This window comes from Anastrepha ludens, chromosome 4 (genome assembly GCF_028408465.1).
Source record: "Anastrepha ludens isolate Willacy chromosome 4, idAnaLude1.1, whole genome shotgun sequence".
NCBI classification, from domain to species: Eukaryota; Metazoa; Arthropoda; class Insecta; order Diptera; family Tephritidae; genus Anastrepha; species Anastrepha ludens.
This window is the reverse complement of record NC_071500.1, coordinates 68794307-68866395: the sequence shown is the minus strand read 5'-3', so window position 1 is coordinate 68866395 and position 72089 is coordinate 68794307. Positions and strand designations below refer to the sequence as shown.

General features: G+C 36.0%; 3 protein-coding genes across 6 annotated transcripts; 2 read left to right on the top strand and 1 right to left on the bottom strand.

Moving 5' to 3' along the window:
- The first annotated feature begins 17884 nt into the window (after positions 1-17884).
- LOC128861863 (uncharacterized) lies at positions 17885-21726 on the top strand. Its single transcript, XM_054100239.1, has 4 exons — positions 17885-17956; positions 19872-19964; positions 21321-21679; positions 21723-21726. The coding sequence occupies exons 1-4, from the start codon at positions 17885-17887 to the stop codon at positions 21724-21726; spliced, it is 528 nt and encodes a 175-aa protein (XP_053956214.1).
- LOC128859714 (methylcytosine dioxygenase TET) lies at positions 21326-38444 on the top strand. Of its 4 annotated transcripts, none has more exons than XM_054096747.1 (7): positions 21326-21848; positions 31632-34290; positions 34357-34561; positions 34622-34785; positions 34844-35357; positions 35453-37857; positions 37932-38138. In XM_054096747.1, the coding sequence occupies exons 1-7, from the start codon at positions 21822-21824 to the stop codon at positions 38045-38047; spliced, it is 6090 nt and encodes a 2029-aa protein (XP_053952722.1). In that variant the 5' UTR covers positions 21326-21821; the 3' UTR covers positions 38048-38138. The 4 variants fall into 4 exon arrangements, with proteins under 4 accessions (XP_053952722.1, XP_053952721.1, XP_053952719.1 ...); XM_054096744.1 differs by having other exon boundaries at positions 21740-21848; positions 35453-35928; positions 36004-38444; XM_054096745.1 differs by having other exon boundaries at positions 21740-21848; positions 35453-36402; positions 36493-38444.
- A 12550-nt stretch (positions 38445-50994) lies between these two features.
- On the bottom strand, positions 50995-61244 carry LOC128861862 (N-acetylgalactosaminyltransferase 6-like). The gene is made up of 4 exons (XM_054100238.1): positions 61207-61244; positions 60856-61143; positions 51763-52531; positions 50995-51680 (listed from the first exon to the last, which is right to left on the bottom strand). Exons 1-4 carry the CDS (start codon positions 61242-61244, stop codon positions 51024-51026), a joined length of 1752 nt encoding a protein of 583 aa, XP_053956213.1. The 3' UTR covers positions 50995-51023.
- Positions 61245-72089: the final 10845 nt, after the last annotated feature.

Here is a 72089-nt window from a genome sequence, read left to right as displayed (position 1 = left end):
TCTTCGTTTTCTATCTTCCTTTTCGTTTTCTGAGGAAAAGAAGATAATCCAAAACTAAAAATATTTATTGATTAAATGATTTAATTTCCCTGATGAGAGTGCAAACAATTTAAATACCAATAATCATTAAATAGTTTACTGATAATGCAAATCAAATTATATTTTCACTGCAATTTTTTCAGAAATCAGTAAAAAAATATTTTTACTGTAATTCTTTCCAGTAATCAGTAAAAAACATATTTTTACAGCAATATTTTTCAGTAATCAATAAAAAAGTATTTTTACTGCAAATTTTTTAGTGACCAGTAAAAGGTAATGCAAACTAAATTGCCATATCAGAAAAAATATATTTACTGCATTTTTACAGCTACTGTAAATTGCCCATCAACATTTGAAAAGCACTCAACATCGCTGAGATTTCATTTAAATTAAAATTAACCATGCAATTATCCACTATACGGAAATTCAGGCCGAAGAAAATACATTAGCTATTAAAAATTATATCAACTTTAAAACGATTAACGAATGCAATTTTTATGAATTCGTAGGAAATAAAACCTACTTAAAAACTAATGGTATCAATATAATAGTTTAATATAATTTTTAATTAATTGTAATTCATAGCGGAATAAGAAGGAAAATCCTAGCAAGAAGTTAAATATTTAAATACTTTTATATATGTATATACCTCCGTCCGCAATAATAAATTAGGAGACGATGAAGATGGTTCAGTGGTGAACTTAGGGAAGTCGATCAGTTTCAATACACGGAACGCGTGTGCGAAGCTAAAAATCATTGTACGTTTACATATCGTGAACGAATTAAAAATGTTCGCCCCGTAACAGAATTGAATTATTTTTCAAAATTCGGTGATCTTATATTTATTCTTCCCCTTTTGTATATCCTTTCGTACGAGCTTAACTTCTTCGTACGAGTATAGAAATTGAAGAGGATCAGACTCTGGTCGGAAAAGGTTGAGAAAAAGTTAAGCAGTGAAGGTCCCTTACTTTATACAATTAAAATGTTAGTGCTTGCAAAATATGGAATATGAGCTACATAATTATTTGGGTTATCAATGCAATAAAATCAAGCTGTAATTCATGAGAGCAATCATGAAATGAGAATTTTTTCAACTTGATTCTTTCGAAAATAGTGATTCGCAGCATTTGAAATATTTCAGTAAAGACTCCATTCTAGACACATCTACATTTCCTCCCATTACAGCCTACTACATGTCTGTACATATGTCAACTCCCTTTTTTTATTTTTGTTTTTACCAACTTACTATGCTGCATGATACTGATGGTCCAACTCGATTTACTTACGCACCACCAATACTAACGAAATTTTGCTCAATGCTGATGTTGAAATTGCTGTTGTTGTAGTCGCCGCTGGAGGACGTGCAGGCAATTAAAAAGTTTTACGATAAGTACACTTGAAAGGATTTACAAAAAGTTGTGTAATTTATGTAACACAAAGATGCAACAACAAAGTTTTCATACTAATGTCCGAGCAACAACAAACTACCCAACAAAAAATTTGTTTTGATATTTTAAAGAAATCCTTGCGCCACGTTTAAAGATGTTTTTCAACCGATTTTCTAAGTAAAGTATGCAAACAAAACATAAAATTAACGCATGAATCTAATAAATGCATGTAGATGGGAAAACGGAGGGAAGCAATAATCGCCGAAAAACTTTACGTAACTAAGTACTAATTTAAGTTTATACCAGCCGTACGAACTAAAAATGGTCACTTGCTGTGTTGACGTTTTTTAAGTAGCAATAAAATATAAAAGTTAGTATAAAAGAAGAAATCGTAGGGATACGCATTTAAAGTGGATAGGGCAAGTACAATAAAAAAACACACTTTTTCACACTTACTAATTCAATTGTTGATTCTCATCGTTCATGCGAAAACCTCTACAGGTCATTTACTTGAACGTTAATTTTGTTGCGGTCTTTGTGATTTCATTAATTTCTTATTTAACTGATGAACTAGCGTTCTTATTCGCCTTCAGGGAACTACTAATTATAACTTTAAGTAAACTAATTAAACTGTGACTCTTTTCTTTGGCCTTACCAATTTCACTGCGTTGTACTTCTTTTATGTACGTCTTACAAATAAATCAGAGCCTACTGAGTTTGAAAACTTTATTTTATTTATTTTTTTATACATTTTTCTCTTTATGAAACCTTACGAATTTCTTAAGCCAGATCGAGAAACTTTCGACTTTGTTCAGAAAAATCTGATTTCTAAAAAAATCGAATGTTTTGGTTTGGTGGGTAAATACATACATATGTATATCGAAATACATGCATGCGTGCATATAAGTGATAGGATTCTGGTAAAGTGTGAAAAGACGAAAAGTGGTCTTGCTGACTTGACTTATCTGGTGTTCATGACCAAATTGTGGGGGTTTTAAATCAACATTTATCCCTGAAAGGGCATCAAAACTTCGGTGTTTAATTTAAATTCCTAAAAACAATGCCTCATTGTTAAAGCTAAGTTAAGTTTAACTATACTTTATCTCAGTCATGGTCGAGTTGGAACCGGATTTTCCCTTTAGAGTCGGCTTTAAAATTAGAGCAACGAAAAGCTGCAACAAAGCCTTTTTGGTGCTCAAAAGTTTGGTCTTAAATTTAAGGAACATATAATTCGGCCGGCGTAGCCGAATGGGTTGGTGCGTGACTACTATGCGGGAGTGTGTAGGTTCGAATAATAGAACAAGTTTTTTCTAATAGCGGCCATTCCTCGGTAGGCAATAGCAAACCTCCGAGTGTATTTCTGCCATGAAAAAATTCCTCATAAAAACCATTTACCGTTCGGAGACGGTTTAAAACTGAAGGTCTCCTCATTTGTGGAACAACATCAAGTGGCTTGCCACAAATAGAAGGAAGAGCTCGGCTAAATACCTGACACAACTGTACGCGCCCATTATTTATTTATTTTTATGATTCGCTTTAATAATATGAATGAGATTTTAGCATCTCTTATGACTACATTGCTCACCAACTACATTGGTCAGGAGTCTAAAAATTTATAAAAGCAAAGGAAATCCGTTTGAATAAGACAACAGTGATTTTTATTCTCGGTATAGATCCGATAAAGCCACTATTTAAGCTTTAAATATGTAAAATACGAGGAAGCAACAAACGCTTCTTGCATCGTGAAAAAAGAATTAAATCGCAAAGCTTAGAGATCAAAAATAGCACACCATTTTATTATATATTATATGAAACAAATAAGAATAGCATTTATATCAGGGCCTTTGATTGAATTTTGCCGATTGAATTATAACTAGCCTGCACTGTTCATCCCAGAATACCGCACTTTGTTCGATTCCCAAGCAAAAAAGCACTGAGCAAGGTAAAACAAAATTTGCCGTGATCTGAGCCATTGATTACACCGACATGCGAATTTTCTTCAAAAATGTGAGCCACACTTTAACAAGTGATTTTCTGAAAGAGAAGGGGTACTGTTCTATACATGTTTCAAATGCCGCCATAATTTTAGTCGTCTTCGATTGGCCATGCATCAGCGAGTGGCGAATAGATACGGCAACTGGCTTAAATAAACATATGTTGGCAATACGGGGAAAAAGCTGCCAAAAATTACGTTTATTTGGAAGCACTAAATAAGTATTAGTAAGACATATATGAAAACTTCTATTGCTTCAACTTTCCGAATTCTCTTAATGTTGCCCGTCGCATTCACACGTATTGCTTGCAATTATTTCACCTTCTAGGCTGCAGCCAACAACAACATAGATAAGAACAAGAATAAAAAGCAACTCTGTGTCCTCTCCTTTCTGCAACTCTCGCGCTTCCACATGTTGCGAGTTGAAGCAACAAAGGTTGCGCTGTAAAAACGCGGTCTAATCAAAGGTACCTAATATCAGAAAGAAAGTTGGCAGCATTGAAAATAGTGAGTTATGATATTGTTTTTTGAGATATGAGTACATGCGCTATGGACGAATTTGCTTGATAACTTCGTTGTTGTTTTCGCATACAAATTTTTCGTCAAGCGAACATAGCCTAAGCATAGCGAGCAGAGAAGTGGCGAATCGAAAAACTCGAAGCTCTTAACACTAAATTTTTCTTTAATGCGGCAAATTGCGGATGGAATTTATAATAACTAAACCACACATGAGTGTAATCATATAAAAGTACTAAATTAATTATTTTTGTACGAGGTTGCATTACAGTGAATGGGCTCCACCAATTACTTATTCAAATGCAAATATTTAAATAAATAAAATTTGTTTATGCCGCAAACAATTTTGACATATGGGCAATACAATAAGCTTCTGCCAGTTAATTGAATTTTCTACTTAAATTAAAAAGTCAGAAACTTACAACCGAAATAAAATTTTAAACTATCATTGCGAGTGTCTCTTCGTCGTCATTTATATCAAAGGATAGATTTTTTATTACATTTGCCATATATATATTTACATTTGTCGTATGTTGAACACTATTCCATTAAATCTGCATAAATATCTAGCTAAACACGCAGAACTGTATGTTGTTTTAAATTAAATAAAAATAAATAAAATTTCATTTCACACCAGTGATTCCAATACAAATGCAATGAATATAATTATTTAATATTTACTTACTTTTATTTGTAGTTTAGTTTACCCTCAATTTCTTCTTCAATTGTTCGATATTCATAAACAAATACCTTTGCGCAAACGTTTCTGCGCCTCAGAGTATGCTATGTTATTTCAGCTACATTAAAATGTATTATATTTGTATTTATTTAGCTGAATTGCATTTGAAAGGCTGCAAGGCATGTAAACAATTCCGGTAAATTAAGATAGCGTTCAGAAAAACGGCTCAGCCTACACAGCCTACTAAGCACACGCTCTTATTTGTATATATTTACCTCACTGCCTACTTGTACGTGTATGTTGCTAGCACCCACCTCACCAACCAATACTGTTGTAAATATCACTACCCTGTTTATCAAAGCTTTCTCTTCATATATTTTTGCTTTTTTCGAAATAAAAATCTACTACTGGGCCAATGCTTGGCTTGATGTTTTGGTGTGTCCGAGTAAATATGTGTGCATACTGTTATATGTACATATATATGTATATATTTATATGTAAACCAATTTGATATCTTGTATTCATGGAAGAGTGAGAAATGGGAAACTTTCAGCATTCAGTAAATTTAAATGCCTTTTAATGAAGTTTTGTTTTTGTACATTTTTCGACATTTTCCCACTTTGCTTATTTGGTGTTACATATACTTTTCACTATAAACCATCCACGTGCGCACACATAATTTTACAACTCATTTTATTTGAACAACTAATGGTGTGTAGTTTGGCCAAAACTCATAATTTTATTACTTTGCTTTCATCCCTCCTTTTTTTTATTTTTTGTAAAATTATTATTAGTAAAATGAGTTGCATTTGCCTTTCTTTGAAACAAAGTTTTCCATTCATAATTCAATCAGTTTTTACACTTGCCGTTTTTATGTGCATCTTACTTTGCAATTTCCCTAATCATCCTCAAGCACCTCATAAAAATGTTGCACGTACTTTTATTTCTATTGCCAGCAATCAATTTTCTAAGGTTTAGTACTCATTAGGACACATACTTACATACATGTACTTGTATATATATGTATGAACATTAACGTGGTTCAATTTAAAATGGTGGTTCGAATAAATGAACTTTTACAAATTATTAATAGTTTCACTTCGCATTCATTCACATAACCGCAACACCAATTTCTGTAAGGAGGGTAAAAGGAAGTATACTAGTACTCTCGAGTACCACTACCATTATACGAGTTTATGACAATTTACTTACATTCGGTGCAAGATGGCCTCACACACAATTTTAAAATTTGTTTACCGAATTTTTCACTCCTTTTCCCCTAGTTTAAAACCAAAAGTTATTACTGAAAACGACTGCCAAGATTTGTGGTATTGTGAATTTTTATTAAAAAGGACGAAAGAATTATTGTCAATGGAAAATAGAATCCACAAATAAGGAAGTGCGAACAGAACCTCATATACTCTCGCATACCATATTTTGGTAAAATTCTCATCCATAAACAATGGTAGTTATATCATAGCTTGTAATAACATCAGATAGAAGGAACAAAAATGTTTGATGGGGTGGTTTCTATTCAATCTCAATAAAATGCGAGTACCAAATTTGGGTCAGCTTTTTTAGTAGTTATCAAAATTCACGTAACGTGGCACCGCCCATATTTCAAAATTCTTCTTTTATTGAACTTTTTTTGTTTGTTTGTTTAGCTTTCTTATTAGGAATGGAGGTGATTATTGACTGAGTTCGCCCATTTTCAATTCCAACTTACCTTGGCAAAGAGCAATAAGTGAAGAGTAATAAATAAAAGTGTGTCGGGTCTCATTGATATGTCTATTAACTTTTGCTCGAGTTATCGTATACATAGGTGGACGGACATTAAATCGACTCCTCTAGTCATTCTACGTATTTTGGTATTTATATATCAATACTGTTACATACGAGCACAACCTATATGTAAGAAAATTAGAATATCCTTCAGAAGAAGTATGTGCTGGCTTAAAAAAAATAACTAAGAGTTTTTAGTATTAAAAAAAAAGAAATAAATAATTGGCGCGCACATTTCTGTTCAATGTTTGGCATCAACCATTATGTCATTAGCTGCTAGGTCTCATATTTAGTGAATTTTTGTAACACGATTTTTCAATAATTTTCAAAAAATAAGGCAATAATATAGCCAAATAAATTGTTACCCTTTAAACCTATCGAAACTTTTGGAAGCAGTGAGAGGATAACTCCACGATAATATATCAAACCCTGTGTCTTTTAACAATTTGTACTTGTTTCTATTATATTTACCAACACTGTACTTGCACAAGTGGTACACCCGTCATTTCATATTAGACATTTGCTTTCGCTTTTGCACCGGGAAAAACAGTCAAAAGTACAGAAGATTGGCCAAGAGGAGACCAGCTCTAGACATTAAAACATTTTAAATTTCTGCTTAAGCTGCTCGACTTTAAGCCAATTGACTCCAGTGCAAGCTGTTTTTCAACTTTGGACTCCTGCATATGTGTGCGTATATATTTATGTACCTATGTAACAATCCCACGTCCTTCCAATTGCAATTCCCATTTTCAACACTTTTTTATAGCTTTTTTATAGCTTTCTATGCACTTTCCTTGCGGTGCGCCTTTCTGTGCCCATTGTGGTAGCTACTTCTTTAACTTTAACTCCAACTTCAACATCGTTCGCTCGCTATCCTCCGCCATACCAACTCGTGCGCCCGTCCAATTGGCTGTTCCACCGCACAGCTGCACGCCTTTATTATCTTTACATTAACTTTTTTTACTATTTTTTATGAGTTCTTGTTGCATTTTTATTTCTTATTTTCCTGCCTATTGTTGTGTGTATTTTACTTTGCATAAATCAAATAAATTTTTATGTCTATTTCTATACGGCCGCCGCATACAGTTTCTCGATAGGATAATTGAATACCTTACAAGGCAGCCGAGAGGTGGTCAGCCTAACCGACTAGCTTTATTGCTTTCCATACCTGCTGCTGCTGCTGCTGCTGTTGCTTCGTCTTCCAACTTCACTATTGCGCTCATGTTGCGCTTGTTGTTGCTCATTTTTATGGGAATCTGCAAATTTAATGGATTTATTTTCGTGATTTATATGTTTCCCTGTATGCAACACAGTGTGTTACCTTGTATGTATGCATGTACGCATGTGTGTTTATGATGTGTATACAAGACCATGTATGCTTTCAGTGGATACTTTTCTTATTAAAGACTATTTTTTGTTAGAGTCTGTGTGTGTTTGCTTTGAATTGGCACTTGTGCACATTTTTAATAGCATTTATTTCACTTTCATTACTGTGTTTTATTGCCTTATAGGACTGAGTGTCGTGCGATATATGTATATTTATACCTACCCATACATATGTATATATACATACATACATATACACCTATGTAATTCGCATGTAGAGGGCTAATAAAGCTAAGGCTGTGTTTTAACTTAAACTTTTTATTGCAAATTACAAACAACGATCTGTTGGATGCCCAGCCGAGTGTTTCTTGAGCGTAATCAGAAAGCCGTGAAACCTTGTTTCGGACATAAAGCAAAGCAGAGCTTCGATTGTATTTCTGTCATAAACACATTTCTCATAAAATACTTTACCAATATCTGATTTGTAGGGAAAAACACACCTCATATATAAAACGATCGCAAATTATGTTTGAACATGGGAAAAATATAAACAAACGAAACAACATCGAAACAACTTGTCTTCGGTGTACTCTTTATCTAGTAGTTATTGCAAAATTCGACCTGCAATATATGGATTATTCATTTAGGTTTTCATCGATGACTTCAACTTTTTCGCAATACCATATACTTAAGTCATATTTTTCAAATTGCAAAAACAAAAAACTTTTATAGTATCTGAAATTATGATGCCTTAGTGCGACAATATCTCCGTGACTGTTTAAGTCGTCAAAATATCGCAGTTATTGTGAGCAAATTCCTATTTTTTGACCGGATCTATGTAACCACTTCGCTCTCATGGAAGTTAGTGATATTTTTAAATATTTCCAAATTGTGGAGACTCCATTATTTGCGCCCCACGACAACACGGCTTTAGATGGCAAATTTCAAGTAATTAAATTTAAGGGCACATTTTTAAATTTAAAGATCACATTGATTACTCGAAATATCTAGATATGCTTTTTAAAGTTCAGCGTAAATATTTACCTATGCATGTGTAAGTTTTCTCGGGTAGCAGAAAATCATATATAATATAAGCTACTCAAAAATCACCCTCGTCTTTTCTACCTCATCCCAATAGAATAATTCATTTGATTTTTAATCCTTTTCAATTATTCTGTTTTTTTCATATGTTGCCAAGCTTCTAGAATAGATTTGCATTAATTGTATAAAATCAAAAAGGCAAATTTCGTTATAAATATTTGATAGTTTATGCGGACTAAAATGCTATGATACGTCTGGAAAGCAGCTCTGTGTATGCGTACGAAATTCTCCGCAAATAAATGTCCAAAGGTGTGATATCATACGATCTTGGCAGTCAACTCACTGCTCCGATGCGAGAGATAAATTACTCAGCCAAACGACTACGCAGTAAATCCTTTGTTCCACGAGCTGTTTGGCAAGTAGCACCGTCTTGTTGGAATAAAATATTGTGAAGATCGCTGGTTTCAATTTCCGGCTTCAATTCCGATAAAAAGTCGTTTATCATGGCGCGATAGCGTTCGCCATTCACTGTCACTGCTTTGAAGAAATATTAGCCGGTTGTTTTCAATGATGTGTAACCGAATCGGTTGATGCGTGACTACCATTCGGAATTCAGAGAGAACGTAGGTTCGAATCTCGGTGAAACACTAAAATGAAGAAAAAGTTTTTTCTAATAGCGGTCGCCCCCTCGGCAATGGCAAACCTCCGAGTGTATTTCTGCCATGAAAAAGCTCCTCATAAAAAATATCTGCCGTTCGGAGTCGGCTTGAAACTGTATATATATATATGTACACCCCTTCTGGGTGTTTGGCCGAACTCCTATTCCTATTTGTGGTGTGCGTCTGTATGTTGTTCCACATATGGAGGAACCTGCAGTTTCAATGGCTGTTCTTGAATGGTGTCGGGATGCTCTTCAGCTCAAATACGGAAATGTTGCTTGTTGACGTAGCCAATAAGCCAAAAATGAGCCTCATAGCTGATCGCCATAAGTTAGCCTGAGCGCACGATGAGTACTTTTTACAGAGCGTAGGTTTTCGTAACAACATACAGTTCTATGATTTTAAAAGTCTTTCCATGTTGAAATTTGAAAGAATACTGGAAAAAAATGTATATAGTTTTGAAAAAGTACCTCCAATCTAGTTACACTTTGCATACATACCGTCACCGTCAAAATAAAGTGTACACCAGATATTGTTAAGTTTTGACTATTTGTTTACTTAGTTTATAATTCAATTATTTGTTAATAAAAATATGGTTCGTATAAAACCCATATAAAATAAGGTTTCGAACTTAACACAAAATTTATAAAAATTCTGCAAATGTTCAGCAAAATTTCAAAATTTTTACTAGGAGCTTATAGAAAAATTTCAGGTACGTAGTTTTGTAGATTAATGAATTTTAGTTACTAAAATACGAAATTCAAGTAGTTCAAAAATTGCGTTGATTTTTGACAATTTTTTCTGCTGACGGTATAGGATGGTTTTTCCATATAAGAAAATTGTGTCGAATAGAGAAAATGCGCAAGACCGCTTCCTAAACAAATTGTCCAAAATCAGTGTAATATTGAATGTACTTAAAACTTGCACTTTATTATATCAAAATTGAATGATCTATAAAACTAGATAACCGAAAATTTTCTAAAAATTCTAAGTAAAAAGTCTGAAATTCTGATGAAAATTTGCCGAATTTTTACAAGTTTTATACAAAGTTCGAAACTTTAGTTTATATGGCTTTTGTTGTAGTTGAACTATACCGAAAAAAAATATATTAATAGAAATTTGAAAATAAATAACTAAATAGTCAAATCATAACAATATGTGGTGTACACTTTATTTTGACGCTGATTGTATATCCTTGTAGGTATATTAAGGTCCATAGAAGCCTTCTTTTACAAATTTCAGACGAGTCGATACGAATTATCTCGTTAAATTTTTTTTATTCGTTTGATGTTTTTATATTTGCTTTCTGAGTCGAGGTAACTTAAGGAATTCCTATCTAGTCTTGAATTTCAATAATATGCACTTCGAGTAAACGAAAATTCCACACGCATCTGGCCATATTTGCTTAACTGCTATACACATACACATCCACCCATAAATACTTACCTCCGCTCATTGTTGGCTCAACAAGGGTAAGGATTACGCCTCTGTCCTTCTAATTTGTAACTTTATGAAGCGAACACTGTATAGATGCTGCAGTGAATATGGCATTTGTGCTCAACCAATTTTATATTTATTTAAGGATTTACAAGCATTGACAATAAATTGCGTTGCTGCAAGCAAATTTATTTGCATCTAATTAAAAAATTGTGGTACGAGACTATAAATTTTAAAGATCGTATGAATTCAAGTCAAAATTAATTCGGTAAATTTTAATTAAGTCTTTTCCACAAATACGTAATAATTTGTGCACTAGAAGTGAACAGAAATAGTAGTAGGCTCATTGAATTTATTAGATACAATACAATAGAAAAGTAAATTAATAAAATATATTAAAATATATTTTCCGTTATCGCAATTAACAAAATTTATTGTTAGTTTGGTTACAAAACCGTTCTTAAATGTAAAGATATATATTTATATATGTGCATACAGCCGTTAAAAAATTATTAAGAACGATACCCAGTTCTCTCCGTTTAAGACTTTTTGCAATAAAATCACTTAAATGTTTTGCATATTTGATTTTTTTTTATAAATTTAAAATGTTTTTAAACTGTATGAGTCTTTTCATCTAAGATAATACATATTTTTACTTCAGGGACAAAAGTTAATACAATGCAAAATTCCTTTGAGAAAAATATTTAAGAACGAAGCAAAATAATAGTCAAATACATTAATACAAATACAATACAAAGTCAAATACATTTATATATATTACATTAATATTTTGGTGAAATTCTTTTGCTTTATCACTGCTGCACAGCGCAACGTTCAACAGAAATGGATACACATGCTGCCTTGGCCTTTTCAAAAAATTGATCAAAATTTATGATATTTGCATACTGAATCTGCACTTTTTGCGTCATTCCAAAGATGTTCTATTGGATTTAAGTCGGCACTCGAAGATTCCCAATCCCAGAGTATTCAAATTGCCTTCGAAAAAATTGTTTGCCACAGGAGAAGTGTGCTTCGTATCATGGTCTAGTTCAAATTTCCAAATCACCGGTGATTTCTCTTCAGCATAAGGTATCTGCCGTGAAGCTCTGCTTCTGCCAATCGAAACGAACTGTTCTTTTCGTTATTGGCTTTTCTAGGCGGACAAAAATTTCTCGATGAATGTCCGCAGCACTCTTCCTGGGATTCTGTTTTGACAATCTATCGATCATCCTATCAATGTGGCTAGTAGTCGTTCGCGCTTTCTTTTTTCTCAAAACGTTTTCTGCTGTTTTATGCTCAGAAAACTATGTCAGAGCAATAAAAACCATAACTTTTGAAACGTTTCCTTGTGTTGAAATAACTCTGTACGATAATCCTGTCATTTGCAACTCTTTGATTACATTATTGAATCGTTTCAACCAAAGTAAAATGCTACAAACATACTTCAGACACTTTTTTTACTTATTTACCAGTTATAATATACAGAAAACAATTTACAAAATTTTGGACGAATACCGAAACGTTCTTACGTATATTTCTTACAAAAATATAAGTGCTTCTACTAAAATCATAGCAAATATATTCAAAAAGTACCGTTGCAGCACCATCCGATAAAACATACGCATTTGTATATGGTTGGTAACGCATCGTTCTTAAGTATTTTTCAAATGCGGTATGTTTGTAGATGTTTTCGCCGACCACAAGTAATTAAGCTTTACTTCAACTGTAATTGGCATCACTGCAGGACATTTGTATATGTAATATACATACATACATATAGTGCATAAATATATTACAATACATGTTGCTTCCCTACTTTATGGCAGCCACAATTATGTACTAGTATATGCAGCACCTGCCAACGATGTTGCAATGTGGCAGCTGAGATATGTTTTTGTCTACTTACTTACTCACCCAACATCTGCCTAAATAGCTATAATGGCAATATACTCGCATATATTGGGTTGTCTAAAAAGTATGGTTACTAATTGAGGCAAATTTAATCAACATTTTAGCGAATTATATAGAAAGCAACAACTCAAAATATCCTACTTGAATTGTTTTAATCGGTTTAGGCTGAAAGCGCAAAGCTTGGTGTGACATGATTACTCCCTGAATGGAAATGGTGAGCCGCGCCCATCAGGGTTTTCTGTACTACTCGTAAACTCGAATTTGACGGACGTCGCCCGCAGTATATTTTAATATTTGCTTGATTCATCTAAATTACATCATTACTTAAAGTTGTTATTTAAAATAATTATAATAAAATAACTAAGTTTATATTTTACGATAATTCCTCACATACATATAATAGAATTGCGCTAAATTTGACTGTCTGCACGCGTACTTTTCTTAAGATTCAATCGCAGGGCAGGGACTACTAACGTTGTAGAGTAAAATAAAGACATTATTGTGTAAGTGCTGTTGTAAAGTACTAGGAAAGTTTCACCCAAACGCCAAACTAATGGATACACAAATAAAACCAAAGCGCATCCATACTGAGTCCATCTTACGATTTATTGGTTGCAATATCATAGTGATATGCGTTTTTGTTGTTATTTCGCTTATTTGTTTACATTTCTTATTGAAATTTTGACATTCGAATCACCAAATTGTCAACACAAAATACAGGCAAAACAAACATACTATAAATATTGTTTTTGCACACCACTACCAAGTTGTATGGATCCACCTTGAATAAAATTCAACTTTCAATTGCTCAATACACAAATAAAACAAAACAAATTTAAGTGACTGTAAGTAAATTTAGAATATAACCGATTTTGGGTGTTCTTTTGTAGGTCGGAGTTTTGCAGGTACCGAAGACGCAAGAGAAGAATACACCAAAACATTCAGTTAACCTGCTTCTTTTTCTCCCATTCTGTTGATCAAATATAGCCGCTTCAATTGAACTGAGTTTTTCAATCTGTAATCAAATTATAACAGTAGAGATCAGAATAAGGAAGAAATGCTCATAATGCATAAATAGTTCACTTCCAATTTCGAGAAGTGCACGACATTACCCATAGCAGTCGGCTCTACGTTACCGGAATGACTCGGGTTTTTCCCGACCAAAGGCTGCCGCCCCAGTAAACTAACTCCAGTCTAGTGCACCGTATCTCACTCTCCTTTGCATCAATACCCCTTTGGTACTATCAGGTAACCAGACAAGTTTGTGCGGTATCTAACCCTCCGTTGGACACCTTTTTTCGTCCTGTTCGAGGATCCTTTTTAAAAGGGTATATCCATAAAGCAATAAAAAATTAAATTTTAGGAAGCTACCTGGAAGCTCAAGTCGTTAGCTATAATAGAAATATGTTAAATTCACGTCCAAAGTCGAAAAAGTCTGGCAAGAAAAGATCCGGGTGCCCAACGGGGAGTTAAATCTGCCGTTGCTTTTCGTGTTTTGGCGAAAAGTTTTTACTTTTCGTTTCTTTTAGAACGTGTTAAATCGTTATTATATAAGGTTCGGTCGTACTGAATCTAGCACTTTCTCTCTTGTTTATAATAAAAAACAAACAATAGTAAAAATTTGCACATAGCTTCATTGAATTATTTACCAATTTTAATCTATTATAAAAAAAATTTGTTTTCAACGTACCAAATGTCATATGGTAGGTATATGTATTTTTCAAGAGATATCCGAATTATGAGTCGTATATCGACAATTTTTTCCCGATCTTGTTAGAGTACCCAATATGTTTGTTTGTACATATTTAGGTATGCATATCTATGTACGTCAGTATGTACGCTTTTGCGCCTTCTGCTGTCGTTTTCATCTTGAAATATTAAGCACCATAAAATACCGTCATAAATTTGCATTTACGCCAAATGTGCTGGCAAAGAGGAGGTGGTTGTGGTGGTGGTTTCGTGCGCCGCACACATACTCATACACACATTCTGTTGCAGCTACACATTTTCTTATTCTGCTGCGATTGGTGCCTTCTACATTTGCCTTGATAAATAAATATACCTACGTAAAATGAGGTATACATAAATACATATGTATGTCAAATTTGTATATAAGTGTAGTTATATAAGTATATTCTATGTTATACATATATATATATAAACAATTTGGTATAATTTTTCCATCGGAGTCATGAATTGTATTAAGTTTTAAGGCTTCCGCCCAAAATATAATAATATGAAAAAATATTAAGGCTTTCGAGAGCTGAACCAATTTGAAAATACCTCCAATACCGATAAATAATATTAGTTTAAAAAAAATTTGAAAAAATGTCCTTAGCTGATAGAAAAGTTTATTTTGAAAAGCCTGCATAATTTTTTTTGAAAATTTTATCAACTAAATCAATTCAATGTGATTTGATTTGCTTTTACTTCTTTTTGGATGATAAGCTTAAGGAAAACTCAACAAAATCTCAGAAATAAGTCAATTTCTAAGGAATCATTGGAGCGGAATTTTCTAATCATCGAAAATTAAGTTATTGACATGACAAAATTTTTCACAAACATTAGCAAACTTCAGTTTCGTTGATTTTATAGAAAAATTGAATTGTGTTTTTAGTGATGGCGTTAAAATTATTGAAATTTATAATGAAAATTGTCGATCTTTAAAACACATATACAACATATAGCAAAATTCTTGATATTTTTGGTGAAAATAATTGTCCAAATGAGTCAAAAGTTGGTGCACAAATTTCAGGAAACTGGTTCTGAGATAAAGAATATTCTGTGTTGAGAATATATTGAAACACTCTTTATATACATACTATATATGTTAATAGTATTTTTTTTTTCAGCAAACAATTTTTGGTTCATCGATATCTATTTGGCCTCCTTCAAAGCAGTCCTTCATCTAATATAGATGCAAATATTACTCACACTCGTCCCAGGGTTGTTCCAGTCCTTGAAACACTTCTGATATGATCTTATTGGTATGGCCTTGAGCCCTTCCAGTGATGCGGTTCTCGTGGCAAATCTCCGCTCTTTCATGAGACTTTTCAGTGGGTGTCAAATGCATACGGGAAATTCGGTGGCTAAAATATGGCATACCGTTTCTGTAAACAATCGCGATCAAGTCATCGATCGAAATAGTTGATTTGGCATCAAATTATAAACAAAATAAAGAAATTAATATAAAAATAAATATTTTATTACAAAAGCTTACAAAAAAGTGTGATCTATAAAATTTTACTCATTGTTGACTGTTATCATCAGTAAAAACCCGTATTATTAAATTTTAAGTATGAACTGAAAATATGTACATTTTGCAAAGCTTTCCTTCATCTAAATTTTAAAATTTCTGTTACAAATTTTGGCTTTATTCCTTACATTTCTCAATGTTGCCATAAATAGTTGTTGTTAAATTTTAAACATTTCTTGCCGATTGGCACACTTTTTCACGTATCGGCAAAAAATCGAAGAACCTACAGTTTGAAGCCGATTCCGAAGTACAGACATTTTTTAATGGCAGAAATACACTCGGAGGTTTGTCATTGCCTAGAACGAGTGACGTCATTATAATTGATCATATGTTTTTTAACAAGCCGCATAGGCATTAAACAGTTGGGAACTTATATCATAAATATGTTTATAGGAAACTTCAGTAAACACGATTTTGTGTAAGCTCAAAATTCACAGCCCGATTTCAATGGATTTTATTTGGTTTAAAAATTTAGTATTGTATAAACCGATTCGCTTAAGTGCATATATGTATATGTGCGTAATCTTCTGGTTTGTAAATTAAACGTCATATAACTAATTTATATCCTTTTCCAACTGCTTATCCCATGAATTGTTTGTCGCAGCTGCTAACGTAGTTAGTTCAACTTGCCTGCTTCCCTTCCGTCCTTTTAGCTTTTTATATGCTTTTATTGGCGTGGAACCTTTTTATAACACAGTTGGAGCGTTTACAGCAACGCAGTAAATTGTCCTACTATATTTATTTTCTACCAACAATGCAACCTAAAGGTATATTTCTGAAAGCTAAACAAATGAACTAGAATTGTATTGAGGAGTTAAGAAATACTTATTAATTCATTTAAGCGCGGTTTTGCTATAAATAAAAAGAAATTAAATTTTCAAAAATTTTCAAAAACCACACAAAAAAATTAATACGCTCTTTAGAGAATGTCTGCAATCGTTTCACACAATGCTCAAGGTTTTTAATACCTTTCCCCGATATTACTAATTATTGGCAAGACATAGCGCAATTTCAAGAAATAATTTAAGTAATTGCTAATTATTCTTGCCTCATTCTTAAAGTTTCTAATACCGTGCACTAAACTGTAATTTCTTTCACCAACTCACGTGGCCGGCAGTTTTCATAACTCAACCAAGCCATTTTCAATAAAAATTTTTACTGCAAATTTCTTCAGGCATTTATAGCGGATGAGCGTTGCCCAATTGGTATAATTTCTGTTTTATCCAAATATTTAAAAAATTATGGACGTGTGGTTTTATTTCTATAATCAGGACTACGTTCTTGTCAGACAGATTAACAGGAGCGAAGAACAGGACGGCGCTCAGCATATCTATAATTTTAACAGAAGCTTTATTTTCAGCTACTTCACTCCAAACCAATATTATATACTTATATATAATTGGCGCTTACACCCTTTTTGGGTGTTTGGCCGAGCTCCTTCTCCTATTTGTGCCGTCCGTCTTGATGTCGATCCACAAATATTCCTAACAGTAAAAACAACTCCTCAACTGGCGGTCGCTATGGCCGATTTGGTGGGAATTTCACAGGTTAGAATCTCCGTGCGTGAAACAAAAAATGAGATAGAAAGATTTTTCTAATAGCGGTCACCCTTCAGTAGACAATGGCAAACCTCCCAGTATATTTTTGCCATGAAAAAGCTCTTCATAAAAACCATATATGTAGGTATATATAAAATCTACTCAAAAGGACTCAAAGCTGCAAATTATTATGTGTGTTATCCCAAACTACGAACTTCTTAACATCCTACTGATAGAAAGAAGTTCACTGGGTTTCCCAATTTAATTAGTTTAAAATCTAAAAATTTTATGGAGCAAGAATTGTGGGATAATAAACCAAATGATGGCTTCTATTGGCGATGTAGAACTAGAGACCACCACTACATTTGCTAGTCTTTCTCCAAAGTGGCAGGTGATGTTTATGATAAACCTCAATATGACAGAAATACACTAAGAAATTTTAATAATAAATCAAAATAAGTTTTACATAACAGTATGCTATTTGGATTCAAAGCATGGAATGTGAATAGGTCGTGCGGAGTACCGGTTAGTATCGTGCGGAGTACCTTTACATGTGGAACATATATTGAGTATGTCAGCGTCGATTCTGGATAAGTAGGGCTTTCCCTTGTTACAATATCCAGAACGTTATTGAGCTGATGCTGTTCGTCTGCGATGACGGCATTCGGCGGTAGGAGACTCCCGATGTACATATGTCGTTTAGTGTCTATCTGTAAACTGTCTGATCCAAGAGTTGTAGTTGTGTTCGATTCTGAATTTCTTCAGTATAGTCGAAAAGATGTATCCTCTCTTGCCTGCGAAGTGGCTCAGTATCCAGCAAATGTCCAGCAGGAATTGCTTGTTGAGCATTTTACTATGCCTCTTAACCGGAAACATAGTAACCTCCTTATAATTATATTTCCTGCTTTCGAGAAAAGTCTCTCGCAAGAGACACAATACTTCATTCTTTCCATTACATTACACTACCTTACATATTTTACGCCCTGTAAATTTATTGGTGTAAATTTTTCGAACTTTTTTAAGCAGAAGGTATTGGAGGCATTGCTAAATCTAAAATGAAAAATGAACGGGAAACAGAAATTTAAATGACCTACTTCAATATAATGGAATGAATTTATGATAAATGATAGTTATAGGGTTGCCATTTAGCAAATGCTGCCAAAAGTATCGATACCAAGTATTACCATGCTCGAAAGAAGCATTGAGCGAAAAAGTTGCCCTCTACATTCGTTAAGATTGTCTAACATCAGGTGTTGTATCAAAAAACCTTTAGTTATCTAGAAGAACTTATAATTCAAAAGATTTATGAGATTGAGGAGCAATCGATTTTTTGTGTAAACGATTTTTCTTATTGCCAATTATATCTAAAGTAGCAGGGATAATTAGATGTGGCTTTAATTTAGACTGAGAGAAGATTTGTTGTCGTCCGATACTACATAATTTTAAAGATATGAACACTTTAATTCGTCCAAAAAATATACAAAAAGTTTAACCGAAAACCGTGGCAAGTTGCGAATCACAAATCTATGCGCATTTTATGTGTTTCTTTATTTATTGTTACTCTCTCAATATGAGTATATGTTGAGAGCCTCGTGCACTAATATTTGTTGACAATTTTTTTATCGTTATTCATTAAAAAAAAAAGTTTCAAGCCAGAAATCATTCAATCAGATTATTTGCATAATTTCTTGTTGAATAACTATGTTCAATGTTTTATTTTTTTATTTTATAATTAGAAATTTTTGTCGTCTATGTAATATGCAAATATTATAGTTGAAATGCACTATCTGTCGCCTAAGTCGACTTGTGCGACCTGGAATATGGGATTAATTAATTTCAATTGGTGTGACGGTGCGTTAAATTCCAATATTAGCAATTAAAATTGCATTTGAAATGCTAAAACTGCTGTCTCGTTAGTAAAAAAAAAATGAATAAAAAATGATTTTATCAGCAACAAAATTTGTTATAATGAGTTCGTTTGTATTAGAGAACGAAAAGTGAACAAACTAAAATAGTTTACGCCATCTAATCCACGCCCTAACAAATGTACGTAATTATGTATGTATTTAAGTAGATATATGTGCAGTTTATTTGCAAGTAAATGTGCATGTACGCGTATAATCATAAATTATATATAAAGTACTTGTATGTGTGTGTTTACAACCCACTCGTATGTACGATTTGCTACTTTTGCATATTAATGTTTGCCTTTTCGTATGTGCATACATATATACGAGTGCATCTGTACCGTTCAATTACATTTTAATTGCGATATTTAATTCATAAAATATGAAAATTACATGTAGAAAACAGACGATCGCTACCCACCAGAGGGTACACCGCAAGCCAATGCCGCAAAGGTCAATCATTTGCACCCACAACAATATGTGGACACACCCGTATAAATGCATATATATATAAGAATATATATATGTGAACACAAAAAGTATAATAAGTTTGTAAGCTCAAACACCAATGGCAAAGGCAACAACCACAACTGCAGCCAACAACAATATACCTAAACGGTTAAGCTGGAATTTATGGCATGAAATTTGTAAGCGCATGCAATTTATCGGCCAACAACACAAGCGAATACACACTTCGACAGCAACATACATTGTACCCACATACATACATACGCATGTATTTATGCATATGATTGTGATGGTAAATGATAGTAAATAAATGTTTTGGTTTAGCTTTTATTACTTTGGCAATTATTTATATTTGACATTTAGTTAATTTGAGATTTTAATAGCAAATAAATTCGAAGTAAATTGCCAAATTGTTGGTGTCACGCCCACAATTTACTGATGCAATTACTGATGTACGCTTGCCACCAATGTAAGAAATTCAAATGCATGGAAATACACACGCTTATATAAAACCGCACATACATACATACAATCTTTCAAATAACTCCACCACTTTTTACTTCTGATGCACGAGTACGATCCACATACGCTCTACTGTTATTCTCTATTTTTAAACCAAATACACCAAATTTCCCTCACAATTGTCGTATAAAAACAACAAATATCATTATATTTTGATCACTGTTTTAAAAACTGTTTGACGAAAATATTTGCACTGTTTTTACTTGTCAGATAACTATAGCATTTACAAAGTTTTTGGAAAAAAAATTCCTTAATTTTTTTGTTTTGGTTTTTTAATAATGCATGCTTCACCATTTTGAATGCACTCAAAAATTCTTTCTTTCATGTATGAATATCAGGATTTATTAAATCTATATCAATTTTCTACCACTTTTCAACCTTAAATCACCCATGCTGTTGAGTTGCCTAGACTTCCCCCAAATGTTTTCAATTGGATTGAGATCCGCAAAGCATGCAAGCCAATCTGAAACTTGGCCATACAACTTGTGGTCCATGAAGATCGCACGAATTTGCTTAGTTTTATGAATGCTAGTATGATACACTGAACATTTTCGTGGACACGAATTATGAATCAAGCACACCTTCAGCTGCATACGCTCCCCATGTCATTAGGCGGCCAGCAACAAAGAAAGAAAAGTTTTGGTTTTTTTACGCAAATACCGCCAGTACCATTAAATCCATCTGAACCATCCAAATTCAAATTTTACTCAACAAAAACAAAGTCTGCAAATAGAAACTTAACTTAAACTTAAATTAAGAATTGCGCCAGAAATTTATATGTATGTACATATTTGTACGCTCTTACAAAATTTTTCCTTTCCTCTTTAATAATTATATCAATCTTGTTTATCTTTATAGGCGCGCGGTCGCAAATCTTCAACCGCCAAATCAAATAAATTAAATGCCGCAACCGGCGCTGCTACCGCCACAGCAGCCGCTTCATCGCCCCGTCAAGCCACAGCGACTGTGACCGCAGCCAATTCGGCTTTAAGTCCATCAGCGCAATCGGCCGCCACTGTTGTGCCGCATCAATCGCCCAATACGAATACCACCCAGAATAATACACTTCTAGGTGCTAATCAGCAGCAGCAACAACAACAATTGAATACGCTGCAGCAACATCAATCGCAGCAGCATTTGCAACTTCAGCAACATAATCAACAACACGTGCAGCAGGTGCAGTCCGGCCAACAATTACAACAGCAACATCAGCAGCAGCAGCAGCAGCAGCAGCAACAACAACAACATCATCAACAACAGCTGACGCAGCAACAGCAACAACAGCACCAACATCAGCAACAGCAGCAGCAGCAGCAACATCAACTGCAACAACATCAAATCACCGCACAAATACAAACCATGAAAGATCAACCGCAACAACCAATGGTGAGTTTTTATATCTGATAAACACTAACGTAACTTTAACTTTAACGTAAACCAAAGTTTTTTCTCGAAGTAAAACAAGAAAACTAGCAAAAATGCAGTTGTAATACACCCAACTATTTGCTTGCATCGTAGACGCGTTCTTTAAAAAAACACAGAACTTTAAAAAATCGTGTAAGACCAAAATCTCTAAATATTTTCCCAAAAAACCGTGCAAAAGACGTAACAATTAAATCCATATTACGGGAATATATAAAATAAATTCACTTTTACTACAAAAAAAAAATGTAAATTAGTGTACAGTGACAATTCAATCAATAAGAACAAAACATATAAAAATTAGAATTGAAATAAAAAACAAAAATAAATGTTGCAACTATTCTTCGCTAATTGATAACAAGTGTGGGCGTTTTTTATCGACTGGACCAAAAATACTATCACCAGTAGATACCAAATGTCAGATATGTCCAATCCATCTGTCGGGTTTTATTCAAATTATTAATGGCTTCTGTTGTAACAAAGTCTGTTATTAGCGACTGTTTTTTGCTTTCTTAAGTTATGTATACACATATACATGGCACAAGATTAACCCTCCTATCGGAAAGGTTATAACTTTTGCAAATGGCGTCGTACGTCAGTAATATTTGAACGTAGGTTCGAATCTCGGTGAAACACCAAAATGAAGAAAACGTTTTTTTTAATAGCGCTCCACCCTCGGCAGGCAATAACAAACCTCCGAATGTATTTCTTCAACGAAAAAGCTCATCATAAAAAATATCTGCCTTTCGGAGTCAGCTTGAATCTGTAGAGCCTTCCATTTGTGGAACAACATCAAGACGCACGTCGTACTAGAAGGAGAAACTCGACCAAACACCCAAAACGGTGTACGCGCCTGTATATATATATATATACCTATAATCCAATCAAAATGTTTTACGAAATTCGCGAGGAAGTGTTTCTGAATATCCCCCATTTTCATAATAAGTTTCAATAATTTTAAAGCATTTTTCTATCGTGTAAATTGAATATCTGTCTACTTGACAAATGTCAAGGATTACTTAGAAAAAGGGTACCATCTAGGAATTTTTCTCTTTTTTGAAAGGCCTTTTATGCTCGTAATACATTTGTCTCTCGGTCCACAAAATTTTCTTTAGATTTTAAGTTAAGGTGATTTACTTCATGAAATATGTATACTTTGGCCATAACTCTTTTTATTTTGCGCCTTGTTATTAATTCTGTTATATTTGCATTATCTTAAACTGACGTAAAAAAGGTGAAACTGTACGCAAACTAAACCGAAAAAAACTTTCTCCAAATTATATTAAAAATCAAACTTTTGCAAAAGTTTTGCCAACGGTAGCGTACAAACTGCACAAACTGAAATGCATTCATACGTACGTATGTATGTTAGTATGTACTATACATAGATACCGTCAACACTTGCAACGCCTAAATAGCTGGTCGTGCCCCAGTGTGCATATGCTTATGTCTGTAGTTCTGCTCTTTCGAAAGAGTTTTTAGTTGAAAGCACTGAAAATTCCTTACAATGTATGAAATTGAATTAAAAATTGTTTCGAAGAGAAAACAAACATAAAATGGAAGAGACGATAAAGGGCACAACTTTTCTGCAGCGAAGTCAATAAATACAACCTTGTGCGCCCAAAGACACCTCGTTGACGAGGGCGTATATAATTGGTTTTTTTAAGTAGTCCATTTACCAGCGGTAATACGAGTATACAGTATGTGCTCGCCATACTCAATATTTACAGCAATATTGTGATCCGGTTATGATAGCCCGTTGCTGATACGCAGTTGATTAGTTGTCCAATATAATATAGCAGAAAATATTTCGCGGCGAACGAGTTACTTCAAAATTTGGATGCTGGGGCCAATAACTTCGTTTTATTTGAATTTAATTTTACACTAAAACCAAAAAAAAGAAAAAACAATAAATAGTAAACTTGAAAGTAGTATTTATTAAATAAAAACTTACATTTCCTCTTCCATTTCAACTCCGCAGAGAAAACTATTGCTCGTGATTAGATAGCGCTGACCATCACATTGTCAACATTTTACTGTCAGAACACGTGACGTTACCGTTTTTACAGAAATTGTGTGGCAGAACGTGGTACCATTTCATAAAAAAAAGTTTTTGTAAGACTACAATTCCATTGGGCCGACTTTGGAGCCCCCCATGGTTGTGCAATTATGAAATTAAATATTATATTAAAAAGTTTTTTCTAATATCGGCTTTTGTGAACCCGGAACCGAAAGAACGAAAAATTCAAATCGGCTTTTGCAGCCACCAATTAATGCATCGACAAAAATCACATGTAATTTACTTGTACACACGAAATTTTGCGTTATTTTACTTTTTACAAATAGAAATCCAATAATTAAATATTCTGATACAAGTTTTTATCAAAGGTCTCATGGCAACTTCCCACTTTTGCTACTTCTACAAATCTTTGATACAAAAAAATAACTCAAAAAATTGTATTGAAAATTGGTCAACCGCTATGGTCGATAACACAACAGCTATTCAGTTGCAAATTTAGAACGCATTAAATTCTCATCCTAAGAAGGATGTGTAGTAGGGAGTGATTTACAATAAATGAACGGCTGATTTTTTTTTTACAAATGAAGCGTAATGGTGCTCACACTCACCAATGTAAACGTACACCTGTATCAGCTGACACGATGAAACAACGGTACTACGGAACGGAACGGTGGTGAGAATTGATTTACATGGGGCTCTCATTAGTTTCATCTTGTCAGCTGATACGGGAGTACGTTTACGTTGGTAAGTGTGAGCACCATAATAAGCAGTAGCCCAGCACGACTCCTCTGGTAACTCAGGATGCGCATATTCAAATTTTCTACAACTCCAGACTGTATGCCAAAGGGCACAGTCATGTTAATTAAGGTCATAAAAAGTTTGTTATCATGTGCCGTTAACTTTCGCCATACACCGAAACAGCATAGCCGGCAGAATATTTGAAGAAGTACGGTCCGATGACTCCGCAAGCCTAAAAACCACAACGAACTCACTGATTCGTGGGTGCACAGTTTTATCTTGAATGACACATAACTTTTCAGCAGCCAAATTTAACAGTTTTGCGTGTTAACGTATACGTGAAGGTGTAAATGTGTAGTATCAATTGTCTGGAAAAAACAATTGCTGTCAAAGAGATGCATCTCCTTTGAAACACCCTATGCATAGAGCAAGGTCGGCATATTTCTGTTATGCGCTGGGATAAAGGCGATGTATTCAAGCTTGTTATACAGGTCGTTGCTTCGTATTGTTCTCTTAAGTCAGCACTGAACACACTTCTTTTATTAAAGGAATATCGCATTTACTTCGTCTCATTCATCTGTACATATGTATGTACATCCTTCTGCACGTTTTTGACATAATTCTATAATTAAACGATAAGAATGCTGAAAAGTCTACCCTTAAAAAATTACCTTATCGCAATTTTGCTTTAAAAGCATTTATTGTGCCTACTTTTTCACCCGCATCCAACTGCGTTGTAACGTTTATTATTTTCGTAGCTAAATAAAAAAACTACTAAAGCATCTTACCTATTGTTACCCGGCAGGAAAGTTGACTTATGAGCTACAAGCGACATAGGAATATACCGAAAAATAAATGTTAAGTTGTGCATGCCTTTGTAAGTGTGAATTATCATTCTTTTTTCAAAATAAAGTTTCATTAAACAAAGTGCTGAAAAAAATTATCAAATCTATACCTCAATAAGTAAATAAAATAATGTAATCAATGCGATATTTTAAACTACCTTGTTCATCATATACTTGATGGAAGTATTAGAGACAAGTTTCCTTTCTGAACACTTTAGTTTTGGCAACCTGAATAAGAGCATCAAATTTCTGTTGTTAATTAAAAAATACTTTAAGACCCTCTCACTGACTCAGATTCCCTCTAGGGCATACATACTATACATATATCTGCATTAATGTATTTGTACAAAAGCAAAACATCACAAAATTCTCCTATGGGAAACTCTCACCTGCTGTCGGGCAGTACGGCAGTAAATTCTCAATCCAAGTATATGTATATCCTATTTTTTTACCGTGGCATTATCTGCATATTCTTTTTTTTACTACATTCATACCCACACATGAATGTAATACTTTAACTTTGAAGGGAGGATTTCTATTCGTTCTTTATAGTTTTTTTCTCATTCTTTTATTCCTACTTTCTCGTTCGCCTCACCAATTTTATCAATAGAATAGAACATAAACAATCAATTTCTGTTATTTTTCTGCGCAATAAAAGTAAAGGATAAAATGAAAGTACATGGTGGGCTAAATAAGACCTACTAATGTTAAGCACAAATAACTTTTTTATTTTTTGACATATTTATTTTTCTCTTTTTGTAGGTTATAATTGAATTGAAGGAAATTTATTATGGAACCCTACAGTACAACACAACGCGTTAAAATTATCGAGTTTTTCTATTCTTGTTAACGATCAATTGTTTTAACCCAGCGTAAATATCGGCAACATTTTAATTCCAGATCAGCTCCCACAGCCTTCATGATTAGGAGTTTGGTCGGTCGTTTTGAGGAACTGGGTTCAGTGTCCGACCGTCCTGGATTAAGTGCCCATCGAAATATTCACACTGAAGACAACGTGGAAACTGTGCGGCAGAGTGTTGCAGATGAACCATCTGTCTCTACTCGCCGTCGTTCTAGCCAATTGGGCATTTCCAGAACGACATTGCGTAGAGTTTTAAAGTTGGATCTTAATATGTACCCATACAAAATTCGAATTGTGCAAGCACTGCTACCACAAGACCACCAACAACGACTACAATACGCTATTCGTTTGACACAATCTGATTTCCAAACATTCAGATTTCCCTTGGCCACCTCGTTCGCCAGATTTGACTGCGTCCGACTTCTTTTTATGGGGATATTTAAAAGACAAAGTGTATCTTAATAAACCAGAGGCTATTAGACAACTGAAGCAAAATATTCGAGACGAAATACTGAGCCTTCAACCAGAAACATTATGTGTAATGGAAAACGCGTTAAAAAAAACCAATCTTTGTATCGAGAAAAATGGTGGACATTTGTCTGATGTAATATTTCATACATAATTTCCATAAAATATATTCAATGTATAAAAACAATTAACCAAAATAAATGATTATTGCAAAAGCTATTTGTGTTTAACATTAGTAGGTCTTATTTGGCCCACCCTGTATATGAAAGACGAAATAAAAAAATAAAAATGCTAAATATATCTACATAAATACAAAAGTGATATGTGTACGAAGCGACACTAAAATTGCCCGGAGAATAATTCTCTATGAAGCAGAATCAGGAATAAAATATGTATCAGTTCTTGATGCCCCTACAACGATCTAATATCAAGAAAAGTTATATAAATACAAATATATCCCCAATAACACTGCGATCGACGCCATTACTTTACTGTAGTCTTATTTAAATTTTTTGACGTGATAACGTCTTATAATTCGATTTAGCCGGCTGCACGCACGAAAAAATGTGTCGTTATCTTGCTCATTCGTCGTTATCTTGCTTATTCGTCGTTACCTTGCTTGAACTGCAAGCGAGAGCGCGGAACGAACGACAAAGAGCACAATCGACCCCCGCGTTCGGCAACGTTCGGCATCTGGCTCTGTCCTACTTGAGTGAGCAAATATATGTATGTATGTATATGCGCATATGTATGTATATAAATTCACATATTTGTATTTGCATATGCGTTCTTCCTGTGTGTATGGTAATGAACCATTTCTCTGTTGAGAATAGGACGATGATAGGAAAAGTAGGAAATGAAAGTGTAATGTGTCTTGAAAAAGGCAAATCGATGATGGTGCCTCTTAGTGTTGTTGACTTATTAACGTCTGATGCACAATCGAAATTGAACATATCTTTCATGAATTTGATAAATCTTTCGTAATTTTTCACGTTTGTGTAAATGTAAATTGATCAATTCCATTTCGATTCCATTTACCTCCTTCTCTTACTATATGTACAAAATATCTATCAAACAAATAAAATTATAAATTAAATCGTGCATACTATGATTGAGATATAGAAGATACCGCCTACTAATAAAAAAATGTTTAATTAAGGCACCTATTTATGTAATTTTTGAAAGCCCTTTTGTTAAGCAAAAACTGCGTATAACAATAATACAGTTTGTCCAATAGTAGCGTGACCGACATACCCCAGAAACTATTTGTCCAATTCAATTCTAACAAACTGCGTTCTGCTTATAATACTTGTTATACGCAATATATTCTAATATATAACATATACTCACATCTATAAAGGCTCCAAATAAGCCGATTTCCCTTGATAACTGTTTGACCGTCCATATTTGTTTTCTTTGAGTTTTTGCTTAATTATCGCCCAAATCTTTTCAATAGCTTTAAGCTTCAGGCTACTGTAACGGCCAATCCAACATTTTTATACACACCTTCGGCTCGATGCTTGGGATTGTGGTCTTCTTGTGAAATACAAAGTAGGCGTACTAGCCTACATCTTCGCAGGTAATAATGCTTTTTTTCATCAAAACTACATTCAAATTGGCGGTAAACACAATTAAGCGCCCAAATCCTTTTTCAGAGAAACAGCCCCAAACATGACCTTAACTGGATGCTTAACAGTTTATCGAAGTCGTCTATTATCAGCAGTTCACTAGAATCGATGTGTGTGTCTATTCGGAAAATTCATCCCTAAATTACCCTTAGCCCTTGAAAGTGGTTTTTCAATGTGCGGTAATGAGAGCAGTAATGTGAGCTTGAGGTCTTCTGCCTACAAAAATCCTCGAAGCGTAAGCCACATTTACAGCACTTTTTCTTAAGACTGCTTCAGTTTCACGCAACGATAAGTTCGGCTTTGTCACACACAAATCAATAATCTCCTGATCTTCCTCTTGATTGTTTTTTTTTTTTTTGCCTTATCCGGGGAAGTCATCAACGTTTTTAACTTCGTTATACCGTTGCACCCTTTCATTTATGAACGTCGTCGACTTTCACAAATATTTTCCTGTAGATGCACGCAACATTTTTGGACCTTTGCGGTCTCTGTACACACCCCTGCCCTGAAATCTGCCATAAATCATTTTTCATGTGCGGGATTCATTTTGTAAAAACAACGTACGCCTTCTAAATTTCGAATTGCGAAATCGATACGCGTATTGAGCAGCATTTACATACATGTTTTGTAACAGAACTCTAATTTTGAATTTTGCCGGTTACGCTTCTATGATATTACAAAGACTACCTATTGTCCTACAAATGGTTGGACGTTCAGTTTTATGCCTCCGATCGGCAGATAGTTTTTATAGAAAGACTCTGAAGCGTGACATTTCTTGCAGATTTATTTCGATTCCTTTAAAAAAGCAACAACTAATTATATAAAAAGCTTTATGAACCAAAATCAGGCAGCAATTTTTTGCATCAAAGAGGAATGTTGTTATTGCAGTAAATCATATTTTGCGAAACAAATAAAGACTAGCGACCGAATTATATAATATAAATGCTTACATACATATGTATGTATGCACATATATTTATTGCAACCGTATACAATGTACAGATGTACATATACATATATGCATCCGTATCATGAATCCAGGTAGCTGGTGTTTTTTTTTAAATAAGCAATAAACAACAATAATCGCATCAGAAGGTGTGCTTTTGCAAGCATTTCTCTTCTATGTATATTTATATAAAAGTGAAAGTGTTTGTATTAATGCATATTCTGAATGTTGACATCTGTTATATTTTTTGTAAACATACGCATGTAAATATACTCATACTCGCATACGCACAGATTGAACACAAGGAGCAAGCTCCAATTTCACTATGCGTTTCACTTTTATATAAATACACAAATTTTCATAATTTCATCAACTTATACAAGTGGTTGGGTATGTATCCAGTAGCAAACTTTTTATAATTTACTTAGGTCTGCCTGCTTCCATACCCATGCCATCCAGTTTAGATCCGTTAGTGTACCAGATCTAAGATCCTTCCCCGATCATTGGTATTTTTACTCTTAACCAAGTATTATCCTGTAGAGCTTGTTTAAGAATAATTCCCGTAGCTTGGGGTCTACGAGAAACGGAGTAATCCAATCATAACGACCTCGAAAGTCACAACTTTTTATGACCGCTATGGGGGATAATCGCAAAGCACACCAAGAAACATTACTTTCTGTTCCTATGACGTAAGAAAGTTCGAAACTAAACATAGACTAGTATCGCCAGTGGCCGAAAACTCGGCCAATAACAATTCTCACTGTAAGTAGAAGGTTTTATCCAAATTCAATTGAACTATGTAATGTGACTAAATAACTAAATAGCGTGTAACTAGTGACTAAATGACTAATAGCGATGGCGATACATAAAAATTGTTTTAAAATTTGCAGCGATTGAGATTTTACTTTTTATGTCTAATTTTCCAATACCTAAAGCTATTCACCTGACGTCCTGATGTTGTTCCACAAATGGAGGGATCTACAGTTTTAAGCCGACTCCGAACGGTAGATATTTTTATGAGGAGCTTTTTCATGACAGAAATGCACTCGAAGGTTTGTCATTGCCTGCCGAGGAGCGACCGCTATTAGAAAAATGTTTTTCTTAATTTTGGTGTTTCATGGTGTTTGGTGAATTCCGAATGGTAGTCACGCACCAACCCATTCGGCTATGGCGGCCGCCATAGTCAACTGATACTGCAAAAAAAAAACGGAAGACCCTTTTCATCTACTTTTTTGAAGAAAATATGGTCCAATGACACCCCCAGATCACAAAGCTTACCAAATAGTAACACGAAAGGAATGTAAGATAATTTTTCAGCAACATTTGATCTTCTTTTCAATGAGTAGCTGGGTCAATTGACTAAAATTTGGTTGGATGAATATAACAACCGAAAATGTTCACAATTTTGCAGAATATTGTTTTCGCAGTGCGTTTTAATTTTTCTGCCTAAAATCTGTCAAAAGTGTCAATATCAAACTGTGACAGCTGTCAAAATAAAAGTATGCTAAAGAAGGAATACAAACTGGAACACGATATTTCCTGAATTAGTAAAGATTGCAAAATTAAGTCGGCAAACCCTCGCTAGATTATATGCAGGTGTGCGCTAAATATTTATGTCAAACATCACACACTAATCTTACCCTTTTTCTGGCTTACACACGTACAGATATGTATACGTGGTACACTCTTGCATTTTAATGTTAAATGAAATTTAGGTACACAAATACTACACACATATGTATGCACATAACTACCCTTACGTATATACATACAATCATACTCGTACATTTTCGCGACACTAGTGCTGCCCCTTGCCAATTCGACGGATACGCTTTATCAGTTCTGGAGGTGTATCATAGCGCATCGTTTTAAAACTCACCCTTTCACAGAGTATGTTGATTTTCGTGCAGATGCTTAAATTTTGGAAATTAATCACTCGTCGTTTTGACAGTAATATTTAGCACCGCCTAGGGTGGCATTAAGGAATGAAAAATGATAGCTTTATGTGTGTAAATATTTTATGTACTTATACACTCAATTGTAAATTTGCAGCGTCTTAAGCTATTGCCGTTAAATGCATACATATACATATGTGCGTATTTTTAAAGAATCCTGTGTATATAATGCATACTATAAATATTAAAAACTGCTCAATAAACCTCTAATTTTAGGACTATATAACATATGCATACATACGTACATATATTGACATTTCGCTATCTGGCCATCTTTCTTTTTAGGCACCAATGGCCTTCTACCCCACATGGCAGGCTGACCCCTCGCAGGGTTGGCAGAATCAGTTTATCCAGCAAATCCCCCAGAACACGCCACCCATTACGTCGCTTAACTCGCTGGATTTCCAAACGCAATCATATGCTTACCCATCAAATGGATATGTGCAGACCGGCCTCGGATTCGATCCGAATTATGGACGTTCTCCATATGGTGCTCCGGTACAACGTTACGACTTCCAGAGTCAGCAATTGTCGACTGCGCCCATCAATCAAGTGGGTCTTCAGGGTGTTGGTTTCAGTCCGGCCGCCGTTACATATGCTGGTCAAGTATCGACAGCTCCAGCTCCGCCTGCAGTGGGATTGCAACAGCAACAACACTTGGGCGTGTCTGGTGATTTGAATAAAACGATGTCGGGAAACGACACGCCTGGATATCCGCGAGTGAGCAGCGTGCCGCCGCGCTCACTCAATTGTAACGGGTATTCAGGCGACTACAGCGGCTCAAGTCAGCAGCAAGCGACTGCATCAAACAGCAGTTCAACTACGGTAGCAGGTTCTACTCTTGCCGGCAGCAACTCGAACACCACACCACTCAATGGTGGTCAAACTACAGCAGCTCCGTCATCAGCTCCAACCGATGCATCACCGATGCAACCGCCTAGCGTTCCAAATGTACCACAATCACCCACTCGTAGTCTGATGCAGCAACAACAACAGCAGCAACAACAGCAACAACAACCCCGCCATGTATCCCAATCACCAAACCATATTCCTCAATCACCCAACGGCAATATGCCATCGACTCAACAAACCTATGGCACCAACATTCCACCCTCGCCACATCACAATTCCATGCACCAGCAACAACATCAGTCGCAGAATCACATTGCATCGCCACCGCAATCGCAGCAGCAACAACAGATGCAACAGGACTGGAGTTGGAGCAGCCAGCCACAGCAGACATCTGCTGTCAGTGCGGCAAACGATCCTTACCAGCAGGGTGAACGCGTGAATCTCAATACGCGAATTAAATCAATGATACTTCGAAAGAATGATCCCAAAGATCCACTCGCGAATGCGCCCAGCGATCTACATATGTCAAGCAATCCAGGTGCTCTTGGCTCCAGCCCTAATGCGCTGGGGGCATCGCAACAACCACAGACCGGTCATTTTTTATCGTTTAGCCACCATCTCCGCGGCGATTCAGTAATGAACGCCAATGGTACGACTGGTTCTAACGTGTCCGCTACCCAATCTTCACAACAGCAACAACAGCAAATGCAGGGCATTCAAACGTCCAATAGTGGGGGTCTGACGTCCGGACATAGTACATTAGCACCGGAACCAATAGGAGGTGGTGGCGATCAAATATGGAAGCCACACCATACAAACTCGTTCAAGAAACCAGTGGCAAGTAGTTTCCCAATACCCGAACACCACCATCAACAACAGCATACTACAATTAGTCACGGTGGGCACACCACCATTGCACACACTGAAGCCCAACCGAAAAAATCTAGCCGTAAAAGTAAAAGTCGAGCAGCAGCAGCGGAAGCAGCTGAGCTTGATAAGAATAGCAATGATCCTGGTGGTGGATTGCATGGTCCTCTACATGGTTCACATAGTATAAAATCATTGGATAAGACTGGCTATCCTTCCTCACATGGCTATCCACCGCCGCAGCATCCCGATTACCATACCCCCTACATCAAAACTGAGCCCGGTCTCTTGCCTGCCCAACACACCAAAATGGAAGGATATGAACGCAACTATCAGAATTTTATACAATATGCGGATTTTTGTCAAAATGAGGTACAAGGCATGCCATCACAACAGCAACACCATCAAAATCAGCAAGATTATGCGAGTTATCACAACTCTCCTTACTACGGCAGCTCCAGCTCATTCCAGCAGAGTTACCAACAAAACTTCGTACCAGGCTATCAGCATTCATCTGCAGGCATGGGCTATGGCAGTACGCACGGCATGCATCCGCATCATTCAAGTTCATTAAGTCATTCTAGCCACCTGAAAGCGTCTAATGGCCCTTTAATGAAATCCAGTAATAGTGCCGGGTTGCATCATCACAACAATCATTTGATGGATATTGACCGAAAACCAGATACCAATAGCATTATACCATTACCCACTAACTACGAGAAAGACATCCCAGCACATGCCTATCCAATACCACCTCATCGGTATCCTCTAGGGCCAGGCCCGTCACATTTGGGACACAACATGATTGAGCCTAAAATTGAAGATATGAGTGCACTATCTCATAACTCCGGGTATCCATTTTTAGGCGAGGGTGGTCCAGCGACCATTAAAAATAGCAGTGGCTTTTCTTGTTGTCGTCAAGGCAGCACCCGTACGCCCACCGCCGAGCACCTCAAGGAAGGTACTTGCATAGGCATACAGACCAAAGATGAAATTATGGAGGAGGCAATAGAGGAGCCAGAAATAAACAACGTTGTGAAACCTAAAAAGAAAGGGGCGACAAAGCAAGAAGAAAATGAAATTGTAGTTAAACACGAAAAAATCAATCCTTTGTTTGATACCTCCGACAGGCTAGAAAAAGGCAATAAGACGGAGATACCAGAGTGTGAATGTTTTCATTCCGACAAAAATCCGCCCGAACCTGGAACATACTATACCCATCTCGGTGAGTCGTAATGTGAGACCAAGCATGTGCGAAAATAAAAACACTAAAACCTTCTCATTTATTTAGGTACTGCTTCAACTTTGGCCGACTTGCGTAGAGAATTCGAAGAACGTTGTCAAATATCTGGTCGGCAGCTCCGTATAGAAAAAATCATTTACACGGGCAAAGAAGGTAAAACCACACAAGGTTGCCCGCTTGCTAAATGGGTTATCAGACGTGCCGATCCAGAAGAAAAAATTTTGGTTGTTGTAAAAAAGCGGCCTGGGCACAGGTAAAGAAAAATTTAATTTTTAAGGTTCCTTCATTTATAACTCAATTTTTTGTTTAACAGGTGCGTCGCAGCTTTCATAATAGTTTGTATGGTGGCTTGGGATGGTATGCCGCGCCTTGAGGCAGATAATGCATATAAAAATTTAATACCAAAGCTCAATAAATTCGGACTTCCAACAACTCGCCGTTGTGCCACAAATGAAAGCCGCACTTGCGCGTGTCAAGGTAAGTATCTTTTCCATTCTTGTTAAGTGTTTTTCCTAATTCAATTTTCATGCAATAGGCCTTGATCCTGAAACTTCCGCTGCCTCCTATAGTTTTGGCTGTTCTTGGTCCATGTATTATAATGGATGTAAGTATGCGCGCTCAAAGACAGTGCGTAAGTTCAGGCTCTCCGTTAAAAGTGAGGAATCCGCCATCGAGGACCATATGAACCTATTAGCCACAGTTCTGGCGCCCCTCTTCAAGCAAGTATGCCCTCGATCGTATGACAATCAAACCAAGTATGAGAAGGAAGCAACAGACTGCCGTCTCGGACTAGAAACTGGAAGACCTTTCTCAGGTGTTACCGCTTGCCTCGACTTTTGTGCCCATGCTCATAGAGATTTGCATAACATGCAAGACGGCTGTACGGTACAGGTAGCTCTACTGAAGCCATCGAACCGTGACGGCCGACCGCCTGACGATGAGCAACTGCATGTCCTACCCCTCTATACCATGGACACAACGGACGAGTTTGAAAGCATGGAAGGCCAACGTGAGAAACATCGCACCGGTGCGGTACAAGTATTGGACAAGTGAGTGTAGTGTTGAGTTTTAATAGCTGCCCTTGTGTAAACCATATAGAAAAAGAACTTCCAATAATGCCTGTCTGGTTTTATTACACTTTCAGATTCCCCTGCGAAGTACGTGTTCGATCTACACCGCTCATACCTTGCCGGCGTCATGGAAAGAAGCGCAAAGAAGACGAAAATGTCGCACCAGAAGCAGAGGCCACCGCTTCTACTACCGCCACTACGCCCACGACACCAACGCCTGCTGCTACAACGCAATCACCAATCAACTCCGCTAATGCCAGCAATGCCAATAGTCAAGCCAACAACGCCGGTAACAACAACCCTACGGTTTCAATCAATGGCAAGAAAGAAAATGGAAGCAACAGTAAGTCTAAGTCCAAATCGAAATCGGCCGCAGCCGGTAATACCGCCGCCACGACGCCATTGTCAGCACCTCCATCGACCCCTTCACCAAGGTGTCAAACTCCAGTGACCAACAATCCCAGTCCTGCTGGAAGCGCTTTCACTACGCCGCCAGTGAATAACGCCAACAATCCTCATATTAACACCGCTGTAAACAATCCGGCCGGAGGTAACCCACCCAATCAACTTATGTCGTCCAATTCTAGTCTAATGAATATGGCGACTATGATTGATACCTTCACAGATGCCCAATTGCAATCCAATCAGATCTCAAGTACAGTGCTCGATTCGCCCTACTCATACGACTACCAGACTGGTTCCTATATAGATTCACGAAACTACTACGGAAACTGGCCACCACCGCATGCAACGCACACTACACATGCCGTTAGTATGGGCTCGGCACCAGGTGCTACGGCCGCACCAATGGCACCTCCGCAAGGCAACGTTCACCATACCACTACCGCACCACAAACACCTCACCATGACACGAACACCACTTATGGAAACAGCTACAATAACTTACCGACAGCTGGCAGTCAACAATTAACGCAAGTGCATGATGTACGTGGGGAGGTAAAGAGCCGCGGCAGTGAAGAAAACCCTGACTCCACCACTATAGTTAATAATACTTTAATTGAAAGTAAGTTAACCACACTCACTCCATTGACACCAATGACTAATCTAACTCAACAACACCATCATCCTCACCATCACGCTGCGCCCATTGAAGAAGGTTTTGTCAAACCAAAACCACCGGCAGACTATCAGTACACTCAGTACCCGAGTAACTATCAAATGTATCCGCCACCACATTCGGCCTATTCGGCGTACGACGCGTACCAGAATATGAACTACAACTATGGCTATCATCAAGCATACTCACCTTATAGCATGTATCCACAGCAGACGCCGCCGCCCACACCACCGCCGCCATCGCCAAACTGGAACATGTACGGCCATCATCAAAGTACCGCTTCCCCGACTGCATACGCTACAACAGTACTGCCTCCAAATGGTGGATCCCATCAACACTCGTCGTTAGCGACCGCTACACAACAGGCGCAAACGCAAATGCCCCCGTCTAACGGCAATCTGAAGCCCACACTTCCGACACCAGTAGCGCAACCCACCCCAGTAGCAGACCCCCAACAAATGCAAGTGCAAGCACAAACGCTTCTACAAGCACAAACTCATATACCAGTGGTGCCACCACAAACTTTGCTCCCTGATCTCAATAATACCAACGCTCAGTCTACGCCAATAAGCACAGACCTTACAAACTCAGCCCCTACGACTGCTATCAACGTAACTTCGCCAAATGCAGCAAACCCAACAGTTGCAACGCCAATATCAGCCATTAACAATGATAGCAGCAACAACAGTACTAGTAACAGTAATGATAATAGCAATCCAGCAACAGCGACTGCATCCACGACTGAAAACGGTGCAAGTACGGGAACCAGCACCAACACAACGACAACAAGTACTACAACTACTTCCACGGCTGTAGCGACCACTTCTAACCCGAACAAATTGGAACCAATTGGGGAAGTGACTGAAATTAATGACAATTACGAAGCATTCGCTGATCCGCAAATGGGTGGTGTGGCCATAGCACTCAATCATGGTAGCGTATTAATCGAGTGCGCCAAGCATGAACTACATGCAACAACTGCACTACGCAATCCCAATCGGCATGAACCGACGCGCATGACTCTTATATTTTACCAGCATCGTAATCTTAATCGAGCGCGGCATGGTATCGATGAGTGGGAAGAAAAGATGCGTGTGAAAAAGATCAATACGGACCTCGATAACAAAGCCAAAGAAGAACGCGAAAAGTTGAAGAAGGAACGGGAAGGAGGTGGCGAAGAAGATGACGACGGCGGCGAAGGAGCGCTTCCCAATGGCACAGCGCAAAGTACCGGCAACAGCGGCAAGAAGGATGGTACCAATACAAACAATGGCAATGGTAATAGCAATGGTTCTGCAGCATCCTCGGAGACAACTACGACGACGGCAATATCGGTGACAACAGCAACTACGAAGAACGGCGGAAGTGGCGGCTCTGCTGGCAAAAAGAAAAAGGATTCGGGTAAGAAGAATGCAAACTCAAATGCAAATGTGAACGAAATTGCTAATGAGAATTCTGCTTCTTCCGTTGAGCAGGCAAAAAACGAGAAAGTTGCACTCCACGCGCCAACACTAACAACAACCTCTTGGACGACCCAATTCCCTATGCATCCGTGTGTGGTTACGGGACCTTACCAGGAGGGCAACACTAGTCCGACATCAGCAGCAGCACAGCAGCAGGAATCGCAGCCCCACCAACAACAACAACAACATCATCAGCAGCAGCAAATGCATATGCAACAACAACAGGAAATGCCAGCTTAAGTTCATAGCTTGCTTGCGAGAGTCCGCCAAGTGGAGAGTGCAATGGGCAAAGATGCTGCTCAAAATATGTGTTTCGAGCATTTCTGAGCTATTTTCGATTTTTTAGGCTTGAGGGATGCACAGCTCTGCCGAATATTGGCGTAGTAAATATTTAACACGTTGAGTGCCATATTTTTTTTTTTTTTTGGAGGGTTTGAAAGTTACTAGGAAAACAGATGTAATGAAACCAAAAGAACCATTTTTTAACGGAGGTAATTTTAATAAAGCCAAGATCACAACACTAAAGCGCCGTAGCCATTTTGAATTTGATAAGTTCATACATATGTGCTTACGTGTACACGCATTTATTATTTAATACTTTTGCATGCGCTCGTATGAGGATCCAGAAGGAGAGCTTAAGATAACAGAAGAAAACAGAACTAAATTTTCAAACACATCAAACAATTTAAATTTGCAATCAATATTCACTCATACACAAACCGAACTAATTGATTTCTAATTCATGCAAGCAACTAGCTAAACTATTTTTATATTTGATTTATAAAGACTTGTAACTTTTAATACATGAATTCAGAAGTCTTATCGTTAATCCACTGAAAATTAATATATATATATTTTTAATAATAGTTGAATATTAAAGTTTTAGACTTCGCAACTTAAATCAATATTAACATTTAATTGCGCAGTAGCTGAAAGGCAAGCAACAAGTTTACGCATATATTTGGTATGAAAAATTGTACACTTTTGGTTATTTTTGCCATCATGTAAAATAGTTAAAAGAAAACGTAATGATTCAGATTTAAGTTGACACCTTACAAAACTACTATTAAGAGAAATTGAATACTCTATAAATACTACAGTACTAAACTATTCAGATAACCACTATAGGTACGTATTAAAGCAACAATAACAAACTACCATAGCTATTCGCATTGAGTTATTTTTGAACATATTTCCTTAATCAACAAATCAATAAAGACTACAAATGAAGCAAAAACCACAAAGGTTAAACAATTTGATTGCGCATGCATACTTAGTTGCAAATAAAATAATTTTTTATGAAAAACACACATTTGAAATATAATGCTTAAATCAAATTTAAGTCAATAAATCAACAGTTAATATTAAAAAGAAAAAAATTACTGTTAGAAAAAGAACATTGCCAAAAGTACAAAGAAAATAAAACCGTTTTTAATAAAAATATTAAGCAAAACAAAATTTCACTACTCGAGTACATACATACAAACATACGGAAAGCTTAAATAGTTCATAAAAAATAATTTTTATTAAAAATAGAAATACACATAAAACTACAGCACAGAAGCAAGCGAAGACAACTAAAAAAGTAAAAAGTAAAAACAAGTAGTAAAGTAAAATATAAAAGACAATTATTTGAGCAGCGAAACCGCAGATGAAAGCAGTTTAAGTACATAAATTTCAATATCAAAACATTTGAATAAAAATGTACAGTAGCACTTTGTCAGCTGCAAATTCAACTACTTCCTAAACTTCAACTACACCTACACACATACATGTAGATTGGGTTTAATTGGTTACAATAAATTTATAAAATTATTTTCATTCAAAATTAACCTCACCTCAAATTCGATTTCATTATCCCAAATATTAAAAAATATCACTAGTCTACAAGGAAAAGTATCCGAAATAATTTAAACTAATATCTGCTTCTCTGTCCATGCAAAATTCGGATTGATAACTAAAATTAATTTATTAGTTTGAGTTTTCGAGATATCCTAACCTAAAAGTGCAAAAAACCCCATTTTTGCCCATATTTGAGGTTATGTAGCCTTGCAGATGTTTTCTTTCACCAAAATTAAAGGATGGCATCTTTAAATACAATCCTTCTTTTTTTCAAATGGCGTTTTGTTTGCTCAAATATCATTTTTTTTCGCAGAGATATCGCATTTTGAAATTTTCATGTTTCGAAATTTTCCTACACCTGAAAATCGATTAAGATAACATAGACAGAAACATGAAAATTTCAAAATGCGATATCTCTGCGAAAAAAAAATGATATTTGAGCAAACAAAACGCCATTTGAAAAAAGAAGGATTGTATTTAAAGATGCCATCCTTTAATTTTGGTGAAAGAAAACATCTGCAAGGCTACATAACCTCAAATATGGGCAAAAATGGGGGTTTTTTGCACTTTTAGGTTAGGATATCTCGAAAACTCAAACTAATAGAGCAATTCTGAGGCCAGATTTGGATTCAGCGCATCATAAACCTTCGGAAATATATAGTCTGGTTTCTGGGTCTGAATGTTGGTTAAATTTTGTCGGCCTGTGTATTTCGTGTTAGCAATAAACTTAGGAGTATGCACCCATGCGTACATATTTCAAACGCTATTTTTATTGGGAAAAGTACATCCCAAGGTTTATTGTTCAAACAAATTCCACTTCAAACTCAAGGAACTGCAGCTACTTTTTTTTTGTATTCAGAAATGTAATTAAATGTCTACCTGCATGAGCTCCTAGCAATAATGAAATTCAAATGTAAGTCGAACGTACATCCAAACAGCCTTGAAAGTTAGTTTTCCGGCAACTATGAAAGCATTTTTCCATCTAAAATTTTTAAGTTGTACAGTAGGTTCTGTTTTTATGCGGCTTTTTTTTATGCGGTTTTGAAATAGTGCGGTTTTTTTTTAAATTACAAAATGCATGTCGACCTATCGGGAATTGTACATATAAACAAGATTCTAAACCAGCTAAGCAAAAACTCATCACAGATTACATCAGAAATGCTAACCCTACAAGTATGGAAGATATATAAAGATATAATTTTCAAAGATACAATATTTTGTTTATGCGATTTTATTTAACTATTTCAGATTCATGCGGTCTATGGAACGTATCTATAATAATAATATGGGACTAGTGCCCTTTTTTATGCGATTTTATTACATTATTTCAGATTTATGCGGTTTTAGCATTTGAAACGTATCTATAGTTTTACTATAGAACTAGTAGCTTTTTTTATGCTGTTTCTTGCGGAACGTATCTACCGCATAAAAACAGAACCTACTGTATTTTCTTTAGATTTTTCTTGGTTTTTTATAGACTTAAGTATTTAAATCGCTTGCTTATAAAAAGAGAAAAACTCAAAATTTCAAAAACGTCCCGCACAAGTGCATACAAATTTACAGGCATATACCCTATGATCAGAAGGTATCGAGAATGCTTAAATAAAACAAAACAGAGTTAAATTTCAGGCAAATTAATTTCATCTCCATCAAAATATGACCCGTCTGAAGCAACACACATGTGCCAACGTTTAAGCCAGTCCTCCATGCACCCCTGGTAGGTCGACGAAGGGATGCGACCTAACGCCAGAAATGCTTCAAAACGGATAAATAATATTCTTTATTGACCGTCTGGCCCGATGGAAAGTACTCATCGTCCACTACGCCTTCGATTCGTTTAAATTAAACATTCCCGGTACTTTCTGATCATAAGGTATACATATCTGATTGGCGCCTACACCTTTTTTGAGTGTTTGGCCGAGCTCCTCCACCTATTTGTGGTGTGCGACTTGATGTTGTTCCACATATGGAGGGAACTACAGTTTTAAGCCGATTCCGAAAGGCAGATATTTTTTATGAGGAGCCTTTTCATGGCAGGAATACACTCGGAGGCTTGCCAGCCGAGGGGCAACCGCTATTAGAAAAAACGTTTTCTTCATTTCACGGATATTCGAAACTTCGTCTCCGTAGTGGCAGTCACGGCCGCCTAGTACACACATATACATATGCATTTCTGTACAGCAAATAGTGGACATCCTCATCGCGCTGAGCTTTTCACCGCCATCTGAAAAGCAGGGACTATTTTTTTATTATTTTCTGTATCACAGTGTTTCAAAGTTAATCACTTCCGGTCTTTAAGTAAAAGTTGAACACAAACGCATTTAATACATATTTCAACCTTTGCCAAATACATATGATGAACAAGAAATCAAATAGCGTTTCTTTTCTCTTTCCTTTCTAAATGTTGCATTTTTTCTGGCCTGCGTCAGCTCTGTCGAATTTTGGTGCTCTTTTATCCGCATGTTTATAGCGTCGCTTGTTATTTTCTCAAAGGGCAACCGGGCAAATATGCAACATTTCCTACCTTAAGGCTAGTATATACTAACTACACAGCCGTGAAATTCCGGCAGCAACATTGATTGTCAAATTTATAGGAATCGCCCCAGTAGTAATTCGCAAACTTTGGTGAGGAAAGTGTTTTTAAACAGATTAACGCACATTAACAGATTGACACAAAAAAATATGAAGAAAATTTACTTATTCCCTTTGCCATTTTCGCTTAAAAATTCCATGTCTTCGGAGTATTTGAACTCAGGCATTTCACTCGCAAACAAATTTTTAAAATATTTTCAGTTTTTTTCAATTTTAAATGGGTGGGAAAAATTGTTGCTGCATGTTGCGTGGATTTTTCATGGCGTGCACTGAGTGCCACTTTGCTGTGAGTTACATACGAAATTTCACGTACGTAAAACCAGAACTTAGTGCTAGGCTTTACACAAAAAATGAGGGTGAGCGTGGCCCAGCTGACTTGAATTTATCTGTGCACACAAATTTGTCAAAATAACTCTGCGAAAATTCGAATTATTGCAATACTTAAAAATGGAAGTAAACCATTTTGTCTTATTATGTTTAATATATATGTACACATATATTTTGTTAAATTCAATATGTAATTTGTGCAAAGCTTGCATTTCTCTTGTTCTTTTCTTATAAGCAACATGCAACATTTTCGCAGTGCTGCCGTATAACGAGGCGAGATTTTTTTGGAGAATAAAAACACTATAGAAGGTTTGTAAAAATATGTAAAAAAATATTATTAAATGAAAAATTACGCGTGCATAGAAATTTATGTAGAAATCATTTATTTTCACACTGCAAAAATGTGTAGTGCAAGAAATTTGGAGAAACGTAAATACATACATATGTACATACATACATACTTACATACATAGCTAGTTTGTAGACAGCGAAAGACATCAAAAGAATGAGAATGAAAAACATATTTTAAATAAGAGAAAAAAACATTTATAAAAATAAATTATCAGATATAAAAAGGTGCGTATTTTGCGCAAGATTTGAAAGTAAAATTAAAATTTAGCCATACTGATAAAACTGAAATGGTTGCAGTAGTGATTAATAAAAAAAAGAACAAAAAACGACAAAAAAATACAACTGAAAGTCAACACTAAATAAATGGAAGACAAAACAAAACATGGAAATGTTTAAATAAAAAAATAGTATTTATTGTGTAATGAGAAGGATTAGACTTAAATGCATACAAAAGGAGTTTAATCAGAGAGGACGGAAAAATTAAAAACAAAACGGCATACACTTTCTCACAAACTTTATTTCATCTTCATTTAGTTTATCGTTTTAATTACGAGTGTAATGTGCATACATATTTAAAAAACAAATCTAAGTATTCTGCCTAGTTTTAAGCAAAGCAAAACCAACATAAGACATTTCGAGAAAATTAAAAATTAATCAAGTTAAAAGGGAAATTAATTAATAAAGATAATATTATATAATAAATATAATGATGATTAGACTAAACCTATGAATATTTTATTGAATGATATACGCACACAACATATAAAATATATATTTATTTATGTACGTAAAACAAAAGAAAACAAGAAATGGCAAAGGAAGACCGATTAACAAATACATATAATAAGACACTAGCGTATAGATATTTAGCAGGAACGGAAGGAAATTGAAGTTTGGTTTTCGTCTCAGTGAAAGCACGTTAAGCGGCGAAGTTGAAAGTAAACATAAAAAACTTAAACAAAAAACACATTAAACATAGAATGGAGCGCTAATAAACGCAGGATAAACACAGAAAAATATATTATACAAAATATTTAAAATAAAATCTAAAAACTATAATAGAATTGGACGTAAAATTGAAAAAATGACTCGAAACCAGCAAAGTATTAAGTACGTAATGAAACATATGTAAATTGTTTGAGTATACACTTGAATTGGTTATTAATTGCAAGGCCAAGCTCACAAATAAAAATTAAATAAATAAATAAAATGCAAACATAAATACATGTGTACATAAGTACATAAGTAGACAGAGTATGAATCTAAGAAGCCAACAAGTAAAAGTATAATGAAGAAATGAAAATACAGTAATTTACATAAAAGCACATAAGTCAACAAAATAAGTAACGACAACACAAACATAAAAGCCATGTATTTAATATATTCATTTATACGATGCATAACGTACAATATTTGCGAACATATACATACATACATATTTTGTGCATACAAATTAATAAATTGATTTCATTAATTAAGAAATAAAATAAAAGCAAATCTTACAAACTGAACTTCATATACACGTGTACATATGTACTTATGCATAGGCATGACTTACATACATAACTACATCAATCAACTACACATACATAAAAACATCCCTCCATGCAATGTGTTTGTTGCTGCAGCCGCACATATTTGCATTTCCTCTTGTCATTGCAAAAATGCCATTGGTGCAGGTTCGAATAGGCAGCCATACATACATACACACTGCATAGCATTCAAGACTTTTTATTGTATGTACGCTAAATAAGAAGCAACAAAAAGAAAACAAACAAAATCAAAATAGTTTTACTGACTTATTAGAATTACTAAATAAAAACTTATTATTTATGACATTTTTATTTTCTTAATTCTTTCTTTTTTCTTCAACCTTTTTCATAAATTGCGTGCGTTAAATGTATGTAAATGTTTAACTATTTCAAATAAATATTAGTTCCACTTATTAAAATCCTTACGCTCATTCTGTTCAAAAGGCATTGCATTTCGATTAGAATTATTTAATTGTAACATTGAATAATTGTTTTTTTTTTTTAACAATTACAATTGATTTCTATTTATTTTTTATAATAATATTTAGTTGATTGTGACCTAAGGGCACTGACTGTCACCGTAGGTGGATTTGTTGGATACTTAGTGTTATATAAAACGTGCGGAACAAATGAAAAATGTGTGAGAAAGAGACAAATGAGTAATGCATTGAAAAGAGATGAAAAATCTAAAAAAAAATTATAATACAATATATTAAATTATGAATCAAATGCACATACATACGTTTAAGCATAATATACATACGTACACACATACAATACATTACACATTGGTATAATATGTTGCAAGCATTCGACAACATGCAACACTTTTTCTAAGCTAAACAGTTGCGGTCATACAAGCATACATATGTATGTACTGGCAGCATAATTATAAATATAAATAATAAATTACTATAATTAAAATTATAACTATTATTATTATTATTACTATTATTATTAAATTTCTATTGGCCTATATTTCATTAATTAATTTCCTTTCTCAGTTTTTATATGCATAAACAGAAACAAAAATAAATAAATGTATTTTTAATGAAATTGAATACAAAAAAAATTGTCTTTCATTCATAAACCTTAAACACAAAAGCACCCAATGAATATATTTCACGATTTATGCCCGCTTCAACACTTATTGTATGAGTTATAAGTAATGATAGTAACGCTGCTATATGAAATGTATGCGTGCGTTACCATCGGGAGCTGGATGGTGTGTGTGTGGGGGTTTTGCAACTGCACATAAAACGTCTGCTCAATTCGAATACAAAAACAGAAGTGATATTTTATTTCAGTGTTTTCTTACATTTAAACGTGTTTGTGTGTTTTTACAAAGGATCGATGTATATGTTTGTGTGTTGTTGAGTCCCGTTCCAGGGAACTACTGGCAAGTGTGCTGAGTTGGTATCTTGTGCGCCAAACGTAAGTGAACGCCGACATTTTTATGGGTGTTAACGCTGGTTACCTATTAAAGGAACTATTGATTTGGATTTAAATAAGTGCATAGCTTTTTAATATTTTCTTTTATTTTACAACGATTTATTTGCTGCTAAGCAAAGATAGAACTCTTTCTGCTCTACAAAACTATCTTAATTGTATTTTTGTGTTTTTTAATTTTTTATTACTTTTGAGGCTTAGAAATGGAATACCCAGGAGGCAAAACTCAACATTTTCGACACCTCCTCTTTTTTGCTTTTCATAGAGGTCAAAGAGTTGTCGAAAAGCAGCCTGGGACATTTGCAACGTGTATGGAGAAGGTGTCTTAGGCGAGTCTACAGCACGGAAATGGTTTGCAAAGTTCAAAAATGTCAAAAATGACACGTCCAGCTGCGGAAGAACTTCTGAATTCCATGTAGAACGTCTCAAATCCTTTTTGAAGGAGAACGGTCGCAGGTGAATTGGCAGAAAAAATGAACTGCGATCATAAAATTATTCTCAGTCACCTTCATTCAGTGGGATTTACCGAAACATTGGGAGCCCAGGTGTCTCACGAGCTCAACGAAAAAAACAAAGAAAGTTTCCTTCAAATTTCTTCGCAGCATCTCGTCCGCCATCGAGCAAAACGCAGCCATAAACAGCCCGTTTTGTACCGAATCATCATGGAGAAGAAAAATGTGCCTATACATCAATATGCAGCAAAGAAAGAAGTCGCGAAGATATACGCGAAAGCCGAGAGTCAAGCTGTTAAATGCTCGAAAATAAGATCCCGGTCAACAAAGACTTCTACATTGCCCAGCTACATTGCGTGAATGAGGCTATTCGACTGAAAAGACCTGATCCACATTGTCAACACCATCTACTAGTTCATGACCTTGCACCGACTGATTACCACCTTTTCCTCTCGCTGTCAAACCATATGAAGAGCGTTACCTTCGATAACAAAGAGGTTCTTAAAACTGGCTCAAAAACTTCTTGGACACCAGACCAGGCGATTTTTGGCGGAACGGAATCTACAAATTGTTTGAGAGGTGGGAAGAGGTTGTAAACGGCAGTAGCGAACATATAATTGATTAACTTATCGATATAATTGTTGTTTTTTGTTTAAATAAGACATCGGTACAAACGCTACGAACTTATTCTCCAACCTAATAAATGCGAATATCCATCGAGACCTTAAACGTACCAACAGCTTAAGACATCGACGACTAGAACATTTTAGCAGGGAAATTCGGCAACTTCCATTAAATTATGCAATTTTGACTTCAAGCACCTTTATGACCCCCATACCCACATAAATAAAACAATTTACTGCTAAATATTGGCTTCTAATATTTTTGAACCCCAAAGCGAAATAAAAATTGTAAACATTTTAAGTTTAAATGGAAACAATAATAAAGGGATCAAGGCAAAAAATTCTTTGCAGAAAACATCATTCAATAAAAATAAAAATATATAAACTTTTCTAATTTACTTCATATAAAGGGTATTTCAAAAGTGACCCCTCTATGGCAGTAGTGAATAATTCCTAGACGGACCTTTTTTCTATGTCATCTTCGACATTTGTCAAACAAGCAGATGCACAATTTTACACGATAGAAAAATACGCTAAAATTATTGAATCTTATGAAATGATGGATCCTTATAAACAACATATCGCGAAATTCTTGATTTTTCGGTGGAAATAATCTCTCGAATGAGTCGACAATTCAAAGGTCCGCGGAAAAGTTTCGAGAAACTGGTTCTGTTGAAGATAGAAAAAGGACTGGCAGACCAAATTTGGACGTTCTGTTAAGAATATTGGTGCTGTAGTGTTGCTGAACAATCTTCAACATCGATATCACGACGTTCTCAACAATTTGGCATTCATGAATCGAGTGTTTGGCGGATTTTACATGTAGACGCGCTCATGACGGACTTTTCAATGACGTAGTTTTTGAAATATAATTGTTAAGAGCCGTATTTTGAATAAAAATAGTGAAACCTGAAAAAAACTAAATTTTTACAATTTTATATTCACTTGTCAGTACTACCAATTACAAAATTTTGTGCTTCCAAGTTAATAACTAAAAACAGAACGAACAGAAATATTCATAAATTGAACTAAATCTCTATCAGGACTCCATCCTAATCATTAACCATTGCCAGCTGTTATTATACGTACGAGTATCTGATCGTAATGAGAAATATCTACAATATAAAAATGAATCGCAAAATGTGTTGGTAAGCGCATAACTCAACAACGCATGGACCAATCTTAACAATTATTTCTTTTTAAATGTTCATTGAAGTCCAAGGATTGTTTTTACGGCCAAAAAAAAAATTCGAATAATTTCCGGGGAAACCCCTAAAACAGCCCTTTTCTTTTTCCCATACAAATATTGCGCGATCGTGTGTGCGTGTTCGCGTTGGAGGATCTAGTGCGTTCACACAAAAGTGATAATATCGTGAACCCGACCAAATTGAAAAGTCAAAAAATATAAGAGCTATAGATTTGATTGGCCTCGCAATATTCTTTCTTTTGTTTTAGTTTCAGAACGAGTTAAGGAATGATTTCATTCACAAATAATAAATAAAAATAGTTAAGTAAATTCTAAGAATAATCATGCAGGGCTGAACAAATCCAAACATATTTTAAGAACAACAAAAGACAAACATATTTTACAAGATCTACGGAGCAATCATAACCCATTTGGTGGTGCAATGATTTTATTAGCAGGAGATTCTCGTCAAACGTTGCCAGTGATTCCACGATCAACGCCAGCTGATAAACTCAATGCATGTTTAAAGTCCTTCAATTTATGGACACATGTCAAGGTATTACGCTTAAGTAAGAATATGCGTGTCGAGTTGCAAAATGACCAATATGGAGACATATTCTCTAAACAACTAGTTGACATTGGTAATGGCGAATTTCCTATAGACACCTTGACTGGTTGCATTAACTTTCCTCAAAGTTTGTGTCAAAATGTGTTTCCAGATGTTGCTCAAAATTACAGAAACCATGATTGGTTGAGCGAACGGGCTATATTGGCTGCAAAAAACATAGATGTAAAGAAATTAAATTTCAAAATTCAAGAACAAATTGCAGGCGAATTGAGGATATATAAATCAGTTCACTCGGCTACAAACCAAGATGATGTCGTCAATTATCCGCCTGAATTTTTAAACTCGCTGTATTTACTAGGATTGCAACCTCACAATCTTCAATTAAAGGTTGGATCAGTATTTATAATGTTGAGAAATATCAACCAACCGCGTCTTTGCAACGGCACACGGTTAGCAATAATAAAATTATTGAACAACGTGATAGAAGCAACTATACTGAAAGGAAAATATAAAGAAGAAGACGTTTTGATACCACGCATCCCAATGATTCCGACTGATGTACGATTTGAATTTAAATGACTATAGTTTCCAGTGCGGCTTGCTTTTGCTATGACCATAAATAAGTCCCATTCGGCCGCCGTAGCCGAATGGGTTGGTGCGTGGCTACAATTCGGAATTCACAGAGAGAACGTAGGTGCGAATCTCGGTGAAACACCAAAATTAAGAAATAGTTTTTTCTAATAGCGGTCGCCCCTCGGCAGGCAATGGCAAAACCTCCGAGTGTTATTCTGCCATGAAAAAGCTCCTCTTAAAAATATCTGCCGTTCGGAGTCGACTTGAAACTGTAGGTCCCTCCATTTGTGAACAACATCAAAACGCATACCACAAATAGGAGGAGGAGATCGGCCAAACACCCAAAAGGGGTGTACGCGCCAAATAAATAAACAAAAAAAAGTCCTAGGGACAATCATTAGGTGTTTGTGGTATTAATCTAGATAACCCATGTTTCTCACATGGTCAACTGTATGTTGCCTGTTCCCGCGTTGGGAAACCATCAGATTTGTTTGTATATTCACCAGATAATCAAACAAAAAACATTGTATATCATAAAGCACTACAATAAAAATAAAACAGATTTTTGTTAATAATTATGATTCACTTGATTTACAATAAAGCGATTACTGAAAATAATTATATACGTTTTATTTCATTATTCTTTATTATATCGGTTATTAACCCTATGTTAATAATAATAATAATAAATAATTGAATATCTCTATGTTTTGTCATTGAAGCACCCACTTTATAAATATTTGTCACCTTTTGGTCCCCACTATCCCTTTAGATTATTTTTCAATCAGGTTTGAACCTTAAGTTCCCCTCTTAGTTTGAAGCCCTCTGGCAAACATCCCAGTCGGGGTTTTTAGTGGGTCCCAAAAGAGTGGCCAAAGTTCATGGAAGCGAAGATACTTAGGTCACCCGTGCTGACCCTTTTCTTTAATTCTCCTGAATAGAACCGTCACCATGATGACAGGGCGGTGTATGAGGGTCAGCAGAGTAAAAACGTCTTAAGGTCGAGTTATAAACTGCCACATTCAAAATCAATTTGACAGAACGAAGTCAGTCGGGTCCGCTAGTAATTAAATAAAATGAAGTTTAGGTGTGCAATTTTGATTCTGAATGTTGTGTTCACGCCGATGGATAGGTCACACATTGAGAAAAGCACCAGATAGCATCACGAGATTTGGCTCTGGACTGAAACACGCGAAGCAGTAGAGGTCGCGGTCGACCAAAAAACACTTAGAGAAGGTCGATGTTGCACGAACTAGGAGATGCCGACATCTCATGGGACGGGGTAAAAACAACATCACAGAACCGTGTACGATGAAAGCGTGACCAAGGAAAAAAAGGTGTGTACTTTCGTGGTGAACATCTCAATGAATGATTTTTAACAATTTTTTTTTTTTTCGAATATAAATATATGTATATGTGCCTACATGAAGTCAGGCCTATTTATTCGTAAGAAATCAAATACATGTAAAGTTTATTTATAATTATTATTATTATTATTGACTATTATTACATTTACACATATTTACAACTACATTATAGGTATGTGAGTAGGTTACTATAGAGCTTTATAGCTATGGATGACTTTTTATATCGTAAAAACAAACGTTATTTATGTTGGGAGTGTTTTAAAGTATCCATCGAGTAAAGTGTCATTAACGTGTACAAAAGTCCATTTCATGTTTGCGTTATTCCTTTTACATCTGTTTATTACCACTTCTTTGTAGTTCGGGTAGGCTTCCAAGCAAAAATTCCGTCTTTTCCCATAAACCAACCACTGCGTTTTACGATTGTAATACCACAACTGATCGCTACTACCATTGTGACAATCATAAAACACCACAACTGAATTGGCTTTTTTCTGGACAGCCTGCAAGCAATATTCTTCACCGCGCATACGCAAATCGTGACTTTCGCTTAGGGACCAGTCTTGATTTCGACTAGGGAACATTTTTTCTTTTTCGCATTGCTCAACACCAATCGGTCTGTAATCGGGAGGACCTAATGTATCGAGGCAAAGATTCGGCGCTCCCACATTTCTAATCTGACCAAATGCGAAATCAGTAGTGCCTTTTGGCGGAAACTCTTTCAACAAGTCGTAGGCTACATTTTCCATAAACCACTTAAATGACTTGCAATGTAACTTATTGCGTAAAGCTCTTTGCTCGGTTAAATCGCCTGCATCGATTTTTTCATACAAACCGTGTCCATGATGGTAAAGATATTGCTTGTACTCATCCATCCACACCTCCGATACACGTTTGTAATTCTGCAGTAAAATTGTGTGTTAATGAAAACACCTATGTACATATGTTCGCACATGACCTACGCTAATTATTTGTGTCACTTACCTTATATAAGTAGTCGTCTTTGCGATCACTCGTCACACCAGGCCAATCAGTGTTTCGGAAAATATGTCCTACGCGTGAACATGGCGCATCCAATAGCCGTCCGCCACACATCCAAATTTTGAAACTTAATTCGTACTGCTCTCCACCCCAAATATCCAATCCCTCATCATATCCGCCTAACTCCCAAAACCAGTCTCGTGATATAGCGAACAAACCACCCGACATGATAGGGCTCTCAAATGGTTTTGTGGGATCTTTCATGTCATTCACAAATAGCGGAATCCTTTTATAGTCAAACATCCAATCAAAAACACCACGTGCACCTTCATCTTGAATTCTGTACTCAAAGGTTTCATCATCAATCACATCGATCATCGGACATACAACTGTTCGCTTATCTAGCACGATTGGATGTAGTAGTGGCGGCAGCCAATTATAATTGGTCTCTATGTGTGAATCCATAAAAACCAAAATGTCACCGACTGCCTTAATGGCACCAGCCAGACGTGCCGCTATCAGACCTTGACGTTTTCGAAAACGATGAATTTCTACTTTAGGAAAATACTTTCTCACATAGTCGTCGAGTTGCCCCTTCAGTTCGACCCGATCGCTAAAATCATCCACGAGTATTATTTCTTTTATCAATTCCGAGGCGGTACGGGAAACAATACTATGCAGAGAACGCACCAAAGCGCTGAAGTGTTCATTATAGAAGGGTATGACTATACTAACGGCTGGCAAATCGGCGAAATACTTTTTCGTTTGACAACTAAAAATAAAAGTTTGTTAATGTATTTTTTGAGAAAGTCTGAATAATAAAAACATATTTATAAAAGTAAGCCTTCCTCGAAAGCAGCATACATATATTTACATAAGCATATGAAATCCGTCCTTTGAAACTACATATATTTAAATAGAAGTACATATAACACTAAAAAGATCGGTTGCACTGTAGGGATTTAATGGCAGCTTGACTGACAGAGTAGATAGTAATCATTTGTGCTACTCCGATCAGGTAGCCGTAAGTTTAGGTTGAGTTGCAGCACTTCCGATTCAATCCCACTGAATAATGCTACCTTATTGTTTCCCCTTGAGCCATCAGTGAGGATAGCCACTGACCCTAGGCCTTTAACGTTATCCCACGCAAATCTGTCTGGAAATTTTGTGGAGCGCTGTAATCTAGATCCTTTTGTATTCCCTGAAAAGTTTATAAAATTTGTGCTCAAATCTGAAATCTCTCCAGGTTCAGTTTGATTACTTTACAATTACATTTTTTTTATACTCTAACTCTTTTTTACTCTAACTACTTTTTTACTTTAAATTTCGAATATTTGAAAATGTAATTAATAAACTAAATATTGATCTATCGAACATTGAACCGGACCGAACCGTTTGGCCGGAACCAAATGCTTGGAACTAAGTATCTAGAATAGAGAAGCTCGTTTTGCAAGGGAAAATTTTCATTCACCCTGTATTCAGAGCATTAGATTTAAAGAAATCACTTAAAATCACCTTAAAATATCCTAAACGTACACTAATACAATTTTTTTGAATAGAGAACTGAAGAAATGAGTGCCTAATCCACATTTTTCAAGGAAAAATATAAAATTTCTGAAGACAATGGATTGGTAATTAACAATTAAAAAAAACCTTATTATTAATGCAGTAAACGCTGTACGAAGAGTCAACGCAAAAGTAACGATTACTTTAAGAAAATTGTGATTGGTTTGCTGCATTCTGTACAGCTTCTACATCTGGAAAGAGTGGAAAACCTTATATCTCGTATGCAAATTTTTCAGCATCAAATAAAAGGTGCAAAAAAACTACACTTTTGAGAGAATACGGATTTGAGCACATGTACGAAGCGTATTTGGGAGGACTGCAACTATGGGTGAAGGAACTGAAGGTAATATTGTGGAAGAAAAGCTATTGTGGAAGGACGACAGGCACTTAAAGGATGACAATTATCTTAGAATCGTAACAGAAATAATTTTTGCTGCCATGGAAGCAAGAAATGCAGAAATGTGAACAAAGTTACTGCCCACCTGATTCATCGATAACAACAACCAACTTTTATGCAAAACTAACATCTTTACAACGTTTAATGGAAAGCTACTCCGTGTATACATTAGGACTCAAAAACTTAGTTTTATATAGTAAGTGGGGATGTGACGATTCATCTTGACAAACTGAGTGTAAACAACCATTTCTAATAAAGTCTGAGTAGATTTTAAATACAAATTTGTTCATTGCTTCGTGCTCTAAATTGAAATTAATTGATAAAGCAGCTGGCTATATTGTTTGACAAAGTTAAGCATCTTCATCTGGTAGATTTTTAGGCCGATGTCAATTGAGTTTTCGAAGTAAACCCCAATGAATACAAAATCTATTGTGCTTAATTTACAGGACCAAATTGGTGAATTGCATGCGGGGGAAATATACTCGGAAACGCTAAACAAGGATGCAAGTATTTTTCACTTTAACCTTGAAGGCAACTTAAACAACAGAAGCTTGGCTATCGTGATAGCCAGACAGCAATTAAAGCTCTCAATCTCAAAACTGGTGCTGGAATATTTTTATAAGCTGAATATCTTACGGGCGGCATTCGCATTTATAGGCCAAGAGCCATTTTCTAGCCTAGGAAAAAGTAACTTCTCCTCTCTTATTCAGAAAGTAGAGGATAGGCAAAGAAGAAGTTGGGTACAGAGAAATACTCTGAATCCGTCAAAGGGCACAATCGATCTTTCAAGTCGCATCTTACAAGTCGCAATCCCCTCATAATAATACTAATAAGAATAATCCGTCATTGATATGGAAAGCCACTAAAAACTTACTCAAAGCAGTTCCACTTAAGCCTCCCATCAAAAACAACACGGATCTTGGGCAAAGACCAATAAAGAGGAGGCAAGCACACCAACTGAACACTTTAAAGCAATATTGTCAAACGAAAAAGACAATCAGCACATTGAATAAAATGAAAATACGAGTACCCCAGAAAATAAAATGAATATGACGACAAATATTCAACAGCATATTAAGGACACAATGTTTCCCACGCATCTGGAAAGTTGCGCAAATAACGGCAGTCCCCAAACCAGGTAAAAATGCTTCAAAAGCGACATTATATCGCCCTATCAGTCTCTTGCCCAGTATTTCAAAAGAGTCTGAAAAAATATTCTTTGCCAGATTAGACAAAATTCTGATAGAAAAAAAATAATACCAAGCCATCAATTTGAATTTAGACGACAGCATTCAACTGTGCAGCAAGTCCACAGAGTTATAAACAAAATATTAAATTCTCAAAAGTTACCTGAAAAACCGACATTTCTTTATACAGTTTGAAGACGAATAGTTAAGTATGATGCAAATGACAGCAGGTGTACCCCAAGGTAGTGTTCTAGGGCCCCTATTGTACCTGATATTTACAGCAGATATACCGATCCCAACAACAAAAAATTGCCACATTCGGTTTTAATGGCATCAGATAAAATAAAAACAATACATGGCACTGTAACATGGCTCGATAAATGGGGAATAGAAGTCAACAAAGATAAAACGGTACAAATAATATATACAAACATAGGCTCTCTAGAAACACAAACTAACAATAAAAAACAACAAAATAAAAATCCTTCCTACTGCAAAGTATGTACCTTGGCATAATAGATAAAAAAGTAAATTGAAAACGACATATAGAGTAAGAAAAAGAAAAACATGTAGAAAAGTAAATTGAAACGACAAGAATTGAAGCCGAACGACCTACCGCAACGCAGAATTTTTGGTGAATGGGCTCTTGGAAAGTTGGCCGAAGATCCACTTTTTTATCGAAAAATTGTGTTCAGCGACGAAGGTCATTTTTGGATCAATGGGTACGTAAATAAGCAGAGTTGTCGATTTTGGAGTGAAGATCAGCCAGAAGAATTGCAAGAGCTACCAATGTAGTATACAGAAAAGGTCACAGTTGGTGCGGTTTATGGGCTGGAGGTATCATTGGACAGTACTTCTTCAAAGCTGCTGCGAATCGTAACGTAACTGTGAATGGTGAGCGCTACCGTGAAATGATATCCAACTTTTTTTTTGCATGCAAGAACTTGACTTGCATGGCATGTGGTTTCAGCAAGACGGTGCCACATGCCACACAGCACGCGTAACAATGGACTTGTTGAGAGGCGAGTTCGGTGAACATTTTATTTCACGTTCGGGACCTGTCAATTGGCCACCCAGATCGTGCGATATAACGCCTTTAGATTATTTTTTGTGGGGCTATGTTAAAGCTCATGTCTGTTCAGACAAGCCTGCTTCAATTAACGCATTGATACACAACATTAAAGCATTTATATGTGAGACACCGCCCGAAACATTGGAAAGAGTATGCCAAAATTGGACTATGCGGATGGACCATTTGAAGTGCAGTCGCGGTCAACATTTGCGTGAAATAATCTTCAAACATTAAATTATTTGGACTGTACCATCGATTTGAATAAAAATTTCATGCATTTTTTTGAATTTTACATGTGTGTTTTTTTGAAAAACTTTCCTATAGCTCTAAAAAAATCACCCTTTATAATGGTTGTTGGCTAAAAATTCAAAACTAAGCCTCAACAACAAAGTAGTGATATATAAATCTATAATCTCACCCATTTGGTAATATGGCATAGAAATCTGGGGCACAGCAAAAAAAATCAATATCAAAACAATTCAAAGGACCCAATCTTATATATTTCGAACAATAATAAAAGCAGGCTGGTATATACCGAACGATGTGATCCACAGCGGCCTCAATATCGACACAATAGATGACACAATTAGAAAATACAGCATCAAGCACATACAACGACTAACGAAACATTAAAATGAACAAATGCGCAAACTACCCCAATCGAAGAAAGTGAGAAAACGGAGATTAAAACGATTAACTCCAACAGAACTCCAATATAACAAAAAAACAGAAAATACAAAAAACAATAATAATTACTTAGAAAATATAATATTATAATGTAGCATAATCTGAAGCAAAATTGAATGTTTATCTAATATTGGTTAGAAAAGAGGTCTCCAATACTACTTTAAAAAGATTAATTATTGTTTAATTTACCGAGGTATTAACAAGCAGAGCTTGTGCTGCTCCGAGCATAATGAACGATTTTGAGAAAATCACCGTCAGACCTAATCAATACCGCATACCTGGATTAGATGCTTGGAGATGATTTTGTACATTATAACCTTTCATTAAGAAATGGTCTGCTACAAGTAAGGAAAAAAGGGAAAAGATTAGAAAAATTGGAGCTAAAGGCTTGTTTGAGAAGATCTGAGATTAATTATATATAAACCAAGAGAAGTAAGCGGCAACTTTAATGAAGGTAATTCTACTGTCCCTTGTTCTCCGGAAACAACTACAATTGATGAAGTGCAGATACACATATTGTATATCATTCTACTAAATATATCTTCTGGTGTTATGACTGTTGCCCAAAAGATCGACGTGTGTGCATTGGAAACCGCAAGAGTATATGTATGTATGTCAACATATACAAATCGTATGATATTAGCTGCGCGACTAAATTCCCGCTGTTTGTCAATAGATGCCGCCAGAAGTGTCATAAACCAAGCTTAGACACGTGGTGAACAAACTGCTTCGACACATTAGCGATTTTGTTTTGGTATCACATACTTTTGGTTTTGTGAAAATGTCTGATTTTGTGCCGAATAAACGTCATTTGCGGGAAGTGTTGATTTTCCTCTTTCATCCGTAAAAAACGGTGGCTGAAGCGCATCGAGGGATACAAAAAGTTTATGGAGATGCTGCTTTAATTGAAACAACGTGCCGAGATTGGCTCCGTCGCCGAAAGCCAAAAACCTTCGCAGACGCTAAATTGGAGGCATTGCTTAATGACCCGTTAAAACCTACCTGGAAATACTGAAATGGGAAATCCTGATTCACTTGTAACCATTTTTTCAGAATAAAGTTGTATTTTCATCAAAAAAACAGCGATAACTTAGTTGCGCACCTAATTTATATTCATCCTCAGTACAGAAGTTATTGAATCATTGGGAGAGTATTAGAAGTACGAGCTTTGTTAAAAAAATATCGCGAGTTTTGTGTTTTTTCTTTATTCATAAATACCTATTTAGACCCCTTCAAAGTAATCCCCATGAGATATTATACACTTGTGCCAACGTTTTTTCCAATCTTCGAAGCACTTCAAAAAAAACATTTTTTTTATCTTGTTCACCTCCTCCTCCGATGCCGTCTTTATCTCGTCAATCGTGTCGTAGCGTCGTCCTTTCATGGGCCTCTTCCGTTTCGGGAAGAAGAAAAAGTCACAGGGGGCAGATCTGGGCAATACGGTGGCTGTGGCATCATTATTGTGTTGTGCCAAAAAGTTACGCACAAGCAACGATGTATGAGCAGGGGCATTATCGAGATGCAAGAGCCAATTTTTGTTCTTCCACAAATCCGTACGTTTCTAGCGGATTGCTTCGCGCAAATTGCGCATAACTTGCAGGTAATATTCCTCATTGACCGTTTTACCCTGTGGCAAGAACTCATGATGCACAACGCCCCAGCAATCGAAGAAAACGGTAAGCAAAACTTTTACATTCGACCGAAATTCCATTGAAATGATTGAGCTTTGGTTTCCACGTCATAACCATAAACCCACGATTCGTCACCACTTATGACCCTCTGGAGCAAATTTGGGTTGTCGCGGATGGAGTCCAACATCTCATTAGCAATGTTCATGCTATGCTGCTTTTGGTCGAAATTGGGCAGTTTTGGTACGAATTTTGCGGCGACCCGTCTCATGCCCAAATCATTGAAAAAAATCGAATGGCACGAACCAATCGATATGTCTAGGTCCTCAGCAACTTCTCTAACGGTGATTGGACGATTGGCCAGTACCATTTTCTTCACTTCTTCAATTTTTTGAAGTGCTCGAGCGTTCGGCATGCTTTTCGTTGTTCACATCTTCTCGGCCTTCTGAAAACATTTTGAACCACCGATAAACGTTGCTTTGGTCCAAAGTAGCTTCTCCGTATGACACAGTCAACATTCGGAAAGCATCCGCGCACTTAATTTCGTTTTTCATGGCCAAAGAACGGAAAATATCGCAAGACAGCATTCGACGCATATTGAAAAATGAGCTTAAGGTCAAGGCTTACAAGTTCTAAAAAGCACACGATCTTTCACCTCACCAAAAAAAAGTTTGGGGCGAAAGAGCAAAGGAGTTGTTGCGCTTGCACGAACGTGGCGAATTTCCTAACATTGTGTTTTCTGATGCAACAAATTTCCCAATTGAGCAGTTCATAAACACTCAAAACGATCGTGTTTATATGACCGAACGCTCATACGAGAATTTGAGCCTACGTATGGCCACTCGAAGCAATTTCCCATCGCAAGTAATGGTTTGGCCCGCAGTGACCGCTGATGGGCGCTCTCCAATCGTTTTTATCGAGCCTGGTGTCAAAGTGAATGCGACTTATTATCGGGAAAATGTTTTAGAAGCTACTATAGAGCCGTGAACACGCAAACATTTCGGTCGTAGACCATGGACGCTCGTGGGGACCAAGAATGGTTAGAAAGTCATGTTCGACACTTCATTTCGTCCACACAATGGCTTCCGAATTTGCCAGACGCAAATCCGATGGACTGTTCCATCTGGTCCATTTTGGAGAGCAACGTGAGGACTAAAAAATATGCCAGTATGGATGCGCTGAAAAAAGCGATTATACGAGAATGGGCCAAAATACCTCAAGATCACATTCGTACAGCATGTAACTCATTTCTTGACCGTTTGAAGGCAAAAGGTGGTCATATCGAGCTAAAGTGAATATATGTTAAAATTGTAATCATTTTTGAACAATTTTGTCTTTGAAATCAATAAAAACTAATTTCACACAAAAAAGTAATGATGTTTTGAATAGGTAACACTTCATATCGTTCACCCGTACATACATACATATAACAAGCATTCGTAAACCATATGCTAGAATTGTCAAGGAACTTGATAAAGATACTCTAGACTTGCAAAAAATAAATAAATTGAGTTTAATTCTGAGGCGATTGAAACCACACGCAAATGAAGGTTTTTGTTAAACATATTTTTAATATGTAAAATATTCAATATTTTTTTACCGTAATTTTTTGAAAACGTTAAGATCGCTTAAAAGGCAAATTCCAGAATTCTATTAAAAAATTGTTTTTATGAAGGTATTTTCATATAATTCTCGTTTAGCCCCTATATTGCAATACTTCAGCTAACTTTTTTAATTTTGAATTTTTTTTAGATGAGGGATAACTCTCTCTACAATAAAAGATATCCCAGATATTGGTCTATACCTCTGCAACCGAAAGAGATATAAAAGTATTTCGTAGATTTATATGGCATTCAGTATTTCTATGCAAAATCTCAAGTTTATAACTTTGAAAACAAAAAAGTTACAGATTTTTGATGTTATTCCTTATTTTCCATAATGCGCCTAGTGCGTCGCGACTAGTGAGGTGAGTCGCCAATTAAACTTCTGCCAGGAAAAAGCTTCTCATGCAAACCATTTTCCATTCGGAGACGTGCTAAAACTACATCTATGCACTCCCTAAATTGGAGTGTTTGAGAGAAATATTCTGCGCAAGATTTTTGGACCTTTGCACGTTGGCAACGGCGAATATTGCAGGCGAACGAACGATGAACTGTATGAGCTTTACAACGACATAGACATAGCGCACCAAATAAAAATCCTGGCTGGATCATGTTGTCCGAATGGATACTAACGCTCCGGCTCTAAATGCATTCGATGGGCTACCAGCTAGTGGTAGCAGAGGAAGAGGAAGATCTCATTTGCGTTGGAAAGATCAGGTGGAAAAGGACTTGGCTTCACTTGGCAGGTCCAGCTGGCGCCGGTTAGCACGAGAAAGAAACGATTGGCGCGCTTTGTTAAAATCGGCCAAAATCGCATAACCGGTTATCGCGCCAATTAGGAAGAAGAAATTGGAGGAAAACTCGACTAAACAAACAGAAATGTATGCTCGCTCCAATTACATATGTATGTATATAAAGTGCGTGCAAGCTTGTACATGTATGTGCTCAACTCACTTACCCATGAAATCGTGTATCCGGCACAGAACGGTGCACCGAAATCATATCAGACAATACAGCATTAAACCCATTTTTCATGGTAATTTCTTCCTTCAACTCTAGCTTTGATTGATCGCTAATATATGCCGGTCTACCAGACTCTCCAATTCCTTTGCGAATTACTTCTCTTTCCATGGCCTCGACATCATGCCAATCCTTGAGATTAGCACTCGAGCTATTCAATCCCTGCGGATTTCGCTGCCAAAACGATTCCTTACTTCTAACTTCAGATTCTTTTTCTTTCAAAGTACTATGTAATACAATCGATTGATATATTAAAATAAATATAATGCTGCCTATTCCAAAAACGCACAAGAATCGATAAAGAAACATAAAATTTAAGACGTGCATTTTTCCAAGTTGAACTGAATTGACTAAAACACTAAAATTTATCACCCGCTGCCGTAGATCGACTCAACGAATACACAATTGATCCTCAACTAAACTGAGATCGATTTTCCGAAAATGTTTTACTACAATTCAAGAAACTTCCCATCTGCGGTCTACATACATATGTATGTATGTATCTAATTTTCACCTGAGCAAATATGTATGTATGCACCATGCTGTATATAAGTATGTCAGTATTTATTTGAAATATTATTTATGTATATGTATGTATGCATACGTAAACACAGATACATAGGTATGTCGATAAATAAATATTCATTTAAAATATTGTACTTAAGTTGACCCATATTTTTTGGTATTGAAGCTTCTCATCTCCCGTTCTGAGAAAAAAGATTAATGTTGGGCATGTGCTAGAAATCTCATGATTTCATTCCGATATCGAGGTGTCAAGTCGCCCAAATTAATTTAAGGTGTGATAAAATTTGCGCCTTTTCAATGAGGTTTGAAGTTAAATCCGAAACAGTTGATTATCGGAGAATAAAAATTTCTATTTAAACAAACAACCTGGAAAGTCAGAAGAAAGTTGAGCAGAGACTCTCCGATCCTCTGAATATTCCAGAGCCTATGAGGGGCATATACAAAGCAGAATCAACTTTTGCCTCTGCATAGCACAGGATAAAAAAACAAAAAACACTTTGCAGAGATTTATTAAGTGTATAGAGTTGCCGTCAATTCCCGTTGGGCTGAAATTACCAGCCACGTTGAGATTTCTTGCGGAAGCAGGATTCCAAAGATATTTTGGACGAGATTTACATATTGTAATATATAGAACGGTGGTGTCTTAAATTTTTAAAGAAGTGATAAATATCTTACCCACACGGTACCCAAAGTGAGTAGTTAGAAGGACTCAATATGATGATAGCCAGCCTAGTTGAGACCATGAGCATTAGTATTTATAATAAATTGGAATGGTTTTAACGTCATTGCGATGATGCCAAGTTAAATAATGACTTTTATACTGCTTACATATATACAAAATTCACATTGGAACATTTGTAGGTATATTGTACTATATAAAATGTTTATAAAAGTTGTTGATGCTTGTCATCCGGGATCAAGCCATAATTCTTTTGTTTTTCAATTCATACCGTCTATAAAACCGTCTCTTTTATTTAGTTATAAAATCGGTGACGCACTTTCCGAAGAAGTGATCGATGATGAGCCGGCTGAAAATAATGGAACTTTTCAAATGACAGCAACATATATCAGAGACTATATATTATATTTATAGTGTTTTCTGCAAATTTTTTATCAATTTCGCATAACCGCTGCTTCGCGATTTCAGAAAAGGAAAAAATGGCGTTGTCCAAAAAAAGGTAACATGAAAGTCTGCGCATATCAGCACAATTTCATGCGTATATTATAAAGGGTGATTTTTTAAGAGCTATAGGAAAGTTTTTCAAGAAAACACACGTAAAATTCAGAAAAATACATGAAATTTTTATTTAAATCGATGGTACAGTCCAAATAATTTATTGTTTGAAGATTATTTCATGCAAATGTTGACCGCGAGTGCACTTCAAATGGTCCATCCGCATAGTCCAATTTTGGCACACTCTTTCCAATGTTTCGGGCGGTGTCTCACATATAAATGCTTTAATGTTGTGTATCAATGCGTTAATTGAAGCAGGCTTGTCTGAACAGACATGAGCTTTAACATAGCCCCACAAAAAATAATCTAAAGGCGTTATATCGCACGATCTGGGTGGCCAATTGACAGGTCCCGAACGTGAAATAAAATGTTCACCGAACTCGCCTCTCAACAAGTCCATTGTTACGCGTGCTGTGTGGCATGTGGCACCGTCTTGCTGAAACCACATGCCATGCAAGTCAAGTTCTTGCATGCAAAAAAAAAGTTGGATATCATTTCACGGTAGCGCTCACCATTCACAGTTACGTTACGATTCGCAGCATCTTTGAAGAAGTACGGTCCAATGATACCTCCAGCCCATAAACCGCACCAACTGTGACCTTTTCTGGATACATTGGTAGCTCTTGCAATTCTTCTGGCTGATCTTCACTCCAAAATTGACAATTCTGTTTATTTACGTACCCATTGATCCAAAAATGACCTTCCTCGCTAAACACAATTTTTCGATAAAAAAGTGGATCTTCTGCCAACTTTCCAAGAGCCCATTCACCAAAAATTCTGCGTTGCGGTAGGTCGTTCAGCTTCAATTCTTGCACCAGCTGTATTTTGAAAGGCTTCACACCTAACTCCTTTCGCAAAATTTTCCACGTTGTTGAGTAACAGAGGCCCAATTGCTGCGAACGGCGACGAATCGATAATTGATGGTCATCATTAACACTGGCCGATACAGCTGCGATATTTTCTTCTGTTCGCACTCTACGTAAGCGTGTTGGTGGTTTGATGTACAATAATGTAAATTTGGTTATATTTTTAGTCACAATAGCTCGAATAGCCGCTTCAGTGGGTCGATTAAACTGACCATGAAATGGAACAAGCGCGCGATAAATTTCTGAACAGAACACGCGTTTTTGTAATAAAATTCAATGATTTGCAAGCGTTGTTCGTTTGTAAGACGATTCATGGTTAAATTATAGACCAAACTGAAGATGTTTGGTAGCGAAACAAAACACGAAACGTGCGTCAGCTGTTTAAACCAACTATTAAAAAAGATAATAGCTAAAAAATCATCCGTTAATTCTACTCCGTGATTGTCTCTGTAGACAAACAGCAGTCTCAATTGCAAACACCGCGCAAAGTGCCGCCAGCGCAGATGTGCTAAAATTAAGTTCTATAAAATATGAAAAGCAAATAAACAGAGATCCTCCTGTTAACTCATAGACTAGGTGAGTTAAAGCTTGTGACGCCGGAGGGACGGGCAGAAATTTTGCCTTGACATAAAAAAATGACGAATAAGGTTTTTATCCAATTTCAATATTATTTAGGTCAGTTGAATGAGGTTAAGAACAATACGTGTACCAACAGTATACCAACTTGCGTCGTATTTCGTTTTTGGTTTCATCATTTATTCCGATTTTCAGTAATTTTACTTTATTTATTACAGGTTTTTGTTTCTTTTTTCTAAATTACGGTTATGTAAGAGGTGAGCGTAGTTATGGGCCTATTTCAGCCATTTTCAATACCAAACTGCCTTAGAAAAATACTACAAGTAATTTGTGTACCGAATTTCATTGAAATAAGTCGGGCCCTGGTGATCTAGAAATTTCAAAAATTCGATTTTTTGTTTTTACGATATTTCAAAAGTATCTTAAGAATATACTGTGGAATTTTCATACGGAAATTCCCAATATTATATATTAGCTTCTACAGCCCATTAATTAAGTATAGAGCGGTCCGCGCGCTCCTGTACCGCAAACTTTAAACTCATTCATCTCAAAACGACCTGATGTTGTCAAAAAAAACAAAAACTATTCAACCGAATCGTCTGAAATTTTAATATGTTGTTCACAACATCAATGGTTATCGGCCGTGCTAAAATTATATTATTATTTCAATTATTTGGTTTTTTTTATTAAAAACTGAAAAAAAAAACGATTTTTAGAGTGTCAAATTCAAAACCGTGCCATACAGTCGTACTGATAAATAATTTTTTTGGTTTTTGTGTTTCAGATGAATAGAAGAGTCAAAACTGACAACACCGTCCAGGTCCAATATTTCGGGAGGGTTAACTTCAGCGCCATTTTTAAAATTATTTATTAATATTAAATAAAAAAAATTTTCATTTTTGAATGTAAGAGAAGTTAAATAAAAAGCCTTAAAATTTTAAATATCGTTTTTCTTATTTTTATTGTAAAAAAATTCCTGAAAATACCGTACATTTTCGAGCTCTAGATCACCGCGACCCCTTAATATTTATTCGAGTTCTCGTGTGCATTGACAGACGGCCGTATGAACAGACAAGTCTAAACGACTCGTCCTATCATTCGGAAACTTTTAATATATACAAATGCAATTACATAAAACCGTTATGCGAACAAAATTATTATATTATTATGTAAACATATCGCACCCTAAATACAAAAGGGGCACAACTCAAAATTTTCCACACTCGAGCTTGACTTGTTTACAGTAGCACAGAAAACAAACTATGTGACATATCACGCTGAAATTTGCCATGTAAGCTTATAACAGTCCTACTAAAAAAAAAAATTTATTTTTGCCATATGTCATCCGCGGACCGTTTTATTGATAACGTCTCGTTCACATTTGAGCAGAAGTACATTTTGAGTTGTGACCCTTTTGTATTTAGGGTGCGATATATATGAGCAAGTGCAGAAATTTCTAAATTCGAGCGAAAATTATCTTATTAGCGCTTTACATTTTTTCAGTGAAAAGTGGTTAAGCGGGGCAGAATGATACAACAAATATTTTTTCTAAATTTAAAATCATTCTGTACGTATGTATGAACAATACATTAGGGCGCGTCAACTTGTATGGAACGATTTTGTCAACATCGTTAGGGGGCGTCCATAAATTACGTGAGATGTTTAAGGGGGGGAGGGGGTCGAGTCAAATCTCATCTAATCTTACGTTGGAGAGAGGGGGGGTCTCGGTAAATATCACGCAATTTTTTTTCTGACTGAAACAAAAAAATTGTACATGCTTAAGATTTAATCTCAAGCGTAATCGTAGTATGATTAAGATCATTCACTAATTCGTTCGAAAGAAAATAATTTCATTCATACTTCGACCTTATACATTACTACTGTCAAACCATCATATTTGTTTTATACCAAATAGCTCAATTTAATCTGAATTTGCGGTACAGTGTAGCCCGTCGGTTGTTTTCGCGCCACTATGAGCCGAACGCCTTATCACTCAGGTTGACGTTTGACAATTCCGGACTTTAAAGAACATGACGGAAAATCATTTGCTCCATTTCTAATACGCGTACCGATTCAGCCGCTGAATGCCTTCATCAGCACGCCTATTTTCTCTATTGCCCAAGTATACGTGATGATTTAGAGAAAATATGCTGCAGTACATGCGGTATTTACTTCGCATCTATCACAAGAGCTGCAGAGCACAGGAGAGCAGCTCACATTGCACCAGCTAAGCAAGCGCGTATGTTCCGCAAAGTGCGACCCTCACGGATTGTCACAAGACGAGCTAATGAGTTACTGTGCGCAAGCGTCAACGGCTTAGAGTGGCTAGATTGGTCCCAATAGTCTCTCTTGAAACCGCGCATGATTCTCCATGGACTGAATTAGAGTAGATATTCTTTTTTTAATCGCAGTAGTTACGATTTAAGTCTTCTATTGTTAAATTTTTATTACACTTATAACTCTCAGCAATATTGATTACTAGTCTTAACTAGTCGTAAATAAAAGCACGAAGCAAATTTTTTTTCTTTTTACAATAACAATCCAACGCGTTTACATAAGAAACACACATTTTGAAAAATCTCACGTGAGATTGGGGGATGGGGGAGGGGGTTGAATAAAATCTCACGACATCTCACCAGGGGGGGAGGGAGGTTCAGAAAATTGAAAAAAACACCTCACGTAATTTATGGACGCCCCCTTACTAGCAGATTCGGATTCTATACACAATTCTAAGAAAAAAGTCAAGTGGAGCATAACTCTTAAGTCAATTTTGAGCCCCCAAATTGTCAAATAAGCTATTAAATAATAAGAAAATAGCGAGGCAGTTATGATTATGGAAAATTATGGAAAAATATTAAGAGGCACACCATAAATTAGAGGAGTTCAGTCAAATACCTAAAAGTAAGCGCCACTTATTATATATACTTACATATGTATTAATGCAGTTCTGGTTATGAAGACAACAAGTAGAAAAAAGACCCCTCATATTGAAAGTGATAAGGATTTAAAATCAAAATATCTGTAATATCGTTGTTAATTGTAAAAAAAAATGGAAATTAATTTTTGAAATATTGCAAAACTTAATTGTTATTTAGTCTTAGTTTGATTTAGATACATATAATGAAATTCCATACAGTCACTTTTCCCTTTTACAATATTAAATAATTACATCAATTCGCTTTTTTCTTTTTTTTATTAGAAAAAATTCCCTAAAATCACTTCCCCTCTTACAATATTAAATAATTGCAATAATTAGCTTTGTAGCGCCTTCTCGGGATTTTTTAAATGAAGAATAGATATTTTTCGTCCCAAAAATTCACAAGTACCGGTCTGTTAAATATCCTAAATATCATACTAAATAGTATCTTCAGATTTACTTCTTATTAACTAAATATAGCTTATTTTAAAATTTGGGGACCCGAAATTGATTGTAGAGCGAAACCCTATCTTTAAATTCCTCATTTAGACTCCCAGACTGGTGCAGAGGCTTGCAAGTTGAGATCTACGCTATAGACCAAGCAGCAAAAACGATAAGACTGATGGACTTACCTGCAGCAAACCTTACCATTTTTGTTGATAGTCAAGCAGCGATCAAAGCACTGGCCTCAACGCGCATCAATTCAAGATGTGTTAAAGAATGCAGGAGGTCGCTCTCGCTCATCCAAAAACACAACATCTCACTTTGTTGGGTTCCCGGCCTTTCTGTGGAGTGAAATTAAAGAGCGGATTAGTGTGCATGGATAGATTCTGAGCTTGACCTTCAGCGAGCAATACACTGCGATTCACCTGAGCGTAATCGCGGAAACCAATAGAAGGTGGCTACTAACTGTAGGGTATCGAAAGCGCTCTGGCCAAAACTGAATCTTAAAAGGACAAAATGTCTGCTTGTATTCAACAGATCAACTACCAGCGTCCTCACACATGCTATAACGGGTCACTGCACTATTGGCACCCTAGCCAGTAGAATGGGTGTACCTTATAATGACTTCTGCAGGAGCTGTGTGGGAAATTTGCAAAATGTTTCTCTGGAGGGACTAGTTACCTTCATAAAAAGATCTAAATGGTTTAAGCAACTAGATTAGGCAAGGAAAACAGCTGCAGGTAGCACAATAGGACTCAGGGCCACCGAGTGTCTTGTCTTAAACAAGAAACCTTACTAACCTAACCTAGGGTGTTTCTTAATTTTCAACTTTCAAAAGGCAGCCGCGTCATCTCCCATTCGCTTCTATCCCCTAAATAACGAACGCCTAATTTTTTTATTTTATTTTTTTAGATTTAGTTTTAGAGTCAAAGTTTCAGATATGCTTTCCTACAACTTGTCGTATGCAAAATTAATCAGTTAGAAAATTAGCATATGGCATGACATGTGATAAGAAACAAATAAAAAAAGAGGTTGTCTGTAAAGTCGGTTTACTGTCGGTAGTTTAACGTGATAACGTCATAAGAAAATACTGATTGAATGGTTGCATTTTTCAAAAGAAAATTTTAATTGTATTTGTTTGATAGATATTTTGTATGGATATAGAGAATGAGTTAACATTAACATAACATAATATACTTTAACATAACATAACATAACATAACATAACATAACATTACTTCTGATCGTGGTTGAAGTAAGACGTGTATTTTTAAGCTCCCGTAAAGTGCGTGTATTTCACAGTATAAAACACTCCTTAAAACATACAAAGTGCTAATAGTGGCGTGTGAACATATGTGCTTTAAAGCGTGAGCTTGATAATTTCAATAAGATCTCCAGAAAGAGCTATTCAAATTTTAAAAACTCAAAAGTGCTCGCATAAAAGTGAATACCAATAACGCCTAAACTTTTAATAAGGAATCAGCTGTCTGCTGTTTGCAGATTCAAGTGTTCTCAAAAACCATTTGTTTTCGTTAAATGATATTGGCGCCAAATTCTAAACTTTAAGCTTAAAGCTGTACATCGTTAACGAATAGAGTGATTAAAGACAAGGTTAAGCTTTAAGCTTTAAGCTCTTTATGCTTAAAGAACTTCCAATACGAAAGCTTTCCTTGCACTGAAAAAGCTTGGGACTGGAAGAGCTTTTATTGTCCTCTGAAAGCTGACATCCAAGTAAAAATTATACCCAGCAATACATTTAATGATCCTCTATGCAATATGATGTCAACAATACAAATCATAGACACAATAGATAGTATCTCAAAAGAAATAAAAAAGCAGCTTAAGGAATCAGGAAACATCAAACGCGAAATCAAAAATACTATTGTTCACGAAATCTCTCGTTTAGAAGCACTTATACCATCAATCGAAAAACTACAACCAAGTGATGGTTCGACGCCACCATTATCTGACGCAAACTCGAACATACGCACCATTCTTCGCGAGGAATTATCCGAATTCACCAAGCTACTGCGGCCAAATAATGTATCAGAAGTTCCAACAATAAGTTATGCAGCTGCTGTAAAAACAAAAATTATGGCCAACAAAAACGTCACTGCAAAGCCTGCAATAATCATAGTTGCAAAAGACGGCACCAACTGTAGGCACACTGATATTCTCAATTCTTTCCGAAAAGGCGTCACATTTAAAGACACAACATATGCACCAGCGAAAATTGTACCTGTCTCAAATAACAAAGTGCGTGTAGAATTCGACACAATTGAGCAACGTGACGTTACAATGCGAAAACTTTCAGAAGTTACAGATCTCAAAGCGGAGAATGCAAGAAATAAGCGTCCTTTAGTCATTCTGAAAGGAATATCAAATGAAATTCCAGTAAGTGATCTGGTAAACATCACAACAAATCAAAATGCTAGTATCAGTGCGGAAATTAAACACGATGATGATATCATATATCGATTTGGACGCAAGAACCGCCGAAATCCAGAGACACTTTATAATGCAGTCCTAGATGTATCAGGAAATGTTCGAAATGCAATGATTACACTCGAGCGCATCAACATCGATTTTCAACGAGTAAATATATCTGACTTCAGTGCCTTCATACAGTGCTTCAAATGCTTGCAATTTGGCCATACCAAAACTAAATGCACTGATACAACAACTCCTTGTTCCCACTGTGCAAGCAAAAATCACCAGTATGCTGATTGCCCAGAAAAGAATGATGCATCTAAACTCAAATGCTTTAATTGTGATTTGCGAAACGAAAAAACCAACGTCAAGGTAGATGAAAAGCATTCTGCGGTTAGCGCTAAACATTGCCCCCAAATCAAATCCATGCAGCAGCGAATCAACTCACGTATTGAGTATGGTTGTTAAGCCACTCAGCATCATACAACTTAATGCGAATCGTTGCTATGAAGCACACAATGAGCTAATACAATATATTGCTTCACATGATATAGACATTGTACTCTTATCTGAACCATACACCGGTACTAGAACTGTTAGCACACTAAGTGGATTCTCAACGTTCCAATTCCCGATGGTGAATCGAACAACTAAGGCGTGCATTTTAATAAAAAATACTATTGGTGCTGCACTCGGTATTTTACAATACTCAACTCCCAATCTCTGCGTCATTAAGCTGCCCTTAGCACAACGATCGTTATATATCGCATGCGCTTATGTCGAACCAAGCGATGATAAATTTGATACTCTCGACGCTGTTAATAAATTTCTTAGTAGCACGAGGCCAGCACTACAGCTCATAGGTGGAGACTTCAATGGTTGGCACTCATCATGGGGCTCAAACAGATCAAATGATCGTGGGTTAGCAGTGGCAAATATTATAGCTGCCAACGATATGGAAGTAAGCAATCAGGGTAAGGTTGCCACATTCAACGCGATACGGTATGGCGCACATGCTTGTTCAATCATAGATATAACGATTGCTTCAGGAAATCTCGCACACCATATCACAAATTGGTCAGTGAATGTTGAGGCCATTCAAAATTCAGATCACAGCGCAATAACTTTTAAAATCGAAAACAGCTCCAGCGTTACTGCTGCAAAAAGTACATCAACCTATCTATACAACAATAAGACAGCCAACTGGAAGAAGTTCGAAGAAGTTTTAGATGAGCAGCTCAACATAAAAGATATTTTAAATGTAGACCTTGCCAATTGTACCGCATATGATCTGGACAATACTGTAGAATCTCTTACTGGAATTATTAAGAAGGCGTGCTCAATATCTATGAAAATTCGAGGACGTGGCAAAGCAGCAAATCCATGGTGGAATAATGAACTCGAGGATCTTAAGAAAAAGTGCATCCAACTTCATCATAAGCTAAACAACTCAAAAAATACTCAAATTTCGACAGCAGTTGCTATGCAACATTCCAATGCTAAACGCACATATGCCGCTGCACTAAAGAAGGCATCAACTGAGCACTTCCGAGAATTCTGCGCACAACAAGGCAAAGAAAATGTCTGGTCACTGACAAATCGATTAATTAAGGATGCACCATTACATCGACCTCCAATGACGCTTCAATATAGCGGACTATACTCTGACACCAGCGCCGGCACAGCTGAAGCTCTCCTGCAACATTTCTTTCCTGACGACACCGTTGACTCTACGCGTGAACACCTCCACCGTCGCAATAGAAACAAACATTACCTTAACACACCCAAGGATGAACCATTCACTGAAGAAGAAGTACTCGAAGCGTTAGTAACCATGAATCCAAATAGAGCCCCAGGTTTAGATAACCTAGCCTCAGACATATGCTTGGCTTTTACAAAGAAATATTCCAAATTTCTCACAGCTCTCTATAATGCATGCCTCCGTGTGGGTTACTTTCCAAAAATTTGGAAAAAGGCTTACATTAAAATTTTACCAAAGCCAAACAAAGTTGAAACTAATGAGATAGGATCTTACCGCCCCATAGGACTCCTTCCTGTGTTCGGAAAGCTGTTAGAGAAACTCTTTACCAAACGCCTTATATATCATGCTGAATCGAATCAACTATGGTCTCCAAAACAATATGGTTTCAAAGAGCAGACCTCAACTTTGGATGCTTTGC

What these genes read in the sequence shown, in the direction of transcription:
- LOC128859714 (XM_054096746.1), top strand. Translation starts at nt 21,822, where the DNA reads ATGAAAGATCAACCGCAACAACCAATG. An exon ending in ATCAACCGCAACAACCAATG is followed by an intron (nt 21,849 to 31,631) that starts GTGAGTTTTTAT and finishes CTTTCTTTTTAG; the next exon opens with GCACCAATGGCCTTCTACCC. An exon ending in CCGCACTTGCGCGTGTCAAG is followed by an intron (nt 34,786 to 34,843) that starts GTAAGTATCTTT and finishes TTCATGCAATAG; the next exon opens with GCCTTGATCCTGAAACTTCC.
- LOC128861863 (XM_054100239.1), top strand. Translation starts at nt 17,885, where the DNA reads ATGATGGCTTCTATTGGCGATGTAGAACTAGAGACCACCACTACATTT. An exon ending in GTCTTTCTCCAAAGTGGCAG is followed by an intron (nt 17,957 to 19,871) that starts GTGATGTTTATG and finishes AATTACATGTAG; the next exon opens with AAAACAGACGATCGCTACCC. An exon ending in AACAATATGTGGACACACCC is followed by an intron (nt 19,965 to 21,320) that starts GTATAAATGCAT and finishes TTATCTTTATAG; the next exon opens with GCGCGCGGTCGCAAATCTTC.
- LOC128861862 (XM_054100238.1), bottom strand. Translation starts at nt 61,244, where the DNA reads ATGCACGTCTTAAATTTTATGTTTCTTTATCGATTCTT. An exon ending in ATGTTTCTTTATCGATTCTT is followed by an intron (nt 61,144 to 61,206) that starts GTGCGTTTTTGG and finishes TGTATTACATAG; the next exon opens with TACTTTGAAAGAAAAAGAAT. An exon ending in CCGGATACACGATTTCATGG is followed by an intron (nt 52,532 to 60,855) that starts GTAAGTGAGTTG and finishes TTTTATTTTTAG; the next exon opens with TTGTCAAACGAAAAAGTATT.